Here is a 72,089-nt window from a genome sequence, read left to right as displayed (position 1 = left end):
TATTATAACTCCTATGCTTTGTGTCGAAAATTTCTAAAATTTTACAGTTAGGTTTTTTTATTAGAAGAATTGTTGCTGTTAAATCTTGGTGGTTACATATCGAAAAGGCGGGGAGGTAACGGGTTTTTCAAGCACTTGTCAGGGGTTAAGGACCATGTCATAAAGCTTGTAAATACGCAATAAATAGAGAAAAAACATACTACTGATTGTTTAGTTCAATTGGTTTAATTGTATTTAATCACACGAATGTGCCCTTTGTTTCGCAGTGCACTACAACAAATTAAAAGAATGCAGTAACGAGTTTATTAACTTTCCCAGCGACATTTATAACTGCGTTTATAGTACCATGTTAGTATATTTTATTTTAAAAACTTTTCATATTTATAATTATTATATAATAAGAAAAAGCTTAACTTTGAGGATAGGTTGGGGTTTTAAAAATTGAAATATGTTAATAACGATTAAAATAATCATTAAGTGTGATCCCACTATAAATGTGACAAACGTCTCCTATTTATCTCTTTACCCATTCGACCTTTAACCACCAAAATTAAAAAATATCAATCTCTTCAACATTTTTGCAAAATTTCAGAAATATTCGAAAAGAAGCACAGGACTTATTCAGCTTCAAAAGAGTAAAAAATCGTGCCTTCTCTCTCTCCCTCACATACACACACATTAACATCCATATATACAAAAAAACCTATAAGTTTATGAAGTACAACGATGTAAAACTGTCATTTTTTAAATGATTGCCATACTTACCGTCTTTTATATAACAGAGCCAGAAAAGCATAAAGTTCATTTAAATGTTTACCTTTTTCTACTATATTATTTATAAAGAAAAAAATTTTGTCTACCTAATTAAAATCTTTATACAAGTTGTTCTTTCACAATAAAATGTTTAGGCGTGAGTAGTCACTTTCATATAAATCTTATAGTAATCTTTTCTTTTAAAATAAATTGTCAAAAAATATAATATAATTAACACTTAAATAAGAGTTTTTAAATTTTAAACTTTAAATAGAACAACACTGTCGGTTACATGAACATTCAACATGTGGGGATATCCATATTCCCTTCTAAGACCGAATATCGTATTACGGGAAGCCTCGCCTGAATTTATTCGAATGCGAATTCAAATGTACAGTTTATTTTTTCAAATTATTCTTATGCACTGACGAAAATAAAACGTTTATCACATACATAAGATCAATAAATTAGTTTCCCATAGAAACTCTTACAGGAAGGCTTTCCTTTTGGCGGATATCCCATATGTTGCGCTTTCTTTCCCTTCAAACCGGCATATAAAATATTATCTAAATATATATAAATTTTACAATTAATATGATTTAAAATAACATTATCTTATAAATAATTTTCGTTAAGATTAATGTATGAGGTATACTTACAGGAATAAATATACAACGTTAACAAATAAGTTTTATATAGGCCTATAAATATCTAATATCAACACATTAAAGTAACTAAATTATTATTTATATTTTTTCTTTTGCCGGCTAAACACCTTCTGTACAGCCGAAGTCTTTCTTGTATGTATATATGTATATTCCAAGTATTGTTACTGCTAAATTACTGACATTAAAAGNATGTCTTACGTATGGTTGTTTTGTCGCTTTTTTCGAGACTCATATTTCAAGAAAACAAACCGTTCTAACTTACTTCATCGAAAATATCTGTGAAAGAACGGCTTAGTGAGAAGCTTTCTTTTTATAAAAATTGTTCATTATTTAATGAAATTATTTTATACATTGTTTTATCACTAAATGTATTTTAAGTAATTAAAAATGTTCTGAATTTGAATCACTTATGAATTAAGGTGTAATAATGTAACACAGTAATGATTGTTGATTAAAGAATATGAATTATTATATTTTTTATTTTAAATTCTTTCATTTTTTCTTATTCTTGAAGTTATAAAGAGACATTTAATAGACATAAGAATTTAATTTAACATATTGTTAAATCTTAAATCGCTATTTAACATTATATGTACAAGTAGGATGAAAATATTATTAATTTATAATGCGGTGAATTTTATTAATTTTCAATTAATCTAATTAAAGGTCACGAAAAGGAGAAGAAATGCCTGAAATGCTTATTCTATCTATATGAAAGAATAGATATCGTTGTGTGTGGTATCCAAGAATATACTATCACATACCTATTAAATTAATTACTGTAATAAACTCACAAATGTAAAAAAAGAAGTGAGCGAAAGAAAAAAGTTACATAGTATTTCTATAAAAATTCGTTTTAAAAATTAATATTGGGTACTCAGATGAGCGGATATCCGTATTTAATTAATACTGTATTCCAAAATGTTCTTATAAAAGTACAGTTTTTTAATTCTCTCCCGTGAGTTTGAGCGAATAATTATCCTCTTTTAGTTAGAATTTAAATAATGCATTAAACAAATTCTTCATACACTTATTACTGTTTTCATTTATCGCCTAACACGGTGAAACATCAATTCCTAAACAATGCATTTTTTTTTCCTTTGACTTTAACGCTATTACTTTATTTTCATGTTTATTTTATATTTTTTAATTTTTGAACAATATTTATTTTTATCTCATTGTTTCGTAGAATTTTTCATAATTCATTAATTAGCTTATGGTTCCTAATAAAATTTCTAATGAAAGTAAATAAAATTCTTATAATAAAATCGGAGAGAACAGAAGCCTTTCACGTAAATCAATCTTGGGAACGAAATTTTAAAAGTGTATTCAGATCAGAGAAAAAAATTTCTGTAAAATGACCCGTTTTACAGCCGGGAATTTGGCAATGTTGTCGAAAAATAACAGATAATAAGAAAACAAGCGCACGTAGTTAAGAACTACACTTCGGATTGTAGAGGAAGTTATTGTATAGGAAAATACTTTACTGATAAGGAATTAGCATGAGCGGAAACGATCCAACCGATGTACTTGTAGTATATTTTATGAACAGAAATGCATGACAATTAAATATAATACTTTATATGTGGAAGAATTCTCATCTAGTACATGCAGAAAGCACTATATTTATTACCTCGCATAATAATATAACGTTTCAATATATAAACAATTTAATATTTATGACTTAATTGTAAACCATGGTTAATTTTGTACGCGGTATCACTGTACACCGTCTATGTATTTTCTTCTTTATCCTTTACATCAGTTAATTTTTAATCTTTGTATACCTGTAAGGTAGCCGACTCGATAGAGATAGTGGACTTAAAAACCCACTTTTCGGCACCAGTGTAAGATTGCCGTCTTTTAGGTAAGATCAGTTAATTTCGCGTCAGGATAGATTTAAGTAGATGTATAAGGGCTGTGGCGGAAGGGGCAAATGATTGCAAGTATTTTCCGTCCTTCTACTTTTCTCTGTTCTATTCTATATATATTTTTTCTTTTGCCGGCTAAACACCTTCTGTACAGCCGAAGTCTTTCTTGTATGTATATATGTATATTCCAAGTATTGTTACTGCTAAATTACTGACATTAAAAGTCAAAAAGAATTATTAATGTCTATATCTCGAGTGGAAAAAAAATTAGTAAAAAATTTTCATGTTATTAGCATTCACAATTAGTTTAAAGACTCAATCCGACTTTCAACGATAGTGGGTTTTGCTTTATTATGATAATTAATGACTGTTTTAAACAAACACCCAAAATAGATGACACCACAAATGATTTCTTAAATAATTTTCGTTTTATATATGAAGACATTTATGATAATCCATCTAACCTTTTTTAACTTTTTATAAAAGTTTAAATTTTATAACAAAATAATTAAAAATTATCGGATTTCCTTTTCGGTTTTCTTAACTTCCTGTTAATGTAGCAGGAAAGTTGTGCAAGATCCTACCAATTTTTTATTATGCAAATGTGATAATTAGTTATAAATATTTATATGAATATAATAATTTAAATAATGATAATACAATATGTGGATATATTCAACTACAGTGTCGTCTTGAATAATAAATTAGCAGGAAAATTTTTTAAAATATATATAATGAGGATATTCCATTCTTATTGTTTAGTCGTTGTTAAACAATTTGCCTTACGGGTAAGAATATTAAATGTTCACTTGTATTTTAAAACTAGTATAATAGTTTATTTTCTTTATTTAACTCAATTCTTTCAAGTTGTATTTTTTATTATTATTAGAATACATTAATATTTCATAAAGCCCAATAATATCGATTACTGGGCTTTTTAACGACTAAATTGTTGTTTTTACTCGTTTATTTCGTTTACTAATAAATATCATTTAAATTTATTGAGTTGTAGGCTATACGAATAGAAAAAAATGACGATTTGACAATGTCTCGACACTCCATTGTATTCTTGGCTAAATTTTTAATAGAGAGAATTGAGAATAACTTTTTATCAATGCGAAGTCTCAAATTCCTAATCTTTCGTACGGCGGTAATGTTAAAAGAAAAAGTTTATTTAATCCATAGCATACATAAAAAAAAATTAAAAACTCTATATACTTGTAAATATATAAATTATTAAACAAATTCTTGTATAATTTGTATAGAATAGCCTCGTAATTAAGTGTACAAAATTATAAAATATTATTGTATTATTCTGTTAATCTGGCGATTAACTGTGGACTCTGTTTTACGATTCCTCGCTTTTACACTTTGTATAACTTTCGAAGTATATAATAGTTTACGTAATACTTGTATATCTGTATATTTGTATACTTGTATATTTGTATAACTGTGTTTAGTCAAATACATTGATATATAAGAATATGTTTAGTCATTTTCTTTTCTCGTTCGCTGTGAGGAAAGAAAATGACTCGCATTTTTTTTCCTCATTATCCTGTCACTCATATTCTGTCTCTATTTGAACTATAACATGCAATTCTATCATTTTAAATTTCTAGATAAATACGTTTTTATATTGTTTTCGTCTATATATATATATATGTGTGTGTGTGTGTGTGTTTAATTAATGTCAACAAAAATACTTATTACAATAACTTCTAATGGCAGAACTGTTCATAACGTCTAGTAAATTTACTGAACTATTAAGCTTCACATAATACTTCGTAATCATTATCAGTTATCATTTTAAATGGCCATGAGCTAAATACATAAATGTCATTTATCTGTAAAAATAAAAAGCTAAATGATGCTTACCTTCATTTACCTTATTATTTATAAAGGAAACAATAAATACATACCGTATCGATGAAATTGTATTTCCTCAAACAAAACGTCGAGCAGAAAAGTGTCTTATTTCACAAATTGTAAATTTTCAGGAAACGATCTCAATATTTTTCAATAGATAAGGACGAAAGTAAAAGTGACAGATGAATAATTTTTTTTACATAAAGTTTTAGCTCATGTATGTATTTAATGACATAATTTCATAGTCCTTGATTTTAATAGTTTCGTAAGACACAAATAGCGATTTTCTAGATAGAACGAATTTGCATCAAAAACAACGAATTTGACTGAGCTTCACCATGAAAATAGAACCTTACGATTTTGTAAAGTTTGCATTAACTAAATTAAACACAACAGGGACCTGCTTTTATTAATGGGCTTAATTTTGTACTAGAAACAAAGTATGTGTTTTATAACTTCTTTCCATTTATTACATAGGATTTCTGCACATTAATAGCTGTATAGGCAATTTATTGTCACTAAGTCTTTTACATTGCAATTAAGTACTATGGGCATTGCTGTTTATTTTATTTTTAAGGCAGTTTTGTAGTATTTATTGACAGTCTGTGGCATACACCATTTAATCTTGTTTATTGTAGGATAAACCATTGGCTGAGTAATGCTCTATGTTGTTGGTATTTTTTATCTTTGTGCATCCAAATGTATACAGTAGTAAAAAAATTCATTGTTCTCGTAGCTTTTCTTGTATCCAATGAAATAAAGATATACAGAGATATTGAGCTGGTGTCCCTTGATGTCCGCTCGGCTATGTCCGATGTGGAGTTACGCTCCGTTGATCTCCGACTGTAGAGGTCTGCATGGAGATGTCCGTTGAGGGTGCCTACCTGGCGAATTCCTCTCCGGCTGTCCGCCTGGAGGTGCAAGTTCGACTCCTTTTTATACCTATCTCGAAGGGGGAATTATGGGGGAAAAATCTAATGCAATCACCAGCTCGACTTGCGTACAGCTGTGTTTATGTTATCGTCATCCTTTTCTTCCAATATTTGACATCTTTCTATCATAAATTTGTCAAACTCCCTGATTTATTGACGTGAGGTGACTCATGTCAGAATACGTCTCACCAACTTAGTAAAATTCATTGCCTTATTTGGTCATTTAGATCGACTTTACTCGGTTCGCTCGGACTTACAGAAGATCACGGGGTTTCGTTTTACCCTCGCCGGTGACCTTTTGGTTACTCTCTAGACAGTAACAGGTGGTTGTCGACGTTAATTGGCTAATTATCTGCACCTTATAATTTACTTTAGAATTGAACGATCCCTTGGTATGAGAGGAGTCCTTCGGACGATTAAAGTCACCTTCGAGGTGACGCAGTACCAGTAGCGTGCTGTCATTGGAAGCGGTGGATGCGCCGCTTCTATTGTATTTTCTAAAAAATAAATATATATTAATTTTAATTATACGAAAATAATCGCACAATATTTTATTATAACCGCATTATGTATCTTATTACAAATTTCTATACTACACGTGAAAAAAAATAAGATTGCTATTATATGTTCGAATACTGTATTAGTGGCGGAGTGGAAGCGCCGTATTGTCGGCATCCAAAAAGCCAGATTCGCGCACGCGCTTTACAGAGCACCAACCTTACCCGTTGACACCTGGTCTTAAAACGAATTAGTTAAAAAACAACTGACTATTAAGTTTAACATATTTGAATTTTTACAGCTATGGCGAGAAACGTTTAAAATCTACAACAACCCTGTCGCGTCCTTTGAGATAACTAGTGATGCGACAAAAAAGGCATTTGACATTAACCGGTATCGGCACCCTCGGGATTTGGCGTGCATGCACGCGCTGCACACCTGCCAAGACCGTTTCTGATACTGTCCACGAGCCACTGGTAGAGAGTAATTTTAACTAACTGGATTGTTTTAATACATTTAAAAAGTAAAGAATATTTTATGTTATTTTTATGTGTTTCTTCACAAAACTCTATTTAATTATAATTTTCTTTAAAAGTATGTACATACAATTTAATATTTTGTACCAGGTATGTATCCATCACACATTTTATTTTAACAAGTAAGTTTTTATAACTTCATTTTTAATTTTAGCCCTTATATCGTGGCTAGCAATTTAGAATGTAATTGTAATAGTGAAAATTTATTTATAAAAAGTTTTGGCTCATGGCCATATAATGAAAAAGAAAACATTATTAAAAGAGAAAGACCAATGCCTAAATTAAATATAAATACGTCAACAAAAAAATGTGTTCGATATTTTTACGTTAAAATTTATGAAGATGTAAAATGGCTTTGTGGACGCATAAAAATACAAAAATTGTTTTTTTGGCCTTGCCTGTTATTCTTAAATAAAATTTATTATTTAGCATAGATAATCTATTAATTAAAAATACATTTAGAGAAGTCTACGGTTTTTACTGGCTTATGAACAAACTAATACGAATGTACCCTAGACAATGTGACTAATTGCTCCTGGAAGTCGGCTTCTTACAGTAAACACAGCTTCCCTATCATCAAATGTCACGGCACGCCACTGCCACAGTACATTGAGGTGTCAAAAGGTCTACTCTTTACTTTACAAGAGGGGAAAAGAAAAAGGAAATAATAATAAAAATAAACTATTTCAACGTGTGAAAATTTACACTTGCGTCCGAATTCTCATAAGACCATACCTCAGCGACATAACAACTTTTTAATTCGTGAATCGTCGTTGTCTATTTCTTCAATGCAGGAATGTTCGAAGGAGAATACTTCATGGCTATGTTTTAATTCAATATGCAAAATATTAATGTATAGTTTATATTATGTAATTTAAGACTTAATATAACTTGAAAATATGTCAATTATCCTTACAAAAAAAAATACAAATAAATATAATTATACTATTAATTTATATTTAAAAACATTTTTGAAGTAACGTTTTTTAAATATTCGTTGCATCAAATTTAATATTATAAATGATTATTTCTTGATTCAAGAAAGATAATCGAAAAGTATTTTTCATTACTTTTTAATTATGATATTAGATATAAATATAATTGGTGATTATAACTTGGTTTTTAAAATAATGATAGACGTCACATTTGTGTAGTTATCGAATAGAAAATTAGAACAGATATGTTTTATATATAAATATTTCATATGCACAGATTAAACCATAAATACGAAGTAATTGTGTTTAATTAGAAATATTCTTATTTCAGAATACTATGGAAAAAGTCGAAAGTACCGTACGAAGAGGAGAATTTAAATTATTTTACGTAGAAGAATATTTACATCAATACGTAGACAATGATTGGACTCAGAGTTTTTTACCTTACACTGTTCCTACGTCGCTTGCATACGTAATAATTATCTTTTCTTTGCAAAATTATATGAAGTCCAGGCCTCTGTTTCAGCTTCGTTGGCCTCTTGTCATCTGGAATATACTACTGGCGGCATACATGTATTATAGCGGGAAATATTGCGAGCAGACCAACACGAGTCTGTTGTTGTTGACTTTCTTATATACATCACTTGGTTGGTTGTTTTGTCGCTTCTTTCGAGATTCATATTACAAGAGAACAAATCGTAGTAATATACTTCATAAAAAATATCAGTAAGAGAAGCGTTAGGAGGGGAAACGTTTTGACTACAATAATTGATTATTATTTTGTTTGCATATTACTTCATATTATGGTAAATAATATTATATTGTTAAATATTTTGTTGTAATTAACGAAATACGTGGTAAATTTGAATATCTTATGAATTGAGAATTTGAATATCTTATGAATCTAATTACTTTTTGAGGTTTTGGTTGATAGATTTACGTTGTACTTAATGTTATAAATAGAAATTCAATAAAAATAACATTGTTTAATACAAAGTGTTGTTACAATTAGTTTATCAGATATAACTTTTGGAAAAGAGCTTATTAACCGGTAGCATATTTTGAAATTTATTAAATGATAAGTATACGTCTATATTCGACTCAGAATTTTACAATTAACATTACATTTAATACATGTAATACCGTGTTTCCCCGAAAATAAAACAGTGTCTTATATTAATTTTTGCTCTGAAAAATGCGCTAAGTCTTATTTTCAGGGAATGTCTTATTTTTTCCAGGAAGAAGAATTCACATTTATTATTGAACAAAACAATTCCCAAGTCGAACTTAGACGAGAGTGACGTATATCCGGTGTGTCGAACTGTCGCCTTTTTATAGCGTCAACATCGGACTCGATGACCAATTAGTGCTTACTGAACCGTAGCACTATGCAAATGTCATGTGGCGTGACTCCTTGCTGACCAATCAGCTATCACTAGCCGTAATGTTATGCAAATCTGTGATTCTGAAGCCATAGTCTTATGCAAATCGTGCCGCGTGGCGTATTGTCTGCTGACCAATCAGTGGCTGTACTTTCAAAAAGCCAACGGCCACTTTCAACCATCTGTCGATGACCGTTACTACTAAAAAAACTTCGCTAGGTCTTACTTTCAGGGGGAGGTCTTATATTTCGCAATTCAGCAAAATCTGTGCTAGGTATTATTTTCAGAGGATGTCTTATTTTCGGGGAAACACGGTATTTAATAACATTCAAATTCTTACTGTAGTTTCTGTAACTTTAAGTGTACAGACTTTCCGAACATTCCGTATATTGATAGGTATAAATCTTTTCTAATACAATAGTTACTATTTTAAATAAGTTTCGTATTTATGTCCTAAATTCTCAAAAAAAAAAAAACAAATTCTAATTCTAAATGGAAATTTGAAAACATTTATTAAAACGACACAATTACTTCATAGTTAATCAGTAAAAAATTTATTAACTGACGAGCAATTATTTATTGTGGCATGGTCACATTGCCAAGCAGGAATTTTTAATAATATTTTTAATTTATCTAATTTAAAATATATGCTTTCCACTTCAATTTAGTAGTGTCTTGCACCTGTAAATCATACTTTTTTTTAACAATAAAGTCATGCCGATTATGTGCCTAACACTTATCAGAGAAGAATTATTGAATTGTAATAATATAACGTCCGGTTTAAACCAGAGTTTCTTATATAGTTATTCGGGTCTCCTGTCTCTAAGCTTTCCAAATTATTACTCTAACTCCGTTCTCGAGATTCAGGCAAGACAGCCAGACAAAAGACAGTAGGAATCTATGTTATTCATAATAAATCACCAAACGATCGCCTAAATATCGGGCTATAATAAGGCTAATTAAATGATTGTTATAAATTAATTTGGCACTAGAGGTAGACGTTAAGTGCCATCTCTTAAGGAAATTAATAATTAGAATTAAATAAATAAATTATTAAATAAAGTTAGAAGCTGTAACTGACAAGCGCACCGCACGGCAAGGGGAGGTTGCGGGTTCAAGACCCGTCCCGGGCCAGTTCTTTTATTCCAGAAGGTTCTAAATTTATTTAATAATTTATTTATTTAATTCTAATTATTAACTTACTTAAGAGATGGTGCTTAATGTCTACCTCTAGTGCCAAATTACTTTATACCAATCATTTAATTAGCCTTATTATAGCCCAATATTTAGGCGATTGTTTGTTGATTTGTTGTATACTACTCGGGCTTTGAGATGTTGTCAGTTATTCATAATAATATTATTATTAAATGTAAAATCGTATTTTATAATTGTTTTTAAATTAAAATATCGTTACCAAAAGATATGTCATCGTAACACTCAGGACGTTCGGCAATAGGAATTTTTTCAGATTTGAAATTTATTGACTTAGGACACATTAATAGGTAAAAGAGTGCAAAAATTTCTGTATGTGTGGATATTAGTGTGTGTTTTGGGGCAAGATTCCGTTCACCCTGATTTTGTTCTAGCTAAATTTAAATTATGATTAAGAAAGGAAAAAAGAATTAAAATAAGAAGAGAACAAAGGTATAAAATATTAAATTTTTCTAACTAAAATAAAGTTATAAACAATTTTACTCGTTAAAATTCTTAAACGTGAATTATTGAAATCATAGATTTGGATAAAAATTTATATGACAGTCACGATTTACTCTTCTGGGCTTTATCGTCAAACGACAATTTAAATGAGGATTGTTGCTTGAGGAAACAAACTTTTAATGACATTTATTTATTGTTTTATTTATAAATAATACAGTAGATGAAGGTAAGCATCATTATATCTGACGTATTTTGTTATAGCCAAATAATATCTAATAAATACCTCGCCTTACGTCGGTAATTGGTTCCAGGAGATGCGACTTAAGTCGAACAACGACGTAAGTCGAATTTACTCGTCACTAGGCTAAATCACAAATAACCGTTCCCAATTATGTATTTTATTTATAAATGCATTTTTAATAATATGTGGTTAATAAGAATCTACTTTAAGCTTACAAACAAATAAATTTTAGTTTTTAATATAGTACAGAAAAAAGTAATCTAAATTTACAAATTCCTGTACGTACAGTACATATTTGTAAATGTACATGAATATCAAAAGCAATATCAAAGCGCTCAGCAATCAAATAGAGAGAAACAAAATACCTTTTTTTTGCCGAGAAATAAATATAATTGTAAAAAAGAAACGTTTTCAGCCCAATTAATATAAATGTTTACAATTTGGCGATGTTTACAGTTCATCGTGGACTCTTTTATTTGTGAATGTGGTTTGCTCTAAGACATTATAAAATAAGACGATTTTGTAAGATTAAATAACAAATACACTTATTAAAATTATCTTGCAACAGTAGAAAATAAACTAATTTATATTAAATTTACCAATATCGAGTGGTGCTGAAATTGATATATAATCAAAATTATTTACTTTTCTTTTTTCTTGAATAAACGATACAACCGCTTGTCAAGAGTTAAGCTTCAAGAGGTTAAACAAAATCGTGCCCCCCCCACACACACACTAACATCTATACATACAAAAAAACCTTTAATTTTTTAAGACTCCAACAATGTAATACTCTGGAAGGGTCATTCATCGATAGACCGAATTAACAATAGAGATTTATTACTTACCGTATACACGCTTCGGTGGTTTTGATATATGTGTCGTACAGGTGAGTATAACTAGCAAATTCCACGTGGAATAGGTCAATTACTACAAGTGAAAATCAAGTAAAATTGTAAAACATAATTAGTAAGGGAGCTAAATGTAAGCATTGAAGTTAGCTGTGTTCAGTCAGATGTAAAGAAATAAATAAGTAAAGCAGTGTTAAATATATAATTGTTGTTAAACTTGAATAAAAAATCAATTGTTTAATTCCCTTAGGAGTAATATATTTATAAATTTTGTTGTCGTAATAAATAATATAAATTTAAAACAATTTTATTTTGTTTAAATTATCATATAAAATATTATAAAACATATTTCTAGAAAATTTTGTAGTAGTAAAAGAATTATCGAGAAAACAGGTTTACCCAATACACTAGATTTAATTATTTTCCTTAAGTTATTATTAATAATCGTAACTTTANTAAACCAATTGAACTAAACATTCAGTAGTATGTTTTTTTTTTCTTTTATTATGTATTTACAAGCTGTATGACATGGTTTTTAACTCCTGACAAGTGTTTGACAAACCCGTTATCTCCACACCTTTTCGATATGTAACCACCAAGATTTAACAGCACCAATTCCTCTAATAAAGAAACCTGACTGTAAAATTTTAGAAATTTTCGACACAAAAGCATATACGTTATAATATTATACCTCAAACAGGGTGAATAAAATCTTTTTCCACATACACTAATATTCATACATACAGAAATTACCCCCGATTCTATTGCATTTCTGGGTATACTAAACCCAAAAATGTAAACATCTTAGAGTGGGTCATTTTTTTGAACAATTGTCATAGTTTCGTTGAGCCCTGTTTTGAGATCTCGCTACCTCAGTAATTTGCAATCCCTTCTTAATTATTTCCTCGTATAAAATCAACATCAGTTATTTCAGTTTATAACATTTCAAATACACTCTGTAAGACTTATTCTTTACTTAACCATTCGGCTACTGATCGGCGCACTAAAATAATGTATAAAAACCCATCCCAATTACTCTGTCAGTGATATTGCGTGCCTATTCGTCTCATTATTGGTATCATTGTTTGATCATCAGTTTGAAATGACCCACAACTCGAGTGATCCAGTGGGGAAGAAGAGGGACTTACATATCAGGATTAAAACGCCCATGAACAAAACTCTAGCATCCTTGATCAAATTCGATCCGTATATTTAGTAGAATGGGTGATTGATACTCTTACTGCCTTCGCTAACCTGTTATAATTAACACAAAATATAGGCCTACAAATTGATTTCGACGGATTATCAACGAAAACTGAAATATCCTGTACTTTTAATTGTCGCCACAATATAAGTTTTGTTAGGAATTTCCTGACTTAAATTTATATTAAAACATCTTTTTTCTGTTAGAAAATCGTAAAGAGCAAGTCAGAAATAAAAAAAAAACATTGTAAGAAATTTGCATAAATTCAAAATTTTTAAGAATGTTTAATAGGCAAAAGCTGAAATTTGGTACGTCATTAGAATGTACACTAAGAAGGAATTATTAAAATTTATATTTTTCCTGTTAAAAAATCGTAAAAGAAAAATCAAAATTTTAAAACAAGTTGTAAGAAATTTGCATAAATTCTAAATTTCTAAGAATGTTTAAGAGTTGAAAGTTGAAATTTGGTACGTCATTAGAATGTACACTAAGAAGGAATTTTTAGAAATTCACATCGCGGATTAAAGGGAGAAAATTAAGGATTACCCCTAAGTACTCAGCTTCTATTGTACTACTTTAGATGTGTGTTTTTGCGTTTTTGCGAGAAATCGAACATATTTTTACCCCATGAGTAATTCAAGAGTAATTCTAATTAGCTTTAGGAGTAATATAATAACATAAGAGTAAGAGGTATTATTCGTTTTTTGATATAATTCTTTTGTCAGATTTTAATTTTTATTGATAGATTTACGTTGTACTTAATGTTATAAATAGAAATTCAATAAAAATAACTTTGTTTAATACAAAGTGTTTTTACAATTAGTTTATCAGATATAACTGTTGGAAAAGAACTTATTAACCGGTAGCATATTTTGAAATTTATTAAATGATAAGTATACGTCTATATTCGACTCAGAATTTTACATTTAACATTACATTTAATATATGTAATATTTAATAACACTCAAATTCTTACTGCAGTTTCTGTAACTTTAAGTGTACAGACTTCCCGAACATTCCGTATATTAATAGGTATGAATCTTTTCTAATACAATAGTTACTATCTTTAATAAGTCACGCATTTATGTCTTAAATTCATATAAAAAAACAAAGTCAAATTCTCAATGTATATTTGAATACGTTTCTTACAATCTCACAATTACTTTATTCGGTAATCAGTAAAAAAATTTATTAACTGACGAGCAATTATTTATTGTCGCATGGTCCCATTGCCAGTCAGAAATTTCTAATTATACTTTTAATTTAATTCTTCCGATTGTAGAGGAAGCCAATGTATAGCAATACATTTAACAGATAAAGCATCAATACGAACGGCACTTATCAGAACAATGCACTTATACTATATTTTATGAAGAGAAATACATGACAATTAAATATAATACTTTATATATGCAAGAATTTTAATCTAGTACCTGCAGAAAGTACTATATTATCTAACTCACCGGTGTTGTAACATAAAGCAGTCAACTGATAAGGGTAAACACGTGATTGTATACGGTATTATAGTAAATCGTCTAAGTATTGTCAATTGTGTTTTCTATTAAATAAAGAAACTCTTATTCAGAATAGCATTAGATGTAATATCTTATTTTATAATTGTTTTTAAATTAAAATATCGGTTCGAAAGAATATGACAACGCGACACACGGGACGTTCGACAAAAAGAAAGCCTTCCGGGAAGAGTTTCTATGAGAAGTGTTTACTGATATTAAATATATGATAAACATTTGATTTTGTCAGAAAATATGGAAATGTTTTAAAATATAATAAAAATATTGTAATAATATCCTCCCTAAAGTTGTTTTTGTTCGTAACAGTAGTTAATATCTATAGATGTTAGAGTGTGTGAAGTTTATTTTGTTTACCCACTTTCAAGCATAATAACTTCTGTTCTTTATGTCGAAATTTTTGAAATTTTTCAGAAAAATTTGATTATTCGAAGGATTGATGCTATTTGATTTCGGTGGTTAAAGGTCAAATGCCTGAGGAGACAATGAAGGTCGTGTGTATCTCTAGTAAGGTCGGACTTCACGACGATTTTACTGGTTCTAAGAGTATTTTTACAAATATAAATATGTTTCTTATTTTTCTAATAGAATAATTCACTTTTTTCAAGTTACGTTAAGTAAATTACCTCAATATTTTACAATTATATAATAGAAACATTAATGATATTCATATTGAGAGAGTTAGTCTATGAATAAATTTATTTTGTTGTTGTTAATTGTAAATTCTGATTAAGAAAAAAAGAAGAATTTAAATAAGAAGATAACAAAGGTATAAAATATTAAATTTGTAAGTAAGATAAAGTTATAAAAAGTTTTACACGTTAAAATCCTTAAACATGAATTATTAAAATAAAAAATTTCGATAAAATTTATATGACAGTCACGATTTATGCTTTAGGGATTTATTGTGAAAGAACAATTTAAATAAAGATTTTTGGTTGAGGAAACAAATTCTCAATGACATTTATTTATTGTTCTATTTATATATAATACAGTAGATGAAGATAAGCATCATTACATCTAACGTATTTTGTTATATATATCAATTTGCTATCAAGTACCTCTTGTAAAATATCTCCCCTTTCAGATCGTATACGTGTTGAGTTGCCGTATACGACTTAAAAAGTATTATTTGAGTATTAAATTTTACATAAAATCTAAATAATACTTGTTATGCTGATTATGAACTAACTATTGCAAAATAAAATAGAATAATTTATTTGGTTCTTTAGTTTTCCTGCTCGTTAAAAAAAAGTTTTATAATGTAATCAGATTTTCTATCAAATTTCATAATTAATATTTTATTAGGAATTAAAAATTTTACAATAAATAAATGTAACGAAGTTTAAGTACTATTTAAATTAGGTTTTTCAAATGAAAATTGATATTAACGAATGGTTAAACTTTAAGAAATCAATATGTTATTACCTGGGAACTTTTACGATAAATACAACATTCAGGCATTAAATGTTCTATATTTAATAGTGTGAACGTGAAATATCACAAACAAAACAGATACGTAGCTATAATAATGCAGATAATAAATTATAAATTTCGAATAATTCGAACTTTTAAACAGTGAATAACACTTAGATACTGTTAGGGATGAATTAAAACATTTGCAATTACTTCATAACCTTATTCACTTCATCTCTGGATATAAAACAAGTAGCTTACTTTTGGTTTACTTTATACATTACTTGAAAGAAATCTATTGCAAACAGTTTGAAGTGCAGGCATATTTGTCTTGTATTTTAAAACTATTATTTATTGTCTGTACGTTTTGTATGTCAATTTGAAATACTGTATATTGTTAGATAAGAGAAAATACAGACCAGATACGTAGAGCTTAAGTGCGGGTTATATTTAATTTATTAAATATAAAATGATATATGCCTAAATATTGCATTTCCCATAAAAACTCCTATATATCATTATTATTATTATTATTATTAATTTGGACATTGTTTAATATGAGAATTCCATTAGAAAATCCTAAAAAAATCCTTATATAAAATATAAATAATATTCATACTACTTTATATTAAAAGCGAAAAGGAAAAACTCCTCCGATTATGAAATTTTTAATTCCTAAATAAAATACCAATTATGAAATAAATCAGTTAAAAAGAAATCCTGTTTAATTGTTTTTCCTCTCAGAAAGTAGGAAAATTACAGGAAAAATCAGTCAGATCTTTTACTTCTCCTTCGATAATCAATCTTTCAGGTAACATTGTTTAATATTTATTCGCATTTTAATTATTATATAATACTTTATTTTTCTTAGCACCAAATAATTCGAAATTTCTTATATATTTCCATTCTCTAATCAGTGCTTTTAGATTCGTATAATTCCTAATCCGTAAAGGGTAAAAACCTACCCTTATTGTAATAACGATAATAAAAGATTTTTTTATATTTTTAAGTTTAAACTAAAAATTATAATTCCTAATCTATATAACTCAACTATTACTCAATTATAAACATTTTCACACGTTTAGTTATTTCTTTACAAATTCCTGAATGTATTTTAAGTTTGAGTAAAGTTTGATTAGTCTATATTAAGCATTAGCCTCATATTATTATATGAGGCTATATTATGAGGTTTGGTACGTTGACGTTGGAGTCGCACCTAAAAAAAGAAAGATACGCCAAAAAGTATAATATTCTGTACGTGATATTCTGGTTTACACAGGTTTTTATTGTAAAACAAGGTGTTGCTTTCACTTTGGAAACGTGTGATTTACACTAACGTTCGATTCAAAAGTTATTGCTAAATAATCATCTTCCTTAACTAATTAGAGGGGTATATTTTCTAAATATTAAATATAATTTACTTTGTGTTTTTATGTCATATAGTACATGATAATTCAAAGACTTATCATACAGAAATGCACGTTATTTACGTGGACAAATCAAATCTTAGTGAAAGTCATTCTGCATGATATATTTAAGGTCCAGTACCCTTTTCAGTTGCAGACAATAGAAAAAGTATGTTGGCTCCGAGTAAAATTAAAAGAAAAATCTTTTTAATGTTTAAAATAATGTAAAAATGACTATAATTGTAAAATCATATGCAGTGTTAATAAAATTAACGTTCGATTCAAAAGTTATTGCTACATAATCATCTTCCTTAACTAATTAGAGGGGTATATTTTCTAAATATTAAATATAATTTACTTTGTGTTTTTATGTCATATAGTACATGATAATTCAAAGACTTATCATACAGAAATGCACGTTATTTATGTGGTCAAATCAAATCTTAGTGAAAGTCATTCTGCATGATATATTTAAGGTCCAGTACCCTTTTCAGTTGCAGACAATAGAAAAAGTATGTTGGCTCCGAGTAAAATTAAAAGAAAAATCTTTTTAATGTTTAAAATAATGTAAAAATGACTATAATTGTAAAATCATATGCAGTGTTAATAAAATAAATATAAAATATAAGATTTTATAATGAAATGAAATTAATAATAATACTGTAGTAATAATAAGAATTGTTAAAAATAATAATAATTACTGTTATTATATTGTAAAAAAGTGGAGTTATTTGAAAATACAAATCTTTTAAAGTTAAAAAAATAAATTAATTAAATTAAATTAAATTATCGATAATGTAAAAAGGGGTAAAAAGTAAATAGTAGTAGTAATTATAATGATAATTAAATTAAAAATTAATAAATAAAAGAATGAAAGTTCTTTAAAATTTGGTAAAAAAATAATGAAGAAAATACAAATATTTAATCAAATATAATACTAAAATTAGCTTATTTAAGAAATATTTTAACACGTAAGTTTAAAAAAAATTTAAATAAAAAAGTTTTCTATTAATAAAATTGGTTAAAAGAATAAAATAGTAAAGCTTTAGGTTAAAAGTGTTACTTTTTATCTGCAGTTTTCAACAAATAAGAAAAGACACTTTCACATATTGGCTTTGTTATATAATGGTTTTTAATTACCTTACAACTTATATGAATTCTTCCAGAATTGGGTTAACGCTTGTTGCCAGATATCACTTAAAACTAAACCTCCGTTTAGTATAATTGTATAATTTTTTAAAGCTTTATAATTTTTAAATTTTCACATAATCTTTTTTAAATAACTTTTTTTCCTTCAATTAAATTTGAACACTGTTAAGTAAGATGTGGCAACATGAATTAACACAATTGTCTGCGACAGCCCAGTTAGAATAATTATATTTAATAGTAGAAATAGACCTACAAATTCTCACTCTCGCCTGTCTGTCCGTCTGTCTTTCTTTAGTATCGAAAAGGGAAAAAGGCAGGTAAAAGCCAAGAGGAAATGTGAAAAAATTAGAATACCTCAATTTACTACATAAATACGTGTTTATCGGAAGTTATATTATTTCAATTCAAAAATTTTTCGTTGAAAGGTGTTAGATCGGCACGTCTAAATTGTTAAAGGAAAAGTATGATGTATAGGACAAGCCATTACTGATTTAAGCTACAGTGTATGTATTTTATATCAATAAATGAAAAATACGATTAAAAATTCCATCCCGGAATCGTGACGATGTCACATTAAATAATTGCTCGTTATCAATTGTCGTCCTGTTTAGCCCTAATAATAAAAAATGGTGGACAACTGCAAGAAAATTTATATATCAAGATATCAGTTAATAAATCTATTTTTTCTCTGCTTCTATAATGATAAAATTCAATTGCCTAATTAATGTATTTTCTAAACTTGTTGGTAAAATAATATTAAAAGGTATAAAAAAATTTTCAAATTTTCAAATAAACAATATTACATCACAATACTCAAAGAAATTCATTATTACGTATGCTCAGTATTACGTGTTGTATATACAATATTATTAACATAAATTTTGTTTTTTAGATGATGGATAATAAAATCGAAGTTTCCAAGTATAAAGGACAATTCGAACCGCTTTATGTTGAACAATATCTATCAAAATATATAAATTTTGAATTGATTGAATGCTTTTCACCATATGTCATACATATATCAGCTATTTACATTATTGTCATCTTCACTCTGCAACATTATATGAAGTCCAAGCAACCGTATCAGCTCCGTGGACCACTTTTCTTCTGGAATACTTTATTGGCATTATTTAGTATTTGTGGAACAATAAGAGTACTTCCTGGATTGTGGATCATTATTCGTGATTTTGGATTTACATTTTCTGTATGTAATGTCAGTTTTGCTTTAAAACATCACCCCATTGAATTCTGGGTTTGTATATTTGCATGTTCAAAAATCATTGAATTCGGCGATACATTATTTATTGTCTTTAGGAAACAGAAATTAATATTCTTGCATTGGTACCATCATAGTTTAACTTTGGTTATAACAACATACAATGTTTCGGGCAAACTTTCTACTGGTTATTGGTATGTCGCAATGAATTTGTTGGTTCATAGCTTCATGTATTTATATTTTGCTGCAAAAGCAATAAAAGTAAAGGTGCCTCGTTCTATTGCAATTATAATTACAATAAGTCAAATTCTTCAAATGATCATCGCTTGTTTTGTTACTATATGGGCTGCAAATCAGTATTTTACAGGAAAATACTGTGAACAAAATTATCAGCTGATTATTTTTTCAATGTTGGTATATACTACTCATGCTGTATTGTTTCTTTGTCTATTTACAAATACATACTTTAATAAAAGACATAAGTCAACACTGCAGCAGCGAAAAGATAATTGATGGCCTATTATCGTGATTACAACTTGTAATTCTCCTAAATGTTTTGATAATTTTTAAAAAAGTAACGTGTTAATTTTTCATATTTGAATATTATCAAAATGTTACTACGATTTTGTACTTCGTTTCATTAATGTCATTCAATGGAATAAACTGTATTTCGTGTTATATTTTAAATGAAAGTATTATTAAACTTTCCAGCATGGTATCATCCTTCACGATTATTTAGTTATCGTTCTGAAAACTTAATATAAATATTTACATAAATATTGTTTAAGTTTGGAAAATAAGTTAAATATAATTATGCTTGCCTTCGTCTGTTGTATTATTTATAAATAAGTGGATAAATGTATGTCGTTAGAATTTACTTTCCTCACGCAAAAATCACTATTGAAATTGTTCTATCACAATGAAATGTTTAAGCGTGGATCGTGATTTTCATATAAATTTTATTTGAATCTTTCTTATTATATTATTTATATTTAAAGATTTTTACGTGTGAAAAGCTTCTAATTTTATTTATTTTTATAAAAAACTTTTGTTCTTTTCTTATTTTTGCTCCTTTTTCTTTCTTTATACGTGAAGTTTTATCTACTGTACTATCAGAAACACGAACAATCTAGGAGGAAAAGTTATACTATATGTAGAATGCAAAATATTTACATAACTTGATTTTTTATTAGACTTTCGGAGTAAAATATCATGCATTTCGTGCACTCCTTCCTTCAGAGGGGGGGTTGGACACTGGCTACTAGCCTTTTGCGTCCCGTAGATGTTTATAGAGGAGAGCAGTGATGGCGACCTATATTAGCGGTACACTTTAGTGTACTCCTTGAAGTAAATAGTCAGGACCTCCTGATGGGTGGAGATGGGAGAGAGATTAAGGTAGTCGGAAATATTTGTATTGTTTTGTGTGTTAAGTGGGTAATCGTTTACCGAACAGCTTGTGTCGATCTGATCGGGGCAATGACTGCATTCATCGGTACTTTTGATTTTCCGGGTGTAAAGGAAGTAATTAGTGAGTTGGTCCTGGCACGGTTTACTAAAACGTTTATGTAACGATTAGTGATGGTGAGTAAGCTGGTATGTGGATTGTCGTACAGCTAAGGGTAGTTAGTGCGGTTTGGGTAGTGATTCCAGGAGTCTTCTGTGTTGTGGTGATGGCCGGAGTTTATGGCTGCAAGGAGATCTTCGGGAGTTATGTAATTGGCGATAACAGAGTTAAACGGATTACTTTTGGCGAGGGCGTCAACTTTTTCGTTAATGTCGATGCTTAGGTGGGCAGGGGTCCAAACGAAATGTATGTGTTCATCATGGCTGTAGTGGATGCGTAGGAGGTGATGGATGCTGCGGATGATAGCAGGTGAGTTGACGTTGTAGTTATTTAAGGCAGACAGAATGGATTTGGAATTAGTGTAGAGAACAGCACTGATGCGGATGGCTGTAGCATAAGTGATAGCCTGCAAGATGGCGTAGACCTCAACGGTAAAGATGGAGGAGTCAGGGTGAAAAGTATAATGAACCATTGTGGGTATCGTCGATATACGCGGCAGAGACAGTATGAAGTTTTTTAGAGCCATCGGTGGCAATGAAAGTGCGAGCAGGGTAGTGGCTACGTCAGATATTGTAATATTGACGGATGCTGTCGCCAGGGCTGTTCGAACGCTGAAAATCGTAATCTTCGACAGAGATGTGATGGTGTGAGTGAAGGAGGACATTGTGAGGAGAGAGATTGTCAGGAAAGATAGAGATATTGTGATGAATGTTCCAGCTATGGGTGAAATGAACACGCGGGACTTTAACCAAAGCGGCTCCAGCGGCGTAGTAAATATGACGTAAAATCTCGAGGAAGAGACGGTTGTTCTTCGCCTTTTTCAGGTAATTGATGTACTGTTTGATGATGGTTTTTTGGAAGCAGAGCGCGATCATAGTTCTTTTAGCAGCACGAAGGGTAACAATGTTGTTGGTAGTGAAAGGGAGACCTAGATATAATTTAAGATATAGAATTTGGATGGAGTCAAGGGCCTTAGTATGGGTGGAAGTGAGGGTTGCAATGCTAGGAATTTTGTAGGTTATAATACTACCGATGATGCTATCGGCTATCATCCGGAGATCTTTAGAGATACCGCCGTGTTTTTATTGAAGAAGATTTTGAAGATGTCAAGACGATTACACTTGTTTCGGAGATATTGAATATGGGGGGGTCCAAGTTAACGTTTTGGTGATGTGGTTGCCGAGCAGTTTAATACGGCAGACGACGGGGAGGGATTGACCATGAATATTTAAATTGTGAGGTTCTGGTTATATAGCGAATTGTAGGGGATGTGAGAATGGCGCATTTCTGAAGTTGGTAAGCGATTTCGTTGCGGTCAGTCCAAACAGCAAATGAGTTAAGGAAGTGATTTGTGTGATACAGCAGATCGTTAGGAGTGTTGGCGTGGATAATCGCAGTGATATTGTTGGCGTAAACGTTGATGTGTGTGTGTGTGTATTTTCAAGGGAAAAACATCATGCATGAAAATCGCGAAGATGAAGGGAGAGATGACAATATCTTGCAAGATATCTTTAGAAAGGACGTGCTCGGTGGACGTGAGACCTCTCTATTTCACAGTATTAATTAATAATAAGTATATCTATTTCACAGTATTGGTGAGGAAATCCTGAAGCCAAAGGAGTTACCTTTGAGCCCTTTCTGAATGGCTTTTTGAAGAAGACGGTGATAGACAAAGTCATAGTCATGGCAAATATCCATGGTTACGATATTCAGATGTTGGTTGGTATTGCGAAGGGTGTGATCGTAGGATATTATGTGGGTTAGGAGGTCCCTGTTGCCTTTGCTAGATAGACCACCAAGATGTTTGTAGATAAACCAGTTATTTGAAGCGGCTAAGTTCAGGGCCGGATCATCGCATAGACAAATGAGACAAATGTCTAGAGCCCGGTTTTTAGAAGGGCCCGGTCGAACTGTCTATTTTGAAAAGATTTGTAAATAAGATAGTTTACTTTTCTGATGGACAACTCCATATAATAAACAAATAAACAAAAATATAGAGTATTGCTTTTTATATGGTTATAGTGAATTCTAAAATCTAAAGAAAATGTACGTGGGTTATTCAAAAAGTTCCCGAACTTTAGCGCGCCTCCAGTTGGTTATTTTTTAATTCGCTTGGAGGCATTGTGTCCGCGGAAACCTCCCGAGTAACCTCTTTCAACCCGTTTGTTGATATCTTGTTTTGGTGATTAGTTACGGCCGTTTATGTGAAGGGGTTTGTGGGGTTCGGCGAAAAATCGGATTTGCGGAAATCAGCTCTTTGAAAGAGCAGCGTTGTTCTGTGAAATTCTGTGTGAAACTCTGAAAATCCTTCACGTTAACTTCCTACAGGTGGGTGAAACAGCCCCCTGCTCCAAAAAAGCTCGACAGTTCGCTCAAATGTTAAGTTGATGTTGACTGTTTTTTTTCGATGCAAAGGGGGTTGTGCATCACGAACACCTATCTACAGGCCAGACAGTCAACAAGGAGTACTACTTGGTGTTATGAAACGCCTAAAAGACAGAATCAGGCGAAAACGGCTTGAACTTTCGAGGAGCGGCGCGTGGTTTTTTTCATCACGACAACGCGCTGGCTCATTTGTCCCTCAGAACTCGTGAGTTTTTGGCCAAAAACAAGACCGCTGTGCTTCTCCCTACTCACCTGATCTGACACAAAGAGACTTTTTCCTGTTCCCCAACACTTCTTGTAATCCTTAACACTTTTTTTTATCCTGCAGGGGTATTTTCAAAAATTCTTTCTTAGTATACATTCTCATGGCTTTCTCCAAATGTTTGTTAAATTTCAACTGTCAAGTCCTAGCCGTTTGGGCTCTGCGCTTATTATTATCAACCCATGTCGATTATATTATAACATAAAGCATATCTGTTCACATTTTTGATTGGCAAACTACTTAAATTCAGCATCTATAATTAATACAATTAATTAAGTTATAATCGCCAATTCACATGTTTATATGTAATAGAATAATTTAAGTTATGAAAATTGTTATTGAAAAGCATTTCGAATAAATCTCCTTATCACTTATTTGGAAAATTATTATTTTATAATAACTGAACGAATGTGTGTTTCCCTTTACTGGTTTATTGAATGAAATATTTTTTAAAATTTTGAATTTATGCAAATTCCTTACAATGTTTTTTTTTTATTTCTGACTTGCTCTTTACGATTTTCTAACAGAAAAAAGATGTTTTAATATAAATTTAAGTCAGGAAATTCCTAACAAAACTTATATTGTGGCGACAATTAAAAGTACAGGATATTTCAGTTTTCGTTGATAATCCGTCGAAATCAATTTGTAGGCCTATATTTTGTGTTAATTATAACAGGTTAGCGAAGGCAGTAAGAGTATCAATCACCCATTCTACTAAATATACGGATCGAATTTGATCAAGGATGCTAGAGTTTTGTTCATGGGCGTTTTAATCCTGATATGTAAGTCCCTCTTCTTCCCCACTGGATCACTCGAGTTGTGGGTCATTTCAAACTTATGATCAAACAATGATACCAATAATGAGACGAATAGGCACGCAATATCACTGACAGAGTAATTGGGATGGGTTTTTATACATTATTTTAGTGCGCCGATCAGTAGCCGAATGGTTAAGTAAAGAATAAGTCTTACAGAGTGTATTTGAAATGTTATAAACTGAAAGAACTGATGTTGATTTTATACGAGGAAATAATTAAGAAGGGATTGCAAATTACTGAGGTAGCGAGATCTCAAAACAGGGCTCAACGAAACTATGACAATTGTTCAAAAAAATGACCCACTCTAAGATGTTCACATTTTTGGGTTTAGTATACCCAGAAATGCAATAGAATCGGGGGTAATTTCTGTATGTATGAATATTAGTGTATGTGGAAAAAGATTTTATTCACCCTGTTTGAGGTATAATATTATAACGTATATGCTTTTGTGTCGAAAATTTCTAAAATTTTACAGTCAGGTTTCTTTATTAGAGGAATTGGTGCTGTTAAATCTTGGTGGTTACATATCGAAAAGGTGTGGAGATAACGGGTTTGTCAAACACTTGTCAGGAGTTAAAAACCATGTCATACAGCTTGTAAATACATAATAAAAGAAAAAAAAAACATACTACTGAATGTTTAGTTCAATTGGTTTAATTGTATTTAATGAAACAAATGCGCCCTTTGTTTCGCAGTGCACCTCAACACATTGAAAGAATCCAGTAAGAAGTTTATTAACTTTTCCAGCGACATTTATAAGTGCGTTTATAGCACAATGTTAGTATATTTTATTTTAAAAACTTTTCATATTTATAATTATTATAAAATAACAAAAAGCTTAACTTTGAAAATAGATATATGCTAATAACGAGTAAAACTAAGTCTGATCCCACTAAAAATGTGACAAACTTCTCCCCTTAATCTCCCCACTCCTTCGAATTTTAATTTGCAAAATTTAAAAGTAGCAATCTTTCCAACAAACACACATTCATAAAAAGATTTCAGAAATTAACAAAAAGCATAGAAGTATTAAGCTTCAAAGAGGTTAAACAAACTCGTGCCCCCACACACACACATACACTAACATCCATACATACAGAAAACAGTTTAATTTTTTAGAGTCCAACAATGTAAAACTCTGGAGGGTTATTTTTCGACCGATTGCCATACTTACCGTCTTTTATATAACAGAGCCAGAAAAGTAAAAACTTCTTGTAAAAATAGATCGTTTTCAATGAAACTAATAATGTCGGTATAACACGTGGTATATAACCTGGAAATAAGCCAGTCTACACAATCGTTACTAGAGGGCGGTATTATCATCGATCGACCGAATTAACAATACAGATTTACCACTTACCGTATACCAGTGCTGTGCGATGTCTATAATTTTAACATCGATGTCAAACATCGATGTTTGCCTAAGCATCGATGCTAAATTTCGATGTCGGATTTCACACCGATGTTTGATCGATGCCCATTGGAACATCGATGTTCAATCAAGATAAACTCAAACAATTTAAAAAAAAAAAACAAAACCGGGTTTGTGCGAACAGAAGTTCCTGACGCATGCGCAATGTCATTTTTACAATGCGAAGAATAACGTGCATGCAGGTTCTAAATCAGTTACAGTTAGGGACTAGGGACTTGCGTAGGAGTAACGTAAGTAACCTAAATTAAGAAAGAACAGGTACAGATAACTTAGCTCTATTTGATACGTGTACGATCGTACATGCAAAAAAAAGTCGACAGTGTTTTTTTTTACTATTTCCGCCCTGTGGGCACTAAGAGGGCCTTTTATAGCAGGCCCATTATGGGTTCGGCCAGGCCCACAATGGGGCGACCGGGTGGTGAGGGACGGGGCCTGACATATCCGAACAGACCACCCCCCGAAAAATTCCTAGGGATTCCTTGACCCGTCCGGATTCGATCCCGGGTCCCCCAGAGAGGTAGGTTGCCACCTTGACCGTTGGCCATCCGGCCTCAAAGTCGACAGGTTGCGCGCCACAAGTCGGCGTAAACAGACTAACATGGCAGAGTTGCGAATGAGTTTCAATGAGTGTGAGTTCATTCACTGTTAAAATAGTGTAAATTTGTAAACATATTTGCGAGAACTTTGTTTTATCGCAATTTCACAATTTCTACGAAATTCCCGGACTGTCCGGGTGAAAACCGAACAGATGGTAACATTAGGAACAAAGAATGAACTGCATGCATCGATGAATCGAAATTCACATATTGCTAACATCGATTCAGGATCGATGTTTCAAAAACATCGGAAGGTCGATACATCGACGAACAAAAACATCGGAAGGTCGATGCATCGACGAACAAAAACATCGATGTATCGATGTCACATCGATGCATCGCACAGCACTATCGTATACACGCTTCGCTGGTCCCGATATATGTGTTATACAGGTGAGTATATCCAGCAAATTCCACGTGGCATACGGGACATGCCAATTTTCAACGCGAGTGTTGAGTGTTGAAGTCAACAATTTGACGTCATCAACGACGTTCCAACTCGAAGTGCTTAGTTCCCATAATTCCATTCTCAGCAAGATGGATTCCATTCGAATGTCTTACCAATTACCCACAATTCATTGGAAAGTAGCAGTAAACACATCCGTTGAGTGCTGAGTGTGTTGAGTCAGCGCTGACAACAGCGCTACTTCAACGTTGAAAAAAGAAACGAATTTTAACGAATGGTGAGATCAGCGCTAAGTCAGCGTTGAAAATTGGAATGTATCGATAAATCAAACACTAACTCGTGACCAGTATTCGGTGATTTTTACACTACCTCATTGTGGACGCATTAAGGTCTATAAAAATCCCTTATTGAATACCCGCTTACTCATACTCTGTCCATACATTTGTAAATTCTTTATTAGACAAAAGTAAGTGCAATAGTATTAAACACGATAATAATAAATAATTTTTAATGGCAAAATAATTTATGGCGAATTTATTAAACTTTTCAGCATCTTTTTCCACACTTCATGAGCATTCGGTTACTATTCTAAATGGTTGTTGTAATATAAACATTTACTTAAGTATTCTTTAGCCATAAAAAGTAATTTAGATATAATCATGCTTACCTTCATCTACTATATTATTTATAGAGAAAACAATGAATACATTTGTCATTGAAATTTTGTTTACTCAAGCAAAAATTTTTATGTTGTTCTTTCACAATCAAATGTTTAGGCGTGAGTAGTCACTTTCATGTAAATTTTATAAAAAATTTTTCTATCAAATTTATTTATATTTAACGATATTAACATCTGAAAATTGTTTATAATTAAAATTTAAAAAGAAAAATTAGAATATTATACTTTTCTCCTTTTGTTATTTTCGATCTTCTTCTTTTTAATTAAAATTTGAATTTGGCAGCAATTAACTATTCAATATGCAAAATATTTATTGGGCTCCAATTTGACGAACAGATAGACGAACAAACGACAGTGGGAATTTATAACAATAAAGAGGTTGTATCGACGTTCTCGCGATAAAAATTTCGGTTGCAACCTCTCTATAAAATTCCTAATTACACCGTCTGTCCAATTCCTTTCATCTCGAAAATGAAGTTAGATAGATGAAAGGCGAAAACAGATGTGGAAGCATAAGGGTTTGGAGACAGCGATTCAAACAGGATACAGGAACTTCCGATTCATACAGGATACAGGAACTTCCGATTCATACAGGATACAGGAACTTCCGATTCATACAGGATACAGGAACTTCCGATTCATACAGGATACAGGAACTTCCGATTCATACAGGATACAGGAACTTCCGATTCATACAGGATACAGGAACTTCCGATTCATACAGGATACAGGAACTTCCGATTCATACAGGATACAGGAACTTCCGATTCATACAGGATACAGGAACTTCCGATTCATACAGGATACAGGAACTTCCGATTCATACAGGATACAGGAACTTCCGATTCATACAGGATACAGGAACTTCCGATTCATACAGGATACAGGAACTTCCGATTCATACAGGATACAGGAACTTCCGATTCATACAGGATACAGGAACTTCCGATTCATACAGGATACAGGAACTTCCGATTCATACAGGATACAGGAACTTCCGATTCATACAGGATACAGGAACTTCCGATTCATACAGGATACAGGAACTTCCGATTCATACAGGATACAGGAACTTCCGATTCATACAGGATACAGGAACTTCCGATTCATACAGGATACAGGAACTTCCGATTCATACAGGATACAGGAACTTCCGATTCATACAGGATACAGGAACTTCCGATTCATACAGGATACAGGAACTTCCGATTCATACAGGATACAGGAACTTCCGATTCATACAGGATACAGGAACTTCCGATTCATACAGGATACAGGAACTTCCGATTCATACAGGATACAGGAACTTCCGATTCATACAGGATACAGGAACTTCCGATTCATACAGGATACAGGAACTTCCGATTCATACAGGGTACAGGAACTTCCGATTCATACAGGGTACAGGAACTTCCGATTCATACTGAATGCCATGTTATTTCCAATCAAATATTTTCACTTCAAAGTTATTAGGTAGATGACCGTCACGACCCTATTCAGAAAAGAAAAGTATGATGTACCAGGGGCAAGCCAATACTAATTTGAGGTGAAAAGAGTATATTTTAAATTACGAAATTATTAAAAATGTAATAAACAATTGCAACCCGGCATTGTAACGATGACACAATAAATGATTGCTCGTTTTAAACTCATATTAAATATATAATTTTGTTGTTAATTTACTTAACTTTTATATAAGTGAATTACATTCCCAGAAAAAAAAACACAATAACCCAATTATAATAACAGCAGAAATTTTATTAAGTGTAAATGTTCAATTGAGAATACTTAAAAAATACAATTTACTTAAAATAAATCGTCAGAAAATAAAATATATTCATCACTTAAATAATTTTTTTTATTTTAAATTTTAAATAAAACATTCAACATGTGGGAATTTCAATATTACATTCTAAGACCGAATAACGTATTACGGGAAGCCTCGCCAGGATTCATTCGAATGCGTATTCAAATGTACACGTACAAATTACATATATAAATTATTTTTTCATATTATCCATATGTACTGACGAAAATAAAACGTTTATCACATACATAAGATCAATAAATTAGTTTCCCATAGAAACTCTTCCAGAAAGGCTTTCCTTTTGGCTGATATCCCATGTGTTGCGTTTTCTATCCCTTCAAACCGGTATTTCTATATAAAATATTATATAAATGTATATAAATTTTACAATTAATATGATTCAGAATAACATTATCTTATAAATAATTTTCGTTAAGATTAATGTATGAGGTATACTTACAGGAATAAATATACAACGTTAACAAATAAGTGTTATATATAAATATCTAATATCAACACATTAAACTAACTAAATTATTATGCATATTTTTTTCTTTTTCAGAATGTCATAAAAATGGCCGAAAATTCCAATCGAAGAAGAGAATTTAAATCGGTTTATATAGAAAAATATTTACATCAATACTTTGACAATAAATGGACACAGAGTCAATTACCTTACGCCGTTCCTATGTCACTGGCATACGTAATAATTATCTTTTCTTTGCAAAATTATATGAAGTCCAGGCATCCATTTCAGCTTCGTTGGCCATTTGTAATCTAGAATATACAAATGGCGACACTCAGTAGATAAAAACAAAATATCGCATCTAAAATAGAACAGTAGAAGCCGTTTTCTCCTATTAAGCCTTAATCCACTCCCTCTCTCTCGCGAGGGAATTTCGAAAAATCCCTTTTTTTAGTGTGCATTCTCATGACGTACCCTAATACCCTGTTCGCACCGAGCATTTCGATCTAGATTGTGACTAAGGTCGGAAAGAGTTCCGTGGTGCGAACGCTCTCGACCGTTTCAATCGAGATTGAAACGAGGCTAAATCGCGATCGACTGGAGAGAGTTCTTGAAACTAGATCCAGTCATAAGAGAGATCCCACAATCCCACGCGCGCGAGAAAATACAAGATGGCTGCTGAACACGTGTCCGGCTATCGACAGAAAATTAAAAAAAAAACATCTGGAGAGACGATGACATCTGTCTATTATTAGATATACGGCAAGAAAAAGTATTTATTTCTAATCAAAACTTCCATTTTGTTTGTTGGTGTTCGTGACTTACCGCGTAGTTATGTCAATTTTATCATCGCGTGTAATAGCCGGGTTCTTCTCAAGCGAGTTACTTGTGCGAACAGCACGACGTTCCACTGGCGACAATCACAATCCAGATTGTGGGTAAATCGAGATCGAAGTAAGTCGTGGATTGTGTGCGAACGGGATATTACTGTTTTGCAAATTTCACCTCTTTAGGTTCAACGGTTTGCTCTGGGCGATGATGTATCAGTGAGTGAGTCATTCAGTCAGTCAGGACAAGCACTTTTATATATATATAGATTAGCTCTAGTTAACAAAAATGTTTTATATGATGGAAATGCGGGTAAGTATGAACCTTAAATGTTCTGTAGAAGGCATTTAAATGATTGAAAACCAAAGATAATTTTATTTTTGTATTAAGAAAAACAATAGTCATTACAAATATAGGTCAGAAACATTATTACTTACTAATTTTTTATAAAATCAATACCGCATTTCTGACAGTAATTTTCAAAAAAGATGCAATCTTCGTTTACCCAGAAACGACAGGTAACGCACTGAATCCAGTCTTCTGTGCTCGAAGTAGTAAAATAATTTTCACCGCATACCTTGGGACTGTCACAAGGTACAAAAAATTCACTGTCCCAAGGTACAATTCTCTCTTGTTTATAACAAAGTATGGTTATAATTTTTGAATTAGAGAAATCCAAAGTTATTTATTAAAATAAGTGGTTACGAATGTAGTTATCAACTAACTGCACCTTAATTAAATTACTCACCTCAAAATATTTCGATTAAAACTAAGATACAAATGAATTGCAAAAAAAAAAAACAAACACCTACAAAAATCACACTACGTGTCACAGCGGTGAAACGAGTCAAAATGGCCGACTTTACGTCATGCATTCTGAATGTTATAATAAAATAGCTACTAGATATTGCTACTTACTACTTCTCAATGTATTATTTTTCAAATGACAAGCTTGTCCCGAAATACAAGGATCTCCCCTACTTGGCATTAATGTTTATGATATTTTGTTTAAACTACTAAATATAGAGCAATGTATTCCAAAATAGTGCATTCCCATTAAATAGATGTAGCAAGACAAAGTAAAGAAATGAATGGAGTAAGGCAATGCAATAAGAGTAATCTTCCAAAGAAGTATGATGCCAAAAAGAAATTACCTACAGGACACGGGAACTTTAAGCAATACTTGCATAGATTTAACTTTGCACACAATCTACAATGCCATTATGGTGGGCTTTTGCTTTATTATAATAATTAATAACTGTTTTTAACAAACACTGTTTAAAAATTATCCTTTCTGGTTTTTTTTAACTTCCTGCTTATGTGGCAGGAAAGGTGCACAAAATCCTGCCATTTTTTTGTTATGTAAACGTGTTAATCAGTTATAAATAAATAAATATATATATATATACTATAATAATAATACGTATAATATACATATTATGATTATTTAAACCTATATATATATATATATATAGGATAAAAACAAAATATCGCATCTAAAATAGAACAGTAGAAGCCGTTTTCTCCTATTAAGCCTTGAGAGAGAGAGAGAGAGATTTAAATAATAATAATAATAATATGTATATTCGTGTAAAGAATAATAATACAGTATGCACAGTGATTATATATACAACTACAGTGTCGTGATGAATACTAAAATAGCAGGAAAATTTTTGAAAAATATACTATATAATGAGGATATTCCATTCATATTGTTTAGTCGTTGTTAAACAATTTGCCTTACAGGTAAGAATATTGACTGTTTACTTTTATTTTAAAACTAGTATAATAGTTTATTTTCTTTATTTAATTCAATGCTTTTAGGTTGTTTTTTTCTTATTAAAACACATTTATATTTGAAGAAGCTCAATAATATCGATTGTGTAATAATTTGCATAGATTAAACTATAATTTTACAATAATATATAAATAATTAACTTTTATATTAAAAAATTAAATAACTCTATACCGAGTGAAAACATTTAAATATGTGTTTAATTACAAAATCGTTGTTTTTACTGGTTTACCTCGTTTACTAATAAATATTATTTAAATTGATTGAGTTGTAGGCTTTACGAATAGAAAAAAAATGATGATTTGACTGTGTCCCAACACTCTATTATATTCTTGGCTGAGTTTTTAATAGAGAGAATTGAGAATACCTTCTTTCAATGCCCATGTTTAATTTCCCAATCATTCGTAGGGCGGTAATGTCAAAAGAAAAAGTTTCTTTAATCCATTCACTAGCCGACATATCAAAATTTAAAAACTTTATATACTTCTAAATACATAAATTATTAAATAAGTTCTTGTATAATTTGTATAGTATAGTATCGTGATTAAGTGTACAAATTTATAAAATATTATTGTATTATCCTGTTAATCTGGCGAGTTACTGTGGACTCCGATTTTCGATTTCTCGCTTTTACACTTTGTATAAGTTTCGGAGTATATAATAGTTCATATAATACTTGCATAACTGTATTTAGCCATATATATATAAGAATATGTTTAGTCATTTTCTTTTCTCGCTCACCTTGTACGTGTTAAAATCTATAAACCACCTCCTCATTAACTAGCCACTTAAATTGAAATGAAATAATTTCGTTTTTTATTACTTGCAAATTGTACTGACGAAAATAAAACCCACATACATAAGATCATTAAATTAATTTTCTATAGAAACTCTTCCAAAAAAACTTTCCTTTTGGCGGCTCCACCTTTTGTTGCGTTAACAAATAAGTGTTATATGTAAATATCTAATATCAACACATTAAACTAACTAAATTATCATGTTTATTTTCTTTCATTTCAGAAAATCATGGAAACGGTCGAATATTCCACCCGAAGAGGCGTATTTAAATCCGTTTATATAGAAGAATATTTACATCAATACGTTGACAATAAATGGACACAGAGTCAATTACCTTACGCCGTTCCTATGTCACTGGCATACATAATAATTATCTTTTCTTTGCAAAATTATATGAAGTCCAGGCCTCCTTTTCAGCTTCGTCGGCCACTCGTCATCTGGAATATATTATTGGCGGCATTTAGTATTTGTGGCACTTTAAGATTGCTGCCAGGGTTGTGGGTTTTAATTCGAGAGTTCGGATTTACGTTCTCCGTGTGCAACATCACTTTTGCACTAAAACATCACTCGCTTGCATTCTGGATGTCTTTATTTGCATGGTCAAAACTTATTGAATTCGGAGATACAATATTTCTTGTCCTTCGTAAACAGAAATTGATATTCTTGCATTGGTATCATCACGCTTTAACTCTGATTTTCGCATGGTATCTTAATTTCAATGAAGCGTCTACTGCATACTGGTTTGCTGCGATGAACGCTTCTGTACACAGCTTCATGTATACTTATTACGCTATGAAGGCGATGAAGATCAATGTACCTGTGTTTATTGCCATGACAATTACTATAATTCAAATTGCACAGATGTTTATGGGCTGTTTTCTTTCTTTATTGGCCACTTATACATATTATAGTGGAAAATACTGCGAACAGACCGACATGACTCTGTTGATTTCAAACTGTGTATACATGTCTTACGTATGGTTGTTTTGTCGCTTTTTTCGAAACTCATATTTCAAGAAAACAAACCGTTCTAACTTACTTCATCGAAAATATTTGTAAAAGAACGGTTTCTTTTTATAAAAATTGTTCATTATGTTATGAAATTATTTTATATAATGTTTAATCACTAAATGTATTTTAAGTAATTAAAAATGTTCTGAATTTGAATCACTATGAATTAAGGTATAATAATTTAACACAGTAATAATTGTTTGTTGAATAATATGAATTATTGTATTTTTTTTATTTCAAATTCGTCCATTTTTCTTATTCTTTAAGTTTGTAACTTCATTAGACATTAAGTAAACATAAAATTTTTTTATGTAACAGTGTTAAATCCTAAATTACTATTTAACATTATATATCTAATATCATAATATTTCATAATATTGCATGTTTTGAATGTGAGATTAAGTAGGATGAAAATATTATTAATTTAAAATGCTGTAAATTTTAAATTTTAATTAATCTAATTAAAGGGAACGAAGAGAGAAAAAAATGCCTGAAATGCTGATTCTTTCTATATAAAAAAATAGATTTTGTTGAGTGTGGTATTCAAGAACATACTATCACGTATCACGTACCTATTAATAGACTAACAAATGTAAAAAAAATAATAATAAAGTGAGTGAAGGAAAATAGTTACATAACTAAACACCAACCGTATGCCGAAAATCTATCGGGCTAGTTTAAGGCTAATTACTAAATGAATTACGTAACCAATTTGTCACTAGAGGTAAGCGTTAGGCGCCATCTCTTATTAACATTAATAATTATAAATAAATTAATTAATTTAAATAATTTAGAAGCACTGGGAGAAAAAATCGGCCCGGAGCGGAACTCGAACCCACAACTCCTGCTTACCGTGCAGATGCGTTGCCAGTTACGCTATCCAGTCTATTTTTTTCTCCCAGCGGTTCTAAATTATTTAAATTAATTAATTAATTTATAATTATTAATGTTAATAAGAGATGGCGCCTAACGCTTACCTCTAGTGCCAAATTGGTTACGTAATTCATTTAGTAATTAGCCTTAAACTAGCCCGATAGATTTTCGGCATACGGTTGGTGTTTAGTTATGTTATATATATCGGGTTTAGCAATGTTTATATGGAAAACAGTTACATTTTTTGTATGAAAATTTGTTATAAAAATTAATATTGAGTACTCACATGAGTAGATATCCGTATTTAATTATTACTGTATTCCAAAATTTTCTTATAAAAGTACAGTTTTTTAAATATCTCCCACGAGTTTGAGCAAATAATTATCATTTTTTAAATACAATAGAAATAACGCATTAATATCATTCGCTTTATACATCAAAAAGTAATTTAAAGAAGAAAAACACGTCAAACAGAATATACGTGTAATGTTCTGTTCGTGAATTATATACATATATATATATATATAATTCACAAATAATATATATATATTTAATATACAATAAAAGTTTTCAAAGAAATTCATTATACACTTAATACTATTTTCATTTATCGCCTAACACTGTGGAACATCAACTCCTAAACAATGCATTTACTTGACTCTTATTTGTCTTTGACATCATCACTTTATTTTCATGTTTATTTTATATAGCATCTATTTTTTTACTTTTTGAACATTTTTTTAATATCATCGTTTCGTAGAATTTTTCATAATTCATTAATTAGCTTATGGTTTCTTAAGAATGCAAAATAATTTATTATTCAGAAAACAAAGTAAATAAAATTCTTATACTAAAATCGGAGAAAACAGAAGCCTTTCACGTAAACCAATCTTGGGAACGGAATTTTAAAAGTGTATTCAGATCAGAGAGAAAAATTTCTCTAAAATGACCCCTTTACAGCCGGGAATTTGGCAATGTTGGCGAAAAACAATAATTAATAAAAAAACAAGCGCACGTAGTTAAGAACTACACTTCGGATTGTAGAGGAAGTTATTGTATAGGAAAATACTTTACTGATAAGGGATTAGTATGAGCGGAAACGATCCGACCAATGCACTTGTAATATATTTTATAAACAGAAATGTATGACAATTAAATATAATACTTTATATGTGGAAGAATGTTTATCTAGTACCTACAGAAAGCGCTACATTTATTACTTTACTTATCGGTGTAATAATATAACGTTTCAATATATAATTTCTCAATTTAATATTATATTCATGACTTAAATGTTAACCATGTTTAACTTTGTACGTATTATTATTGTACATCGTCTATGTAATTTCTTTTCGTCTTTAACGTCAGTAATTTTTCAGTTTTTGTATACAGTATTACAAAAATTTTTAAATTATACATCCGGTTTATTCGTTTTTAATAATTTATATGTTCAGTATATTTTACTGTTTATATTTATTACGGTGAATTACTTGCTTTGTTGGAGGTAGTGCTCGCATGCTGTATAACATAAAAATGAATATAAATAAATTAATTACTTAAATAATTAATGATTAACCATGCACTTGACATTACTGTTTATGTTATTTTAAGTTTAAACTATTAAATATAGAGCAATGTATGCCTAAATAGGGCATTTCCGTTAAATAGATGTAGAAAGGCAAAGTAAGGAAATTGATGGAGTAAGGCAGTGCAATACAAGTGATCTTCCAAAGAGGTGTGATGCCAAAGAGAAATTACCTACAGGACATGGCAACTTTAAGCAATAGGCCTACTTGTATAGATTTAATCTTGGAGACAATCCAGAATGCAAATGTGGTATTCAGGAAGACCAAACACCAATTCGCTTAGTTTTTCGCTGCAATAGGTACAATAACATTTTTAGAGCTGCTATTCTTGAAGGGTACAACTAGCCTTGCAATTTGCACAAACTCATTCACACGCTTACAATATTCCATCATCTACTCGCTTTCATATCCCTTAGTGAGGCTCTTCAGAGAACTCACTCCAAGGCACGGATGGCAATTAGCTTTCCCTTGCTTCGTTACAAATGTCGGTAGCTGCCTTTCAACTTTGTATTTTAATCCTTATTTTCTGACTTCTCTTTCATCGTAAATTCGGTTAGTCCTAGTTATATGTTAGATTAGGGATTCTTAGCTGGTTTCCAATTAAGTTATGCTAGGTTAACTTAAAATAGATTAGTGTTTCTTGGCTAGAATGTCTGGTATAAAAAGAATTAAAAACAATAAAAAATTCGGATCTTGCACATTTGTTCCTTTCGGTCCGTTCTTCTCGTCTAGTTTGTCATTGTCTTCGTCCGCTTTTCGCGCTGCCTGACTAGCTGTTAAGTAGTATTAAGAGATGCGTTCAGTTTCATTAGTATTAAATAGATATAAGTCTTTCTACTAACAGCCACTTTGTACTAACTTCTACCCTTAGCTATTCGTTACGGCCCTAAATTATTGGTGTTCGCTACCTTCGGGTGTTCTTTTAGAGCCTTGGGAAATTATGGCCTTGCAGCCTACAAACTGCACGCAAACATCAAACATAGAGAGTACTGCAGTCATACGTACGCCGTTTAGAGAAATCCTTCCTTTGTCTACTATATATCTCTTCTCCCTTCTTCTTCTCTTTCCCTTTCCCTTACACTCTTTTCTGCCGGCTAAACACCTCGTGTACAGCCGAAGACTTTCTTATATGTATATATGTATATTTGGAGTATTGTTACTGTTAAATTACTGACATTAAAAAACAAGAAGAATTTTTAATGTCTATATCTGGAGTGGGAAAAAAAACCTTAATAAAAATTTTACGCGTTATTAGCATTTACAATTATTTTAAAAACTCACTTCTTCTTCCCGAAATAAGAACTCTTTGATTTATTATAATAATTAATAACTGTTTTTAACAAACACTGTTTAAAAATTTTCCTTTGTGGTTTTCTTAACTTCCTGTTTATGTGGCAGGAAAGTCGCACAAAATCCTGCCAGTTTTTTTATTATGTAAATGTTTTAATTAGTTATAAATATTTATATACAGTATATTGATTTAAATAGTAATAATATGTGTATTCATGTAGAGTATAATAATTCATTATATAATTCAGTATATAATAATTCATGTATATACTGAATTATTATACTATGTATATATATATTCTACATAAATATACATATACAGTGTCGTAATAAATACTAAATTAGCAGGAAAATTTCTGAAAAATATATAATGAGGATATTCCATACTTATAGTTCAGTTGTTGTTAAACAGTTTGCCTTACAGGTAAGAATATTCACTGTTTACTTATATTTTAAAACTAGTATAATAGTTTATTTTCTTTATTTAACTCAATGCTTTTAGGTTGTTTTTTCTTATTAGAACACATTAATATTTCACGAAGCTCAATAATATCGATTGTATAATAATTTGCATACATTAAACTATAATTTTAAAATAATATTTAAGTAATTAACTTTTATATTAAAAAATTAAGTAACTCTACGCCTAGTGAAAACTGTTAAATATGTTTTTTAATTACAAAATCGTTGTTTTTACTGGTTTACCTCGTTTACTAATAAATATTATTTAAGTTTATTAAGTTCTAGGCTATATGAATAGAAAAAAAATGGTGATTTGACTGTGTCTTAACACTCCATTGTATTTTTGGCTGAATTTTTAATAGGGAGAATTGAGAATGGCATTGAAAAATACCTTTTATCAATGCCCATATTCAATTTTCCAATCATTCGTAGGGCGGTAATGTTAAAAGAAAAAGTTTCTCTAATCCATTCACTAACAAACGTATCAAAATTTAACAAGTTTATATTCTTGTAAATATATAAATTATTTAACAAATTCAAATATATTGATACATAAGAATATGTTTAGTCATTTACTTTTCTCCCTTTCCTTGTACGCGTTAAAATCTATAAAACAACCTCCTCATTAACTAGTCAACATCTGCGACATCAACAACTTTTTCAATTGGTGAATGGACGTTGTCTTTCTTAAATGCAGGAATGTTCGAAGAAGAATATTTCATGGCTATGCTTTCATTCAATATACAAAATATTAATGTTTATATTATGTAATTTAAGACTTAACTTGAAAATATTTTAATTATCCTATTAAAAAATACAAATAAATATAATTATAATATTTAATTTATATTTAAAAACATTTCTGAAGTATAGTTGTTGAAATTTTCGTTGCATCGAATATAATATTACAGATGATTACTTGTTGATTCAAGAAAGATAATTAAAAAGTAATTTTCATAACATTAGATATGAATTTCTGAATTGGAGATTATAACTTTCTGTAAATTTAACTGTACAGACTTCTTGAACATTGCGTATATTAATAGGTATGAATCTTTTCTAATACAATAGTTACTATTTTAAATAAGTCTCGTATTTATGTACTAAATTCACATAAAAGAACAAAGTCAAATTTTAAATGGAAATTTGAATACATTTCTTAAAATGGAGAGATTGTTAACACTTTCCCCCGCGGGGGGAAGTGTTAACAATAGAAGTGTTAAGTTAAAGCGGCGTACAAGATTAACAGGAGCAAATGCGTTTTTTTTTTGCGTTTTTTACGGGAAATCGAACATATATTTAGACCCATCTAAAAGTTCTCTAATTAGTCTGGAAACAGGGGGACTAATTCTTGTATTCTGTGACTATAATGTAATAACCTTAATCAACGCTCTCGTTACTCTTTGCCCGAGCAACGCCGGGCTTATTTCCTAGTACAGTAGAACCTCGAAAACTCGGCCTAATGTGGACCGAAGAATGGCCGAGTTTGTGAAAATGCCGGGTTATCGGGAATGGGGTTAAAAAATAAGTACGAGTGTTTCCTCAGAAAATAATGTACTGTACTTGTATGTATTGTTTACTTGAGAATATAACAAAAAATAAACTGCCCAAATATCCTTAAACAAAGGAAAAGTACGTCCTTTATGAAGGCATAGAGCCTTTACTACATGAAAATGAAAATTAATGAATACACTGTGTACAGTAATTTGCCTGATAAGACAGACCTCAGAAAAATACTTTATGAGAGCTTTTATACTTTTATATAGCTGTCTATAATGAAAATTAATTAACTAAGAATTTTTTTGCCCTGCCAGGGTGTGGCCGATTTATCCGGAGTGCCGGGTTATCGAGAGCCGAGTTTTCGAGGTTCTACTGTAATTGATAAGGAAACAAGCGCACGTAGTTCACAAACACACTTCCGATTGTAGAGGAAGCCATTGTATAGCAATACACTTAACTGATAAAGCATCAGTACGAACGGAAACGATTCGATTAATGCATTTGTTTTATATTTTATGAACAGAAATGCATGACAATTAAATGTAATACTTTATATGTGAAGGAATTTTTATCTAGTATCTACAGAAAGCACTACATTTATTTCCTAACTTATCGGTGTCTTAACATAAGGCAGTCAACTGTTTCGGATGAGAACGTAATTGTTGCTGGTTTATCTATCACTACTTATTTTAAATAATCTAAATAATTTTAAATGCTATAAGCGGATATGTTTCAAATATTTACTAATACAACATTTAGGCATTACGTGTTCTATACTTAATAGTGTGAACATGAAATATTACAAATAAAACACATACGTAGCTATAATAATGCAGATAATGTATAATAAATTTAGAATAATTCGAACTATTTAATAGTAAATAACATTTAGATACTGTTAGGGATGAATTAATCTTTAAGATTTGTACATTCGAGGCGATTAATATATTAAGATCAGCTTTTAGAGTTTCAGAATAAAAGGTGATTATTTATAGATCATTAGCAAAATTTGCAGACTTAAAATTTAAACAAGGAATGGCAAGATGGCAGACAAGTGATAAAAGTAAGGAGAATGTAAAAAAAAATAAATAATAAAGAAGCAAATGAAAAACCAGTTTAATTTTATAAATGACTAGCTGCAAGGACCCGTTTCGCTGGGTTTTTATTTGTTCGTACATTTGTATGTAATATAGTTTTTTTTTTTTATATAAAAGACTGTTTTTCTAAGTAATCTAGAATCTAGCTGCAAGGACCCGCTTCGCTGGGCAAAAAGTAACGATAGTGAAGATTAAGATAATTACATTATAGCCAATCTTACCCGTTTTCACAGAATGCAAGAATTAGGTCCCCCGTTTCCAGACTAATTAGAGAATTTTTACGTTTAGTCAAACGAACTATTTTCAACGTTTCTGGAACGTTTACAATCGTTCTATAATCGAACCAATATTCGAATTTTATGTTCGAATTTAATTCGAACAAATTCGAATAGAAAGCCACTTTCAACCACTTTCAGCCTCATATCTCCCGCACCCTTATAGCTATCGAGACGCAACCACCCCTATGCACGAATGGAGACTTGGGGCTACTACCACATACAAACACCATTTACGTGCGATGTGTAGTTTTGGCGGAAAAGTGAAATATAGGGACATACATGTCCATTTATATATATAAAATTTCCCTGTAGAACTGAATAAGGTTTAATACAGATCAACTCTATCCTGGTAGCTACTTTACATAAGTTACCATTTTACTTAAATGGTCAACATAAAAGTGCCAAAAAGTAACATTTATCACTCTTTAGGTACCAACGAAACAAGAAAATAACATATTTTTAAAATTCTGGTACTTTGAAACTGTGCTAGTAGTTATTAGTAGTAATTCAAACACAAATTATTATTGTATTTATTTTCTTTAGTTGACTAATTTAGTTGTCAACTAAATAAAATTTGATGATAAAAATTGCCAAGTGCCTGAAAATAAATACAAAAATAATTTGTGTTTGAATTACTATATTTTTAAAAATTATAGCTTAAACATTTAGCTAATAGCTATACAGTTATATAGATTAGCAAACATGGCTAAACCCGATATATAACATAGCTAAACACCAACCGTATGCCGAAAATCTATCGGGCTAGTTTAAGGCTACTTACTAAATGAATTACGTAACCAATTTGGCCCTAGAGGTAAGCGTTAGGTTAATTAATTTATTTATAATTATTAAAGTTAATAAGAGATGGCGCCTAAGGCTTACCTATAGGGCCAAATTGGTTACGTAATTCATTTAGTAATTAGCCTTAAACTAGCCCGATAGATTTTCGGCATACTGTTGGTGTTTAGCTTTTAAAAGGTTTTGTAAGATATTCGTACATTTCTGCATATATAATGGCTTGATGTTTAATAACTTTTACTAAATTCTTCTGTTGAAAGAAAGTATTCAAATAGTATTCAAGAAATCACGTTATATTTAAAAGTGAAACGATCATAAAATTTTTAATTCCTAAATAAAATAACCATTATAAAATAAAGTTGAATAGAAACCTGTTTATTTTCCCCCCTCTCATAAAGTAGGAAAATTACAGGAAATAGTTATAACAAATATATATCAGTCAGATCTTCCACTTCTCCTTCGACAATTAACCTTTCAGGTACCATTATTTAATTTTTATTCTCATTTTAATATTCAAATAATACTTTACTTTTTGTAGCACTCGATAATATCGAATCTGCAATAATTCGAGTGAATTAAATTATTATTTTCGAGTAATATATATCTAATTGAAAACTACACTTCGCTTATCGTTACTAAGGCACGAACCCGCGACCTGTGTTTGGTACTTTTAACAAGCAGGCCAAACGACTTGGGTAATGAGTCTAGGGCTCGTCGTACCACCGTGAGGAACCCTAATAATACGAACGTGTCAATAAATTTCAAAGATTTTTTTTTCTTTTTAGTAATAGTACTTGAATTACCTGATCCGTAAAATATATACGTGAATTTTTATCTACTTTACAATCAGAAATACAAACAATCTAGGAGGAAAAGTTTTACTAAAATGTAAAATATTTACAGAACTTGATTTTTTATTTGACTTTACGCATAAAATAATTATTTTTAGGCAATTATTTATTTGAGCAGGCACACGAATAGGCATGGCTAAGTCAGAAGAACATGGCACATCACATACTTTGACGATACTATCGAAGGTACTGTACGGTTGTATACGTGACACATCGATATAAAGACAATGATTGTATTCTACGAATTTTTCATACAATAATTACATTTCATTATTGTAGAAAACTACTTGCTTTATGACCTTCTCCGGCGTAAAATATCATGACCACGTGTTTAAAACTAATTACGATGAAGGTTTTTACGCTAGTGGAGTCTCGGCCTAAAAGTGCTTCGTCTACAGTATGTGCAATCCATTGTAATTACACGGGTCTGCAAAAAAAATTTTTTTCCTGTTGCATGGGATATTTTTGCTGAATTATATGTTTTAAAGATCAGAGATTCTAATAATGACTTCCGTAACATCCCATCACGTAAAGGTTTTTTGCAAAATAAAAACAAATATTTAATAAAAACTCTTATTTATTACAATGAACTAAATATTTTATATTTTCTTACAACTAATCAAATAATTGTTTCTGATATTTATACACAATTTTAGGTCTACTCTTTTTTTATGACACCTTTTCTTCTTCTCTTTGATGCTTCTCCGAACTCGCTTCCGATTTCCTTCTCTGGTTTCTCGATTGAGCATCCAACAGTAGTTAGCTAACATATTAACATCCCATTTTCCTTGGTAACGTCTCTCGATATCACGGACATCCTAGTGAAATCTTTCACCCTGTTCTTCATTGTAGGCTCCCAAGTTTTTGGGAAAATAGTCAATATGGGAGTACAAGAAATGAATTTTTAAGCTCATCTCGAATCCTTGAGTTTCATACAATGTCATCATGCATTATACAATGGTTTTCTAGTCAGGGTCCTTAGTATTCCTCAAAAACTTATGCACTACATTTTTGAAAGAGTCCCATGCTTCTTTTTCCTTTCCCCCCATTGTTTCCAAAAAGAGGGGATCGGATAAAGGGGATGTTGACCACAAACATAACAGAAGCTGTCGGGAGAAATTACTCAACCTCTGCGAATTCCAGAAATAAAAATACAAGCACAGTAGCGTTCGAATGCTGGATATAAACTGAGTGTGGCATTAGATGGCCAGCAAGGTACTGAACTTAGTTAGCTTGCTGAAACATGATCTAATCCAACAGCAGGTTGTTTATATTTATTCCTAGTATCCCAGATAACATGTCAAAACATGCTCAACCTCACCAGTAATATTACTCACAACCAACATTTAACCTGTTTCTATACAGTCATGTAGTTTTTTACTTGCAGACCTGTGTTATTAGAGTACCTAGATTATCAGAGTAGCGACACAAGAGTCATCGCCGCCATGTTCTGTTCCTATGGGTTTACATTAAAAAATGACGATTTTTTCAGTTTAATAAAGCATTTTATTCGTTTCTTTTTAATTCAAGAATATGACGGATGGATGAATGTTACAGGTTCGATAAGTTTTAAATCTCTAGCTTTAGTGTTATTAATTAAATAACCAGATATATTATATAATGAATTCATTTCTGCATTGTTTAGAGGCATATTTTCTGCTTCAAAAATTTCTGGTATAACAACTTTATCATATTCTTTTGTGGTTTACATGAAGAAATTCTGATAAAAACTCTGTCATCATCATCATAACTTCTTTTTTACACATTTTTTTAAATATTGAGATACCGAAATTAATTTTAAATTGTTCTTTATAGCAATTTATGCTTAGTTAAACACAAAAACTTCTTTAAGAAACTATTATCTGAAAAATCTCTTTTAGTAGATTTACACGTGTTGTGTTGCCGTAACCCCGTCAAACAGATATTTCGATAATAATAAAATACGAATTGCTTTATAATACTTTGAATGGCAATTTTCATAACTAATTAATTACTCTATTACATATAATCATGTGAATTGGCGATTATAACTTGATTAATTGTACGTAACACTGATGTAGTTAACCAATCAGAAATGTGAACACATATGATTTATAATTAAATAATTTAAATTCACGGATTAAATTAAACTATTAATAATTATGCATTATTTATATTTTTTCAGCAAAATATGGAGACTGCTGCAAGTACCGCACGAAGAGGAGAATTTAAATGGCTTTATATAGAAGAATATTTATATCAATACGTTGACAATAAATTGACTCAGAGTTTTTTCCCTTACGCTATTTCTATGTCACTGGCATACGTAATAATTATCTTTTATTTACAAAATTACATGAAGTCCAGGCCTCCGTTTCAGCTTCGTTGGCCTCTTGTCATCTGGAATATATTATTGGCGGCATTCAGTATTTGTGGCACTTTAAGATTGCTGCCAGGATTGTGGGTTTTAATTCGAGAGTTCGGATTTATGTTCTCCGTGTGCAACCTCAGCTTTGCAATAAAACATCATCCGCTTCCATTCTGGATGTCTTTATTTGCATGGTCAAAACTTATTGAATTCGGAGATACAATATTTCTTGTCCTTCGTAAACAGAGAGTGATATTTTTGCATTGGTATCATCATGCTTTAACTCTGATTAATGTATGGTATGCTAATTCCATTGAAATGTCCACTACATATTGGTGTATGACAATGAATATCTTTGTACACAGCTTCATGTATTCTTATTACGCTATGAAGGCGATGAATATCAAAGTACCACTGTTTATTGCCATGACAATTACCACAATTCAAATTGCACAGATGTTTATGGGCTGTTTTCTTACTTTATCAGCCACATACATGTATTATAGCGGGAAATATTGCGAACAGACCAACACGAGTCTGTTGTTGTTAAATTTCATGTTTTTCTCGTATGCTTGGTTATTTTGTCGCTTCTTTCGAGATTCATATTTCAAGAGAACAAATTGTAGTAATTTTCCTCATGAGAAATCACAGTAAGTTATGCGTTAGGAGGAAAATTTTCTGAATACAATAAATTGATTATTATTTTGTTTGCATATTATTGATGTTATGATAAATAATATTTTATCTTTAAATACTCTGTTTTAATTAATTAAACACGTGATGAATTTGAATCTCTTATGAATTAAGGAGTAATAACATCGTAAATGTAAGGATTATTAGTTAAACATATTAGTCTTATTGTGTTTAAATTCATATAGTTTTGTTGTACTTATATTTATAAATGGAAATCAAATAAAAATGTTTTCTTTCAATATTATTGACATTATTTTTTCAGAAACACGTGTTAAGAAATTACCGATAAACACGTAGAAATTTGCATAAGCTTGTGTCGAAAGCAATGAAATGTTTCAATTATTGATCAGTTATGAAATATTTTTGGTTTTTTTAAATAAAGGGTTTCTAAATAACAAGTATATCATTATGTAACACAATACTTCATTGGATGTGATATGAAATAAACTGTATCATAAGTTTGGTTGTCACTTAGAAGCAGACAAATATGTGTTATATAGCCTAAATGAATATTAGTCACAGAAGTAATATTGTTATTTTTTAAGTAGGAATTGTATCCTTTTTATCTATCAACAAATTTCTTTTTTTTTGGCAAAAACGTTAAAATATTTGTTTAAAATTATTTATATTTTTATACTAAAGATAATCTTAGCAATTGAATATAAGAGAAACTGAATACAGTGTGTGATCGGTTATCGAACAGTTCGGTTAACGAACAAGTCGGATAATGACGCACTTTCGCGAAAGATTTTTATGTTCGGACAACGAACACATGATCGGATAACGAACATTTCACAGAACAAATACAATAAAAAGTGACGTAAAATAATGAATACCGATTGGTATCCCTTGTTGTTCAGGCAACAATTCGAAGCTTTTTGGAGCGCGGGAGACGTCGACATCGACGCTCAGCCCCGTATATACTGATCGGATAGTATTCCTCCGAACTTTAAAACTTTCCCATGTGATTCCAGCCTTTTATTTTTCTGACAGAAACAATTTTTTATAGTATTCGTGAGATGTCGGGCGGGCACTCGTTAAGTTTTGCGTCGGTTTTTATTTTCGAAAGGTGAGAGTATAATAGCAAAGGTAGAGAATGAGTAAATATCTGATGTCTGCTGTTGCTGGGCAGTATGGCTTGAACAGGTCTACAGTAGGCCGCAGTTCAATCTTATCTAAGAAAGATACTGTATTATCAAGAAGACTCAAGCAGCTTAAGGAGTAACAAAAATCACAGCTGAGAAATGAAGAACATTTAAGAGCTCATAATGGAACTGAAACTGCTCTGACGGCAGAAGAACGCCAAGAACTCTTGAATGAAAAACACCAAGAAACTCGGCGAGATATGTTTTCTTCTGAAAAAGAGAATTAATGTCGATATCTGTTATTAAAGACTTTTTGAAGAAGTGAGATGATGTCAGAACGGCATCCAAATCAGGTTGAAATTAATAGTCTTAGAGATATCTACACCTACAATGCTATTAACTACTTCTGAAAAATCTTGAAGAAGAGAGAAAAGCAATTGACATTAAACAGATTCTTTATCTCCTCACAAACGGAAAAAACATGACTAATAAAAATTCAAGATTGTATATATGTAATTATATTATTACATATAAATAAACGTAGTAACAAATATATATATTTTTTTTAATTTTTGGGGTCCCCAGAACGAATTAATCAAATTCCCATAAAAACCTATGGTAAATCGATAATCGGTTAATGAACAATTCGGTTAGCGAACAAAGTCTTGAAACGGATTATGTTCGTTAACCGATCACCCACTGTATTTACTTTCGCCGATCTGTTATAGGACAGAGGAAATGTATGGCGAACGGTCAACAAATGAACTCCCCAGATTTTTACATTTTTTGACTTCGGGGACCTTGAAACGTCTAAAACAAATCGGTAATTTTTCTGTACAGTATTTATGAATGTTAGTGTGTAGGGCGGCAAGATTTTCTTTATCCTATTTGAAGTTTAATTACTCTTGTGCTATTTGTCGAAAATTTATAATGTTTTGCAGCGAGGTTTGTGTATTGATGCTATTAAATTTTGGTGGATAAAGGTAGAAGGAATGGGAAGATAGAGGGGGATCGTGTGTCCGTCTCTAGTAGGGTCCGACTTAGTGACGATTTGATTCGTTATTAGCATTTAAAATTTTTTTATAAAATGTATCCCTACCCTCAAAATTAAGTTGTCTTGTCACTTTATAATATTTAAAAATATGAAAAGTTTTTAATGCTTGCTTACTTGCTTGCCGGTCCTCTTAGGAGTCAGTTTCGCTTCGTGTTATCGGTTTTTCGGACCTGGAGAATCCATGATTGGTTGAAGTTTGAAGTGAGTCTGTTCATTTTCTCGGGACTATGTCGCCCCGGAAGGGGGTGTAAACATCTAACATGGGCATTTACAATGTGTAAATCCTGGTATAGCGCGGAAGAAATCTGTTAGGACATGAATACATGCTAAGAGTGGGCATAGTGCTAGGCACTCGCTAATGATTTTAATGTGATGATTGGTGCAGGCAGAAGTCTGTATGGTGGAGGTTGGAGCAGTATCAAAAATGCGGCAGGAATCCAAGCGGTGTTTAACATCGTCTTTCACGGTCGGACAGTAATTGCAACGATTAGTAGTGTTGAGGTTCCTGATATACAGAAAGATGTTAGTGTTAGAGGAAGTTGGTTCGTGCACTGTTGATTAGAACAGTAATGTACCGATCACTATTAGAGAAAGTCTTAAAGGCAGTTACGTTGCGCAGTCTTTGGTACTTTCTGGCGTATGTTTAAAAGTTTCAGTCGAAGGCCACGCGTATCTAATTTCTCTCGGCCGTGATGATATTTGTGTTGCGTGCTCTGATGTTTTCGTTGCAGGTAAGGGAATCCGCTTTTTCATTTATCTCTAGGCTCAGATGCTCACGTGAAGGATATGGACGTGGTTGGAAATGGTTTCCTGTTTAGCGCCAACCTACATTTACGATGAGCCTGGCGTTGCTCGGGCAAGAAATAACGATAGCAAAGATGAATATTATTAGATTATAGCCGATCTTACCCGTTTTCACCGGGTGCAAGAATTACTCCTAAAGCTAATTAGAGAACTTTCACATGGGGTAAAAATATGTTCGATTTCTCGCAAAAACGCAAAAACACGCGTCTAAAATAGTATGGTAGAAGCCGAGTTTTTCGGGGTAATCCTTAATTTTCTCACTCTAATCCGCGATGTGAATTTCTAAAAATTCCTTCTTAATGTACATTCTAATGACGTACCTTAACTGTGTCCGAAATTTCAACTTTCAACTCTTAAACATTCTTAGAAATTTAGAATTTATGCAAATTTCTTACCAACTTGTTTTAAAATTTTGATTTTTTCTTACGATTTTTTAACAGGAAAAAAAATGTTTTAATATAAATTTAAGTCTGGAAACTCCTAACATAACTTATTATGTGGCGACAATTAAAAAAAGTTTTATATATGAATTCGCTTTTAATCTCTTTTTTAATACATAAATTTATAGTAAAACTTTTCTATCCGGATTGTTTGTACTTCTGATCGTACAGTAGATAAAACTTCACGTATATTTTCCACGGTTCAGGTAATTCAAGATTTATTACTTAAAAACCAAACTGTTCGATAAATATATCTTATTTCGTGACAACATCTGAATGATTTTGATTCAAAGAAATGTTTTTTTTTCCTTAATGCATAAATGTAAATGTACAAAACATAAATAAAATTAAAAGCTTTTCACTCATAAATATCTGTAAATATAAATAATATAAAATGAAAAATTCGGATAAAATTTATATGAAAATCACAGTCCACTCTTAAACGTTTTATTGTGAAAGAACAATGTGAATAATGATTTTAGCACGAGGAAACTAAATTCTAACGATATCCACTCATCCTCTTATCTATAAACAATACAATAGATTAAGGTAAGCATCATTACATTTGACTTTTTTTATAAATTTCAAAAATATTTAAGTTTTTAGAACGATAACTAAATGCTCGGAAAGTATGACACGAAGCTGGAAAGTTAAATAAATTGATGTGATGCTATTGAACAATTCTGCCGTTATAAATTATTATAGCGTGTTTTAATGCAATTGCACCTATTTGTGTATTATAAACAATTGAAAAACTTGCTTTCTTATAAAAAATCCTTTACACAAAAGTATTGTTTTTCTGTTTAATTTATTATTATGTATTGTTTTCATTAATTTACAAAATTTACAATACTTTATAATGTAAAACGTACTAGAAATTACCCTTAATTCGCATTATTCTCATCAACAAAAAAAGAATGATTTCTAATGATTTTCTTTTATGATAAATATGAAAATTACCGGTTTTAAATGATAATAAAATATAATAAAGTTTTACCTGTGATCAAAATTTCAGACTGTATTATTCCTAAGAGGNCGTGCAGGAGTGAGTGCTCTGAAGATCCCCACTAAAAGATATGAATGCGAGTATATGATGGAATATTGTACACGTGTGAATGAGTTTGTGCGGGTTCAAAGGCCAGTTGTACCCTTCAAGAATTGCAGCTGTAAAAATGTTATTGTCCATATTCAGCGAAAAACTAAGTGAACTGGTGTTTGGTCTTCCTAAATACCACAATCGCATTGTGGATTGTCTCCAAGGTTAAATCTATGCAAGTATTGCTTAAAGTTGCCGTGTTCTGTAGGTAATTTCTTTTTGGAATCACACCTGATTTAAAGATCACTCGTATTGCACTGCCTTACTCCATTAATTTCCTTACTTTGCCTTTTTTACATCTATTTAATGGGAATGTACTATTTATGCATACATTGCTCTATATTTAATAGTTTAAACATAAAATATCATAAACAGTAATGTCAAGTACATGATTAATCATTAATTATTTAAGTAATTAATTTATTTATATTCATTTTTATGTTGTACAGCATGCGAGTACTACCTCCAACAAAGCAAATAATTCACAGTAATAAATATAAACAGTAAAGTATACTGAACATAAAAATTATTAAATACGAATAAACCGGATGTATAATTTAAAAATTTTTGTAATACTGTATACAAAAACTGAAAAATTACTGACGTTAAAAACGAAAAGAAATTACATAGACGGTGTATAATAAAACTGCGTACAGAGTTAATTAAACATAGTTAACATTTAAGTCACGAATATAATATTAAATTGAGAAATTATATATATTGAAACGTTATATTATTACACCGATAAGTGAGGTAATAAATATAGTGCTTTCTGCAGGTATTAGATTAAAATTCTTTTACATATAAAGTATTATATTTAATTGTCATACATTTCTGTTCATAAAATATATTACAAGTACATTGATCGGATCGTTTCCGCTCATACTAATCCCTTATCAGTAAAGTATTTTCCTATACAATAACTTCCTCTACAACCCGAGATGTAGTTGTTAACTACGTGCGCTTGTTTTGTTAGTAATTATTATTTTTCGTCAACATTGCCGAATTCCCGGCTGAGAAACGAGCCATTTTAAAGAAATTTTTCTATATGATCTGAATACACTTTTTAAATTTCGTTCCCAAGATTGGTTTACGTTAAAGGCTTCTGTTCTCTCCGATTTCATTATAAGAATTTTATTTACTTTGTTTTCTGAATAATAAATTATTTTGCATTCTTAAGAAACCATAAGCTAATTAATGAATTATGAAAAATTCTACGAAACGATGATATTAAAAAAATGTGCAAAAAGTAAAAAAATATAGGCTATATAAAACAAACATGAAAATAAAGTAATGATGTCAAAGACGTAGAAGGGTCAAGTAAATGCCTTGTTCAGGAGTTGATATTCTACAGTGTTTGGCGATAAATGAAAATAGTATTAAGTATATATAAAATTTNAAGGAGCTCTTAATTTTCGATCGAACCCATAATTCGGACTTCTCAATCGACCCCTGTTCGGGTCCTCACAATTTTGTTTAACATCTTGACGCTTAACTCTTGACAAGCGGTTGTATCGTTTACCCAAGAAAAAAGAAAATTAATAATTTTAATTATATATCAATTTCTATTAATTGTTGTAATTATATTTAGTTATGTTAGAGTTAATTATAATGTTGCCAAATGTATGTTATAATGATATAAGGAAGTAGTGGTAAACTTATTCATACACGCAATCAGAAAAAAGATATTTGTACAGTTGAACATAAGCATACAATATTTAGATCTTAGTTTGTAGACCCTATAAGATTTAATAAAATTTTTAGTTATTAGAAATACACCAGAATTAAAAAAACTATATAATTATAGAAATTATTGTACAATTAAGTAGAAAATGCAATAATTTTCACAGATTATAAATAAAAGTAATGAGATAAATAGTGTATAATATAAATGATAATAAGTATATTAAGTGATGGTTCCTCTAAATAATATAAACCAGCAACGAGTTGCTCAACTTTCGGGAGAAATTTAAAATTTTTGTAGTGCCATTTTTTATCTTATTTCATTTAAAAATTTTTATATTATTAACTATTATAAAATAGCGAAAATCTTAATTTTGAGGGTAGGGATGTGTTTTATAAAAAATTTTTTAAATGCCAATAACAAGTAAAATCTTTATTAAGTCTAGATTATTTAATAAGTCTATTATTTCTGACCCTACTGGAGATACACACATCCTTATTATCTTCCCAATCCCTCGATGTTTAATTACCGAAATTTAGTATTAACCCCCCTCGTAAGCAAACCATTCTGCAAACATTTATAGAAATTTTCATCAAAAAGCACAGGAGTTATTAAAATTATATAATTTATTTAAAATAAGTAGTAAAAAAATAATCAAGCAACGAGTTGCTAAACTTTCCCGGCTACATTTAATACTTGTGAAAAGCCATCTGTTATGATATTTTATTAATTTTTTTTATCTAAACAATTAGATAAAGGCAAAAAGCTTAATTTTTAAAGTAGAAATAAGTTTTAAAAAGAATATTAATGATAATAACGAATAAAATCGTCAATAAGTCCTACCCTACTGAAGATACGAACGACCCCCATTATCACTTTATTCCCTTGACCTTTAACTACGAAAATTTAATAGCATCAACCCCCTAATAGACAAATCTCTCTGCAAAATTTTAAAAATTTTCGATAAAAAGCACAAGAGTTATTAATCTTCTAACAGGGTGAACAGAATGGTGCCCCCCGAACACACACTAATATCCATACATACAGAAATTTTTGAACTCTTTGAGGTATTAAGGTGTCCTAAGTCCAAAAATTTCAAATCCTTTTGCCGAACGTCCTGGGTGTCGCGATGACATATCCTTTGATAACGATATTTTAATTTAAAAACAATTATAAAATACAATTTTACATTTAATAATATTATTATGAATAACATAGGATTTCTACTGTCGTTTGTCTGGCTGTCTTGCCTGAATCTCGAGAACGGAGTTAGAGTAATAAAAAGCGAGATCGTGTTTGGAAAGCTTAGGGACAAAAGGCCCGAATAACTATATAAGAAACTTCGGTTTAAACCGGACGTTATATTATTCCTATTCAATAATTCTTCTCTGAAAAGTGTTAGGTACATGATCGGCATGACTTTATTGTTAAAAAAAGTACGATTTACAGGGGCAAGACACTACTAAATTGAAGTGGAAACCATATATTTTTAATTAAATAAATTAAGAATATCATTAAAAATTCCTGCTTGGCAATGTGACTATGTCAAAATAAATAATTGCTCGTCAGTTAATAAATTTTTTACTGATTACTTAATAAAGTAATTGTGAGACTGTAAGAAATGTATTCAAATTTCCATTTAAAATTTGACTTTGTTTTTTTTAATGTAAATTTAGGACATAAATATGATACTTATTTAAAATAGTAGCAATTGTATTAGAAAAGATGTATACCTATTAATATATGGAATGTTCGGGAAGTCTGCACACTTTAAGTTACAGAAACTTCAGTAAGAATTTGAATTTTATTAAATATTACATATATTAGATGTAATATTAAATGAAAAATTCTGTGTAGAATATAGACGTAACCTTATTATTTATTAAATTTAAAAATATGCTAAACGTTAATTAATAAGCTCTTTTCCAACAGTTTTATTTGATAAACTAATTGTAACAATACCTTGTATTAAAGAAAGTTATTTTTATTGAATTTCTATTTATAACATTAAGTACAACGTAAATCTATCAATAAAAACCAAAACCTGAAAAAGTAATTATATCAAACAACAAATAATACGCCTTATATTTATGTTATCTTATTATATTTTAATTCATAAGATATACAAATTTACCACGTATTTCGTTAATTACAACAAAATATTTAACAATATAATATTATTTACCATAATATGAAGTAATATGCAAACAAAATGATAATCAATTATTGTAGTCAAAACGTTTCCCCTCCTAACGCTTCTCTTACTGATATTTTTCATACAGTAAATTACTACGATTTGTTCTCTTGTAATATGAATCTCGAAAAAAGCGACAAAACAACCAACCAAGTGAAGCATATAAAAAAATCAACAAAAACAGACTCATAATGGTCTGCTCGCAATATTTTCCGCTATAATACACGTATGCCGCTAACAAATTAACAAAACAACCCATAAACATTTGGGCAATTTGCATTGTAGTAATGGTCATTGCAATAAACACAGGTACTTTGACCTTCATCGCCGTCACAGCGTAATAAGTATACATGAAGCTGTGTACAAACATGTTCGTTGTAGCGAACCAATACACAGTAGACGCTTCGGTGGAATTGACATACCACGTAATAATCAGAGTTAAACAGTGATGATACCAATGCAGAAACATTAGCTTCCGTTTACGAAGGATAATAAATAATGTATCACCGAATTCAATAACTTTTGACCATGTAAATAACGATAACCAGAATGCAAGCGGGTGATATTTTAATGCAAAGCTAAGATTGCACACGGAGAACGTAAATCCGTACTCTCGGAGTGAAATCCACAATCCTGGAAGCAATCTTAAGGTGCCACAAATACTGAATGCCGCCAGTAGTATATTCCAGATGACAAGAGGCCAACGAAGCTGAAACGGAGGCCGGGACTTCATATAATTTTGCAAAGAAAAGATAATTATTACGTATGCAAGCGATATAGGAACAGTGTAAGGTAAAAAACTCTGAGTCCACTTATTGTCTACATAGTGGTATAAATATTCTTCTATATAAAGTGCTTTATATTCGCCTCTTCGTGCAGAATTTTCGACTGTCTCCATTGTATTCTGAAAAAGTAATATTTCTAATTAAACACAATTATTTATGGTTTAATCTGTGCATATGAAATATTTATATATAAAACCTATCTGTTCTAATTTTTTATTGGATAACTACACAAATGTGACGTTGATCATACAAACAGCGTTGATCATAGTCGTTCATTGCAATGTAAAAGGTTTAGTGACAATAAATTGCCTATACAGCTATTAATATGCAGAAATCCTATGTAAAGAATATGAAGAAGTTATAAAATAAATACTTTGTTTTTAGTACAAAATTAAGCTTATTATTTGAAGCAAATCCCTGTTGTGTTTAATTTAGTTAATGCAAACTCTACATGATCATAAGGTTATATTTTCATGGTGAAGCTCAGTCAAACTCATCGTTCCTGATGCAAAATGGTTCTATCTACGTAATCGCTATTTGTGTCTTGAGAAAATATTAAGATTAAGTACAATGAAATTCTCTCACTAAATACTTATATAAGCTACAACTTTATGTAAAAAGAATTACTCGTCTGCTATTTTTACTTTCGTCCTTATCTATTAAAAAATATTGAGATCGTTTCCTGAAAAATTTCACTTTGTTATCAGTAGGACACTTTTCTGCTCGACGTTTTGCTTGAGGAAACACAATTTCATTGATAAGGCATGTATTTTATTGTTTCCTTTATAAATAATAAGGTAGATGAAGGTAAGAATCATTACATTTAGCTTTATATTTTTACAGATAAATGACATTTATGTATTTAGCTCATGCTCATTTAGAAGGATAACTGATAACGATTACGAAGTATAATATGAAGCTTAATAGTTTAGTAAATTTACTAGACGTTATGAACAGTTTTGCCATTAGAAATTATTGTAATAAATGTTTTTTGTTGTCGTTAAACATATTTATGTATAAGAAACAATATAAAAACGTATTTTTCTACAAATTTTCAGTCGTAGTACAAGTTTTTTTTCTAGCACGCTCCAATATGTAAAACCTCTTTCTTCACACTTCAAGCATACAGATTCGGGGGTCCAACACAATCCATGATATAATAAAGGAAGTCATTTTTAAATAGAGAGAGTATATGATTTACGAGGCGAAACAAAGTGGGCGAGAGGAGAAAATGACTAAACATATCCTTATATATATGTTAATGAACACAGTCATATAAATATTGAATCAACTATTATATATTCCGAAAGTTATATAAGATGTGAATGCGAGAAATCGTAAATCGAAGTTCACAGTAATTTTCCAGATTAAGAGGATAATGCAATAATATTTTATAAATTTGTACACTTAATCACGAGTGTATACTATACAAATTATACAAGAATTTGTTAAATAATTTATATATTTACAAGAATATAAACTTGTTAAATTTTGATATGTTTGCTAGTGAATGGATTAGAGAAACTTTATCTTTTAACATTACCGCCCTACGAATGATTGGGAAATTGAATATGGGACATTGATAAAAGGTATTTTTTCGATTCCATTCTCAATTCTCCCTATTAAAAATTCAGAAGGGAATACAATGGAGTGTTGGGACACCGTCAAATCACTATTTTTTTTATTCATGTAGCCTAGAACTTAATAAACTTAAATAATATTTATTAGTAAACGAGGTAAACCAGTAAAAACAACGATTTTGTAATTAAACACATATTTAACAGTTTTCACTAGGTATAGAGTTATTTAATTTTTTAATATAAAAGTTAATTATTTATATATTATTGTAAAATTATAGTTTAATCTATGCAAATTATTATACAATCAATATTATTGGGCTTCATGAATATTATTGGGCTTCAAATTATTATACAATCAATATTGAAAAAAGCGACAAAACAACCATACGTAAGACATGAGCAAACAATTTGAAATCAACAGAGTCATGTCGGTCTGTTCGCAGTATTTTCCACTATAATACGTATAAGTGGCCAATAAAGAAAGAAAAAAAGCCATAAACATCTGTGCAATTTGCATTATAGTAATTGTCATGGCAATATACACAGGCACATTAATCTTCATCGCCTTCATAGCGTAATAAGTATACATGAAGCTGTGTACAAACATGTTCATCGTCATACACCAATATGTAGTGGACGCTTCATTGGAATTGCAATACCATACAAAAATCAGAGTTAAAGCATGATGATACCAATGTAAAAATATCAGTTTCTGCTTACGAAGAACAATAAATAATGTATCTCCGAATTCAATGAGTTTTGACCATGCAAATAAAGACATCCAGAATGGAAGCGGGTGATGTTTTAATGCAAAGCTGAGGTTGCACACGGAGAACATAAATCCGAACTCTCGAATTGAAATCAACAACCCTGGAAGCAATCTTAAAGTGCCACAAATACTGAATGCCGCCAATAATATATTCCAGAAGACGAGTGGCCTACGAAGCTGAAACGGAGGCCGGGACTTCATATAATTTTTCAAAGAAAAGATAATTATTATGTATGCCAGTGACATAGGAACGGCGTAAGGTAAAAGACTCTGAGTCCATTTATTGTCTATGTATTGATGTAAATATTCTTCTATATAAAGCGATTTATATTCTCCTCTTCGTGTGGAATATTCGACTTTCTCCATAATATTCTGAAAATGAAAAATAATTAATTACAATACTTTAGAAAATTACAGGATAATCCAGAAGTAACAGACAATTATTAATGATTACAGTGCTNTTTTTTTGTCTAAACAATTAGATAAAGGCAAAAAGCTTAATTTTTAAAGTAGAAATAAGTTTTAAAAAGAAAATTATTAATGATAATAACGAATAAAATCGTCAATAAGTCCTACCCTACTGAAGATACGAACGACCCCCATTATCACTTTATTCCCTTGACCTTTAACTACGAAAATTTAATAGCATCAACCCCCTAATAGACAAATCTCTCTGCAAAATTTTAAAAATTTTCGATAAAAAGCACAAGAGTTATTAATCTTCTAACAGGGTGAACAGAATGGTGCCCCCCGAACACACACTAATATCCATACATACAGAAATTTTTGAACTCTTTGAGGTATTAAGGTGTCCTAAGTCCAAAAATTTCAAATCCTTTTGCCGAACGTCCTGGGTGTCGCGATGACATATCCTTTGATAACGATATTTTAATTTAAAAACAATTATAAAATACAATTTTACATTTAATAATATTATTATGAATAACATAGGATTTCTACTGTCGTTTGTCTGGCTGTCTTGCCTGAATCTCGAGAACGGAGTTAGAGTAATAAAAAGCGAGATCGTGTTTGGAAAGCTTAGGGACAAAAGGCCCGAATAACTATATAAGAAACTTCGGTTTAAACCGGACGTTATATTATTCCTATTCAATAATTCTTCTCTGAAAAGTGTTAGGTACATGATCGGCATGACTTTATTGTTAAAAAAAGTACGATTTACAGGGGCAAGACACTACTAAATTGAAGTGGAAACCATATATTTTTAATTAAATAAATTAAGAATATCATTAAAAATTCCTGCTTGGCAATGTGACTATGTCAAAATAAATAATTGCTCGTCAGTTAATAAATTTTTTACTGATTACTTAATAAAGTAATTGTGAGACTGTAAGAAATGTATTCAAATTTCCATTTAAAATTTGACTTTGTTTTTTTAATGTAAATTTAGGACATAAATATGATACTTATTTAAAATAGTAGCAATTGTATTAGAAAAGATGTATACCTATTAATATATGGAATGTTCGGGAAGTCTGCACACTTTAAGTTACAGAAACTTCAGTAAGAATTTGAATTTTATTAAATATTACATATATTAGATGTAATATTAAATGAAAAATTCTGTGTAGAATATAGACGTAACCTTATTATTTAATAAATTTAAAAATATGCTAAACGTTAATTAATAAGCTCTTTTCCAACAGTTTTATTTGATAAACTAATTGTAACAATACCTTGTATTAAAGAAAGTTATTTTTATTGAATTTCTATTTATAACATTAAGTACAACGTAAATCTATCAATAAAAACCAAAACCTGAAAAAGTAATTATATCAAACAACAAATAATACGCCTTATATTTATGTTATCTTATTATATTTTAATTCATAAGATATACAAATTTACCACGTATTTCGTTAATTACAACAAAATATTTAACAATATAATATTATTTACCATAATATGAAGTAATATGCAAACAAAATGATAATCAATTATTGTAGTCAAAACGTTTCCCCTCCTAACGCTTCTCTTACTGATATTTTTCATACAGTAAATTACTACGATTTGTTCTCTTGTAATATGAATCTCGAAAAAAGCGACAAAACAACCAACCAAGTGAAGCATATAAAAAAATCAACAAAAACAGACTCATAATGGTCTGCTCGCAATATTTTCCGCTATAATACACGTATGCCGCTAACAAATTAACAAAACAACCCATAAACATTTGGGCAATTTGCATTGTAGTAATGGTCATTGCAATAAACACAGGTACTTTGACCTTCATCGCCGTCACAGCGTAATAAGTATACATGAAGCTGTGTACAAACATGTTCGTTGTAGCGAACCAATACACAGTAGACGCTTCGGTGGAATTGACATACCACGTAATAATCAGAGTTAAACAGTGATGATACCAATGCAGAAACGTTAGCTTCCGTTTACGAAGGATAATAAATAATGTATCACCGAATTCAATAACTTTTGACCATGTAAATAACGATAACCAGAATGCAAGCGGGTGATATTTTAATGCAAAGCTAAGATTGCACACGGAGAACGTAAATCCGTACTCTCGGAGTGAAATCCACAATCCTGGAAGCAATCTTAAGGTGCCACAAATACTGAATGCCGCCAGTAGTATATTCCAGATGACAAGAGGCCAACGAAGCTGAAACGGAGGCCGGGACTTCATATAATTTTGCAAAGAAAAGATAATTATTACGTATGCAAGCGATATAGGAACAGTGTAAGGTAAAAAACTCTGAGTCCACTTATTGTCTACATAGTGGTATAAATATTCTTCTATATAAAGTGCTTTATATTCGCCTCTTCGTGCAGAATTTTCGACTGTCTCCATTGTATTCTGAAAAAGTAATATTTCTAATTAAACACAATTATTTATGGTTTAATCTGTGCATATGAAATATTTATATATAAAACCTATCTGTTCTAATTTTTTATTGGATAACTACACAAATGTGACGTTGATCATACAAACAGCGTTGATCATAGTCGTTCATTGCAATGTAAAAGGTTTAGTGACAATAAATTGCCTATACAGCTATTAATATGCAGAAATCCTATGTAAAGAATATGAAGAAGTTATAAAATAAATACTTTGTTTTTAGTACAAAATTAAGCTTATTATTTGAAGCAAATCCCTGTTGTGTTTAATTTAGTTAATGCAAACTCTACATGATCATAAGGTTATATTTTCATGGTGAAGCTCAGTCAAACTCATCGTTCCTGATGCAAAATGGTTCTATCTACGTAATCGCTATTTGTGTCTTGAGAAAATATTAAGATTAAGTACAATGAAATTCTCTCACTAAATACTTATATAAGCTACAACTTTATGTAAAAAGAATTACTCGTCTGCTATTTTTACTTTCGTCCTTATCTATTAAAAAATATTGAGATCGTTTCCTGAAAAATTTCACTTTGTTATCAGTAGGACACTTTTCTGCTCGACGTTTTGCTTGAGGAAACACAATTTCATTGATAAGGCATGTATTTTATTGTTTCCTTTATAAATAATAAGGTAGATGAAGGTAAGAATCATTACATTTAGCTTTATATTTTTACAGATAAATGACATTTATGTATTTAGCTCATGCTCATTTAGAAGGATAACTGATAACGATTACGAAGTATAATATGAAGCTTAATAGTTTAGTAAATTTACTAGACGTTATGAACAGTTTTGCCATTAGAAATTATTGTAATAAATGTTTTTTGTTGTCGTTAAACATATTTATGTATAAGAAACAATATAAAAACGTATTTTTCTACAAATTTTCAGTCGTAGTACAAGTTTTTTTTCTAGCACGCTCCAATATGTAAAACCTCTTTCTTCACACTTCAAGCATACAGATTCGGGGGTCCAACACAATCCATGATATAATAAAGGAAGTCATTTTTAAATAGAGAGAGTATATGATTTACGAGGCGAAACAAAGTGGGCGAGAGGAGAAAATGACTAAACATATCCTTATATATATGTTAATGAACACAGTCATATAAATATTGAATCAACTATTATATATTCCGAAAGTTATATAAGATGTGAATGCGAGAAATCGTAAATCGAAGTTCACAGTAATTTTCCAGATTAAGAGGATAATGCAATAATATTTTATAAATTTGTACACTTAATCACGAGTGTATACTATACAAATTATACAAGAATTTGTTAAATAATTTATATATTTACAAGAATATAAACTTGTTAAATTTTGATATGTTTGCTAGTGAATGGATTAGAGAAACTTTATCTTTTAACATTACCGCCCTACGAATGATTGGGAAATTGAATATGGGACATTGATAAAAGGTATTTTTTCGATTCCATTCTCAATTCTCCCTATTAAAAATTCAGAAGGGAATACAATGGAGTGTTGGGACACCGTCAAATCACTATTTTTTTTATTCATATAGCCTAGAAATTAATAAACTTAAATAATATTTATTAGTAAACGAGGTAAACCAGTAAAAACAACGATTTTGTAATTAAACACATATTTAACAGTTTTCACTAGGTATAGAGTTATTTAATTTTTTAATATAAAAGTTAATTATTTATATATTATTGTAAAATTATAGTTTAATCTATGCAAATTATTATACAATCAATATTATTGGGCTTCATGAAATATTGATGTGTTTTAATAAGAAAAAACAACTTAAAAGCATAGAGTCAAATAAAGAAAATAAACTATTATACTAGTGTTAAAATATAAGTAAACAGTGAATATTCTTACCTGTAAGGCAAATTGTCTAAGAACTAACCAATAAGTATGGAATATCCTCATTATACAGTATATTTTTCAAAAATTTTCCTGCTATTTTAGTATTCATCACGACATTGTAGTTTGTATATATAGCCTATATATATACACATACTGTATTATTATTATTTGTTAAATTAATATATATATTATTATTATTTAAATTATTATATTCATATAAATATTTATAACTAATTAACACATTTACATAATAATAAACTGGTAGGATCTTGCACAACTTTCCTGCTACATTAACAGGAAGTTAAGAAAACCGAAAAGGAAATCCGATAATTTTTAATTATTTTGTTATAAAATTTAAACTTTTATAAAAAGTTAAAAAAGGTTAGATGGATTATCATAAATGTCTTCATATATAAAACGAAAATTATTTAAGAAATCATTTGTGGTGTCATCTATTTTGGGTGTTTGTTTAAAACAGTCATTAATTATCATAATAAAGCAAAACCCACTATCGTTGAAAGTCGGATTGAGTCTTTAAACTAATTGTGAATGCTAATAACATGAAAATTTTTTACTAATTTTTTTTCCACTCGAGATATAGACATTAATAATTCTTTTTGACTTTTAATGTCAGTAATTTAGCAGTAACAATACTTGGAATATACATATATACATACAAGAAAGACTTCGGCTGTACAGAAGGTGTTTAGCCGGCAAAAGAAAAAATATATANTATTAGATATTTATATATATATAACATATTTGTTGACATTATTTTTTTATTCGTGTAAGTATATTTTATACGTTAATCTTGACTAAAGTATTTATAAGATAATGTTATTCTGAATCATATTAATTGTAAAATCTAAATATATAAAATTGCTTGTCCTGACTGACTCACTGATTCATCATCAGCAGAGCAAACTGCTGAACCTAAAGAGGTGAAATTTGATACACAGTTAGGGTACGTCGTGAAAACACACACTAAGAATGGATTTTTAGTAATTTCCCTGCAAGGGGAAGAGAGAGAGGTTTAAGGCTTAACCAGAAAAACGGCTTCTACCGTACATTTTAGACGCGATTTTTTGTTTTTAACTGCGTTGTAGCAGGGTATGCCATGAGAATGCACACTAAGAAGGGATTTTTAGAAATTCTCCCTCGAGGGGAGAGGGAGAGGATTTAGTCTTTATCGAGTACTTAGGTGTATTAAATTAATAACATTTCAGACATTGTTATAAATATTTTTATCTATTTCGATTTTAAAAATGTTCGAACCGTTTTAAATTCGAATTTGTTATTGCATATCGGTTCGATTATAGAACGATTGTAAACGTTCCAGAAAATTGATGGAATTGAAAATAGTGCATTTGATTCTTGGCAATTCTCATCATTCTCAGCAGTAGGTGTTAAATTACAATTATTACGGTCGGTGAAATGCTGAATATAAATGGGGTTTGCTTGCAAAATCCTCACGGGCGAAGTTGCGGGTAACAGCTAGTTCATATATATTTATATAATATTTTATATAGAAATATCGGATTGAAAGAAAAAAACGCAATACATGGGATATCTGCCAAAAGGGAAGCTTTCCTGGAAAAGTTTCTGTAGAAAACTAATTTAATGATCTTATGTATGTGATAAACGTTTTATTTTCGTCAGTACAGTATGAATCGAGATTTCTTGTATAGTAAATCTGGAATGCTCATGAAGTATGACATGACACTGAAAAGTTTAATAAATTTACCAAGAACAATTTTGCCATTAAAAATTATTTATTATTATCATGTTTTAATACAATTGCTCTTATTTTTATTTAATAAACTATTTAAAAACGTAAGGACAGAATATGAGTAAGTAAAAGTTGTTTACTTAATAACCTTCACCAGGATTGCGAATGCAAGTAATAAAGGACAAAAATTATTTCATTTCAATTTAATATTTATATGAATTATACGAGTGTAAAAGTACTGAATAAAGCATAGATAACTTTTAAGAAATTTCAAATATACAAATTAATTAGCTATGTATTATTTTAAAATAATAATTTAATTTATGCAAATTATTCTAGATTCGACATTATCGAGTGCTACGATAAATAATGTATTATTTAAATATAAAAATTTAAATAAAACTTATATAATTTTACCTGTAAGGTTGATTGTCCAAGGAGAACTGGACGAACAGTCTGATATATTCTCGTTATTTAAATACTGCCTTTAATTTTCCTCCTTAGTAAGAGGAGGAAAAAACAAAATGTAAACAGGTTTCTATTCAACTTTTAATGACTATAAATGAAAGTTTTTTTTTCAATTTTAAACTCAGAAAAATTTTTGTGCTTAGTACAACATATTCTTACACTAAACTGAGTTAAAGAGAAAGGGCATTCTTCTATATTTTTAGGACCAATAATGAGAAGTACTATGAAAACAAATGAAGTGTATAATAATTTCTTTCAAACTTTAAAACAATATGAGCCAGGACTAGTAAACTTTTGTGCCTATGGCAGCGATAATAAAGAAGCATTAACTGAAGCACTAAGGACTATGTTTCCTACAACCTAACCTTTGTTGTATGTCAGACACCACTATGAAAATGTGACTTTAAAACTAAGAAATTTGCAATACAATCAAAATGAAACTAAGAATGTCTTAAATATAAGTGTGGGAAGCTGGAGTTGAGAGAAAGGTCGTTTCTCACTCTTGTTCGATCACAGATCAGAAAAAATCCGCCCACAGGGTCACTAGAATAAGTTTTTAATAGTATTTAATTTGGGTACAGGAAGTTCTTACAATCTCCCTGTTGACTTTTCCTGACACCAGCCTAATTAGAGCATTAAGCACCCTAAGGATTAATATAAAATATGTTTCTGAGAAGGAAGGACCATAGATCCATGAATAGACTTTGGCTGTAAGTTGAGTTCAAGAATGAGACCATTTAAATCAACAAAAAAAATTTATTAGGGACAAAATATAAAAGAGAAATAATAATCAGTACATAAAGAGATACAAACCCTTATCTAAATCGCATGAGAGAGAGAGCTTACAACAAGTTAGACATACTACCTCGATTGTAGCTGTTGATTTCCATCTTCTTACTCAAACAGGTAGAGAAGTATTGTGGCAGACAAAGATCATGGAGAATGCTGATGAGCAGTGATACAGCACTAAGGACTAATTTTGCTTCTAGACACAAGTCAAAATTTTTGAGAACTCCCCAGAATCAAGGAGAAATTGCCTTTTTTAATTTCAGTTACGTCTAATAGAAATCATGGATTTTTCATGGCATCCACTGACAGGATTAGATACTAATTTTGACAACCATCTGTGTATCTAACCCAGAGGGGTTGCCATGACTGCCATAGTTAGAGATAAGACTTTGTGAAAGGAAGTTGATTTCCCCTTTAGGTACAAAAGTGATAGATAGGTTTTCCATTAATGAAAACAACACGTAGAAGATACATACATTCTTTCTCATGCTAATTGAATGAAGATTCAGAAAAAGAAAAATTTTGCTGTAATTTAAAACAGCATTTCTATCTTCTCTCCTTTCAAAAGATAAAGACAACGTCTTGGAATATGATCCAGATTAGGATTGTTTTCTAGATCGATTTATTAACTCTATTTAATTATGTAAATTCTTTTCTGTTCTCACATCACTCCCTTAACTTCAAAAATCACGCTATATTTCAAAAGGCTTGATTTTTCACATTAAGTATATAAATTCCTTCCTGATTCTTACATAAGTATTAAAAAATTTTTAAATAAACAGAGAAATTATAATTTTAAAAAATTAAAAATTATATTATAAATTTTCTATTTTATTGTTTTTAAATATTTAAACTGAAAGAACCATTTTTAATCTTAAAAAATATTTTTTTATGAATTTATAATTTTTTATGATCCTTTTTTACAGGATATATTTGGAGTTCTCAATGGTCTATTGTTTCAAGTAACATCACAGGATTTCCTTTTCTCAAGTTTAGAGACTCTTAATTTTCACTTTCCATATCAGTCTTCCATTTTCCGTCTTCATATCTGAACTGTATTTCAGCTTTCATTACGTAGTCTCGATTTTCATCTATCTAACTCTGTTTACAATATGAACAAAGGGTGAACAGACAGAAAGGACATGGATATGGCAATACAACACGTGTAAATCTGCCAAAAGAGATATCTTCTGACAACAGTTTCTATGGGAAACAGATAATGTTCATTTTTTCATGTAGATAAAAATATTCAGTATAACACTTAGATATGAGACAGCTCCAGTGTTGCCGTTCCTAGTACATTTGTACTTTTCTGGTACATTTTGCCCTTTCCAGTAAATTGAAATTACATTTAGATTTTCAGTACATTTTCAGTACATTATAATATTTCAAGTATCATTTACGGTACAAAACAATATTTCACGCCTCAACGAAAAAATGAGAAAAAATTAGTTTAATAAAGTCTCACTAGTATCACTGCTTGCTAATTTAAATTATCCAATCACAACATAGATAGTTGCACGATCTTGACTCAGTGGTCTTCTTTCACGTTCAGTTGTCTGCACATTCTCATCAGGACCTTGACAAAATTTTTCATGCCACGTGGTCCAAACAATTCAACTCCGTCAAACAAAAATAATGGACAGGTAAGGAAATAAATTATTTTAACTTTTGTCGTCAATAATATGAAAATATCCGTTAAGTCAGAATCAAATTATTACAAAAAATAGTTTTGAAATTGTACGAGTATAAATAATATAAATACTTTTATATTATTTTCTACCACTATANTTATTGGATAACTACACAAATGTGACGTTGATCATACAAACAGCGTTGATCATAGTCGTTCATTGCAATGTAAAAGGTTTAGTGACAATAAATTGCCTATACAGCTATTAATATGCAGAAATCCTATGTAAAGAATATGAAGAAGTTATAAAATAAATACTTTGTTTTTAGTACAAAATTAAGCTTATTATTTGAAGCAAATCCCTGTTGTGTTTAATTTAGTTAATGCAAACTCTACATGATCATAAGGTTCTATTTTCATGGTGAAGCTCAGTCAAACTCATCGTTCCTGATGCAAAATGGTTCTATCTACGTAATCGCTATTTGTGTCTTGAGAAAATATTAAGATTAAGTACAATGAAATTCTCTCACTAAATACTTATATAAGCTACAACTTTATGTAAAAAGAATTACTCGTCTGCTATTTTTACTTTCGTCCTTATCTATTAAAAAATATTGAGATCGTTTCCTGAAAAATTTCACTTTGTTATCAGTAGGACACTTTTCTGCTCGACGTTTTGCTTGAGGAAACACAATTTCATTGATAAGGCATGTATTTTATTGTTTCCTTTATAAATAATAAGGTAGATGAAGGTAAGAATCATTACATTTAGCTTTATATTTTTACAGATAAATGACATTTATGTATTTAGCTCATGCTCATTTAGAAGGATAACTGATAACGATTACGAAGTATAATATGAAGCTTAATAGTTTAGTAAATTTACTAGACGTTATGAACAGTTTTGCCATTAGAAATTATTGTAATAAATGTTTTTTGTTGTCGTTAAACATATTTATGTATAAGAAACAATATAAAAACGTATTTTTCTACAAATTTTCAGTCGTAGTACAAGTTTTTTTTCTAGCACGCTCCAATATGTAAAACCTCTTTCTTCACACTTCAAGCATACAGATTCGGGGGTCCAACACAATCCATGATATAATAAAGGAAGTCATTTTTAAATAGAGAGAGTATATGATTTACGAGGCGAAACAAAGTGGGCGAGAGGAGAAAATGACTAAACATATCCTTATATATATGTTAATGAACACAGTCATATAAATATTGAATCAACTATTATATATTCCGAAAGTTATATAAGATGTGAATGCGAGAAATCGTAAATCGAAGTTCACAGTAATTTTCCAGATTAAGAGGATAATGCAATAATATTTTATAAATTTGTACACTTAATCACGAGTGTATACTATACAAATTATACAAGAATTTGTTAAATAATTTATATATTTACAAGAATATAAACTTGTTAAATTTTGATATGTTTGCTAGTGAATGGATTAGAGAAACTTTATCTTTTAACATTACCGCCCTACGAATGATTGGGAAATTGAATATGGGACATTGATAAAAGGTATTTTTTCGATTCCATTCTCAATTCTCCCTATTAAAAATTCAGAAGGGAATACAATGGAGTGTTGGGACACCGTCAAATCACTATTTTTTTTATTCATATAGCCTAGAAATTAATAAACTTAAATAATATTTATTAGTAAACGAGGTAAACCAGTAAAAACAACGATTTTGTAATTAAACACATATTTAACAGTTTTCACTAGGTATAGAGTTATTTAATTTTTTAATATAAAAGTTAATTATTTATATATTATTGTAAAATTATAGTTTAATCTATGCAAATTATTATACAATCAATATTATTGGGCTTCATGAAATATTGATGTGTTTTAATAAGAAAAAACAACTTAAAAGCATAGAGTCAAATAAAGAAAATAAACTATTATACTAGTGTTAAAATATAAGTAAACAGTGAATATTCTTACCTGTAAGGCAAATTGTCTAAGAACTAACCAATAAGTATGGAATATCCTCATTATACAGTATATTTTTCAAAAATTTTCCTGCTATTTTAGTATTCATCACGACATTGTAGTTTGTATATATAGCCTATATATATACACATACTGTATTATTATTATTTGTTAAATTAATATATATATTATTATTATTTAAATTATTATATTCATATAAATATTTATAACTAATTAACACATTTACATAATAATAAACTGGTAGGATCTTGCACAACTTTCCTGCTACATTAACAGGAAGTTAAGAAAACAGGAAAGGAAATCCGATAATTTACAATTATTCTGTCATAAAATGTAAACTTTCATATAAATTTTAAAAAATTTAGCTGAATTATGAAAAATATTTGCATATACAATATAATACGAGAATTGTTTAAAAAATTATTTGTGGTGTCATCTATTTTGAGTGATTGTTTAAAACAGTTATTAATTATCATAATAAAGCAAAAGTAAGTAATTTAACAGTAACAATACATCGAATATACACACATACATACAAGAAAGACTTCGGCTGTACAGAAGGTGTTTAGCAGGCAAAGAAGAGGGTAAGGGAAAGGGGAGGGGAAGAAGAAGGGAGAAGAGATATATAATAGACAAAGGAAGGATCCCTCTGAACGGCGTAGGTATGACTACAGTACTCTATATGTTTGATGTTGGCAGGCAGTTTTTAGGCTGCATGGCCATAAATACTCGAAGGGTCTACGGCCTTGAAGCCGGAGTTAGTGCCAAGTGGTTGTCAATAGGAACACTTATATCCACATAATACTAATGAAACTGAACGCGAATCTTAATTAATACTATTTAACAGCTGGACAGATATCGCAAAAACAGAACGAACACAATGACAAACTAGACGAGACAAACGAGTAAGACCCCAATTTTTTATTCATTTATTGTTTTTAATTTTTTTAAACCAGACATTCTAGCTAAGAAACATTAATCTATTTTAAGCTAAATTATCATAACCTAACTGGAAACCAAGCTAAGAATCTTTAATTTTACTTTTAACTAGGACTAACCAAATTTAGACTAAAAGAGAAGACAAAAATAACTATTAAAATACAAAGTTAAAAGACAGCTATATATCGACAGTTGAAACAAAGCGAGGGAAAGCTAATTACCATTCGTGCAGGAGTGAGTGCTCTGAAGATCCCCACTAAAAGATATGAATGCGAGTATATGATGGAATATTGTACACGTGTGAATGAGTTTGTGCGGGTTCAAAGGCCAGTTGTACCCTTCAAGAATTGCAGCTGTAAAAATGTTATTGTCCATATTCAGCGAAAAACTAAGTGAACTGGTGTTTGGTCTTCCTAAATACCACAATCGCATTGTGGATTGTCTCCAAGGTTAAATCTATGCAAGTATTGCTTAAAGTTGCCGTGTTCTGTAGGTAATTTCTTTTTGGAATCACACCTGATTTAAAGATCACTCGTATTGCACTGCCTTACTCCATTAATTTCCTTACTTTGCCTTTTTTACATCTATTTAATGGGAATGTACTATTTATGCATACATTGCTCTATATTTAATAGTTTAAACATAAAATATCATAAACAGTAATGTCAAGTACATGATTAATCATTAATTATTTAAGTAATTAATTTATTTATATTCATTTTTATGTTGTACAGCATGCGAGTACTACCTCCAACAAAGCAAATAATTCACAGTAATAAATATAAACAGTAAAGTATACTGAACATAAAAATTATTAAATACGAATAAACCGGATGTATAATTTAAAAATTTTTGTAATACTGTATACAAAAACTGAAAAATTACTGACGTTAAAAACGAAAAGAAATTACATAGACGGTGTATAATAAAACTGCGTACAGAGTTAATTAAACATAGTTAACATTTAAGTCACGAATATAATATTAAATTGAGAAATTATATATATTGAAACGTTATATTATTACACCGATAAGTGAGGTAATAAATATAGTGCTTTCTGCAGGTATTAGATTAAAATTCTTTTACATATAAAGTATTATATTTAATTGTCATACATTTCTGTTCATAAAATATATTACAAGTACATTGATCGGATCGTTTCCGCTCATACTAATCCCTTATCAGTAAAGTATTTTCCTATACAATAACTTCCTCTACAACCCGAGATGTAGTTGTTAACTACGTGCGCTTGTTTTGTTAGTAATTATTATTTTTCGTCAACATTGCCGAATTCCCGGCTGAGAAACGAGCCATTTTAAAGAAATTTTTCTATATGATCTGAATACACTTTTTAAATTTCGTTCCCAAGATTGGTTTACGTTAAAGGCTTCTGTTCTCTCCGATTTCATTATAAGAATTTTATTTACTTTGTTTTCTGAATAATAAATTATTTTGCATTCTTAAAGAACCATAAGCTAATTATTGAATTATGAACAATTCTACGAAACGATGATATTAAAAAAATGTGCAAAAAGTAAAAAAATATAGGCTATATAAAACAAACATGAAAATAAAGTAATGATGTCAAAGACGTAGAAGGGTCAAGTAAATGCCTTGTTCAGGA

At 30.2% G+C, this 72,089-nt stretch overlaps 5 protein-coding genes and 1 pseudogene across 5 annotated transcripts; 3 read left to right on the top strand and 3 right to left on the bottom strand.

Moving 5' to 3' along the window:
* The first annotated feature begins 4,026 nt into the window (after positions 1–4,026).
* LOC111624081 (elongation of very long chain fatty acids protein 3-like) lies at positions 4,027–20,622 on the top strand. Its single transcript, XM_023366861.1, has 3 exons — positions 4,027–4,080; positions 8,391–8,531; positions 19,786–20,622. Exons 1-3 carry the CDS (start codon positions 4,027–4,029, stop codon positions 20,620–20,622), a joined length of 1,032 nt encoding a protein of 343 aa, XP_023222629.1.
* Positions 20,623–30,499: 9,877 nt separating this feature from the next.
* LOC111624080 lies at positions 30,500–35,004 on the top strand (annotated as a pseudogene).
* A 4,071-nt stretch (positions 35,005–39,075) lies between these two features.
* Positions 39,076–46,692, top strand: LOC111624078 (elongation of very long chain fatty acids protein 6-like). Its single transcript, XM_023366860.1, has 2 exons — positions 39,076–39,129; positions 45,856–46,692. Exons 1-2 carry the CDS (start codon positions 39,076–39,078, stop codon positions 46,690–46,692), a joined length of 891 nt encoding a protein of 296 aa, XP_023222628.1.
* An 8,454-nt stretch (positions 46,693–55,146) lies between these two features.
* Positions 55,147–55,986, bottom strand: LOC111624077 (putative fatty acid elongation protein 3). Its single transcript, XM_023366859.1, has one exon. The coding sequence runs from the start codon at positions 55,984–55,986 to the stop codon at positions 55,156–55,158; it is 831 nt and encodes a 276-aa protein (XP_023222627.1). The 3' UTR covers positions 55,147–55,155.
* A 1,822-nt stretch (positions 55,987–57,808) lies between these two features.
* Positions 57,809–58,588, bottom strand: LOC111624076 (putative fatty acid elongation protein 3). Its single transcript, XM_023366858.1, has one exon. It carries the CDS (start codon positions 58,586–58,588, stop codon positions 57,809–57,811), a length of 780 nt encoding a protein of 259 aa, XP_023222626.1.
* A 1,618-nt stretch (positions 58,589–60,206) lies between these two features.
* LOC111624075 (elongation of very long chain fatty acids protein 3-like) lies at positions 60,207–63,000 on the bottom strand. The gene is made up of 2 exons (XM_023366857.1): positions 62,950–63,000; positions 60,207–61,052 (listed from the first exon to the last, which is right to left on the bottom strand). The coding sequence occupies exons 1-2, from the start codon at positions 62,998–63,000 to the stop codon at positions 60,216–60,218; spliced, it is 888 nt and encodes a 295-aa protein (XP_023222625.1). The 3' UTR covers positions 60,207–60,215.
* Positions 63,001–72,089: the final 9,089 nt, after the last annotated feature.

Source organism: Centruroides sculpturatus, unplaced genomic scaffold, assembly GCF_000671375.1.
Source record: "Centruroides sculpturatus isolate CEXI.00-Female unplaced genomic scaffold, Cexi_2.0 scaffold298, whole genome shotgun sequence".
Classification (NCBI taxonomy): domain Eukaryota; kingdom Metazoa; phylum Arthropoda; class Arachnida; order Scorpiones; family Buthidae; genus Centruroides; species Centruroides sculpturatus.
Note: the sequence above shows the minus strand (reverse complement) of the source record. Positions and strands in the feature narration are given on the sequence as shown.

Coding starts and splice junctions, on each gene's coding strand:
- LOC111624081 (XM_023366861.1), top strand. CDS start 4,027: ATGAGGATATTCCATTCTTATTGTTTAGTCGTTGTTAAACAATTTGCC. Junction 4,081..8,390: donor TTAAACAATTTGCCTTACGG/GTAAGAATATTA, acceptor TTCTTATTTCAG/AATACTATGGAAAAAGTCGA. Junction 8,532..19,785: donor TTCCTACGTCGCTTGCATAC/GTAATAATTATC, acceptor TTTGTTTTTTAG/ATGATGGATAATAAAATCGA.
- LOC111624078 (XM_023366860.1), top strand. CDS start 39,076: ATGAGGATATTCCATACTTATAGTTCAGTTGTTGTTAAACAGTTTGCC. Junction 39,130..45,855: donor TTAAACAGTTTGCCTTACAG/GTAAGAATATTC, acceptor ATATTTTTTCAG/CAAAATATGGAGACTGCTGC.
- LOC111624077 (XM_023366859.1), bottom strand. CDS start 55,986: ATGGAGACAGTCGAAAATTCTGCACGAAGAGGCGAATATAAAGCACTT.
- LOC111624076 (XM_023366858.1), bottom strand. CDS start 58,588: ATGGAGAAAGTCGAATATTCCACACGAAGAGGAGAATATAAATCGCTT.
- LOC111624075 (XM_023366857.1), bottom strand. CDS start 63,000: ATGAGGATATTCCATACTTATTGGTTAGTTCTTAGACAATTTGCCTTA. Junction 61,053..62,949: donor TTAGACAATTTGCCTTACAG/GTAAGAATATTC, acceptor TTACTTTTTCAG/AATACAATGGAGACAGTCGA.